This window comes from Pleurodeles waltl, chromosome 5 (genome assembly GCF_031143425.1).
Source record: "Pleurodeles waltl isolate 20211129_DDA chromosome 5, aPleWal1.hap1.20221129, whole genome shotgun sequence".
NCBI classification, from domain to species: domain Eukaryota; kingdom Metazoa; phylum Chordata; class Amphibia; order Caudata; family Salamandridae; genus Pleurodeles; species Pleurodeles waltl.
Window position 1 is genome coordinate 651,649,524 of NC_090444.1, and position 72,089 is coordinate 651,721,612.

The following is a 72,089-nucleotide window of genomic DNA, read 5'->3' on the forward strand; positions in this document are numbered from 1 at the left end:
ATCTCTCTCTTCACCTTCTGCCAAGGAATCGACCGCTGACTGCTCTGGACGCCTGCAAAACTGCAACAAAGTAGCAAAGACGACTACTGCAACCTTGTATCGCTGATCCGGCCACCTTCTTGACTGTTTTCCTGGTGGTGCATGCTGTGGGGGTAGTCTGCCTCCTCTCTGCACTAGAAGCTCCGAAGAAATCTCCTGTGGGTCGACGGAATCTTCCCCCTGCAACCGCAGGCACCAAAAGACTGCATCACCGATCCTCTGGGTCCCCTCTCAGCACAACGAGCGTGGTCCCTGGAACTCAGCAACTCTGTCCAAGTGACTCCCACAGTCCAGTGACTCTTCAGTCCAAGTTTGGTGGAGGTAAGTCCTTGCCTCACCACGCTAGACTGCATTGCTGGGTACCACGTGATTTGCAGCTGCTCCGGCTCCTGTGCACTCTTCCAGGATTTCCTTTGTGCACAGCCAAGCCTGGGTCCCCAACAGTCTAACCTGCAGCGCACGACCCCCTGAGTTGTCCTCCGGCGTCGTGGGACCTTCTTTTGTGACTTCGGGTGAGCTCCGGTTCACTCTTCTTTGTAGTGCCTGTTCCGGCACTTCTGCGGGTGCTGCCTGCTTCTGAGAGGGCTCCTTGTCCTGCTGGGTGCCCCCTCTGTTTCCTCACGCAATTGGCGACATCCTGGTCCCTCCTGGGCCACAGCAGCATCCAAAAACCCTAACCGCGACCCTTGCAGCTAGCAAGGCTTGTTTGCGGTCTTTCTGCGTGGGAACACCTCTGCAAGCTTCTTCACAACGTGGGACATCCATCCTCCAAAGGAGAAGTTCCTAGTCCTCTTCGTTCTTGCAGAATCCACAGGTTCTACCATCCAGTGGTAGCTTCTTTGCATCCTCAGCTGGCATTTCCTGGGCATCTGCCCAATCTTGACTTTGTCGCGACACTTGGACTTGGTCCCCTTGTTCCACAGGCACTCTCGTCCGGAAATCCACCTTTGTTGCATTGCTGGTGTTGGTCTTCCTTGCAGAATTCCCCTATCACGATTTCTGTGCTCTTTGGGGAACTTAGGTGCACTTTACACCTACTTTTCAGGGTCTTGGGGTGGGCTATTTTTCTAACCCTCACTGTTTTCTTACAGTCCCAGCGACCCTCTACAAGCTCACATAGGTTTGGGGTCCATTCGTGGTTCGCATTCCACTTTTGGAGTATATGGTTTGTGTTGCCCCTATACCTATGTGCTCTCATTGCAATCTATTGTGACTGTACATTGCTTGCATTGCTTTCTATTGCTATTACTGCATATTTTTGGTATTGTGTACATATATATTGTGCATATTTGCTATCCCCATACTGAGGGTACTCACTGAGATACTTTTGGCATATTGTCATAAAAATAAAGTACCTTTATTTTTAGTATATCTGTGTATTGTGTTTTCTTATGATATTGTGCATATGACACCAGTGGTATAGTAGGAGCTGTGCATGTCTCCTAGTTCAGCCTAAGCTGCTCTGCTGAGGTACCTTTTCTATCAGCCTAAGCTGCTAGACACCTCTTCTACACTAATAAGGGATTCCTGGACCTGGTGCAGAGTGTAAGTACCCCTTGGTACCCAATGCAAACCAGGCCAGCCTCCTACAATGCATTAGCAGGAACAATTTGTCCTAACATTTTACCAGTGGCTGACAGAGAAGCGGCTGCAGATCAAATGATAAAATGCTGGTGGAGAAGTTTTTAACTCAACCAGTAAACCTCACTCTGAAAGCACGAAAAATCCAGAGAATGCAGCGTAAGCAAAGGGTCTTTCTTCAAAAGAACTGCGCAGTACAATTGGAGCAAGAAGCACTTAAACAGCAGAATAGGACTAAAAAACGATTGCTAATATTCAACAAAGCAGCAGAGAGAACCGAAACAAAAGTCAGTTCTCTCGAGGGATTAGACTGTGAATCAAAGGATGAGGTGTCTATTGAATTGAATTGTTCTCCAGATGTAAGCTGCTGAGCGGGGAATGTCCAACAGGATGGTAGGTGTGGCGTTGTAATAGCTCATGCATATGCCAGACCTTCACCGTCACAAACACGAGGTTTCTTCTGAACTTAATTAAAATACATCACTTAAAACACAGGGCGGACATGATAGGCAACATATTAACAGGCAACTGCATAATTATTTGTATCAAGCAGCTAAATGAACCTCTTGTAATAAGGTTCATTGCCAGCTCACCTAGTACAAAAATTGAAACAATTGACAAGCCAACTATATTTGAAAAAGGAGCCTCAAGTGAGACAGAAGATGGTCAGTTATTCAACCAAAATCGAGGTAGAATCCTGCGAGAGAAGTGAACTCCGAACCAGAATTCTATGGCCACTGTATCATCAGGCACAATAAAGAAACCAGCCATTACAAAGCAACTGCAACTCCTGCTCGGGTTAGGTCCCTCTCGGAGCCTAACTTCCTAAAAATATTATTTGTTCCCGATTAAGTCAATAGGAAAACATGACATCCTGAATCAGGGTGATCTAGTCCAGCTCCTAAATTGATTTCACAACTGGGAAACCCTGGAGTCAGTAGATCTCACCTCAGTGGAATTCCTAAAACCAAGAGTTGACCAGCACACAGAACCAACCTTTGTCACATTTGCCTCCTATGAAATGTCTAAATCAGTCTTCTTCATAAACTGACAAATTAAGGCTATACAGTTTAAAGACCATTAGTTTTCATACGAATGCCTGTCCCTTAAGGTTAGCATGACTGTTGTTGCAGTTCAGGGACAGGCATTTGATGCATTCCTCCAAACAAAAATGAAAGCCTGTCATCAGATGGGGACCAAAGCGCAAGACCGTCTCACTGAGTAAGATACCCATTAGACCAAGCACCTGTACACAGCATGACGCAAAATGGAAGGCAAGTGTTGAGGAGTCACTAGATCAAAGTAGAACAGTGACCATCAAAAGAGAAAAAAAAAAGTATGTGGCGCCACCCTCCATTCTAAAAAACCAAATACAGAAGAACTTAACCAGTTCAAACCCACATAATCAGCAAATTGCAAATGAAGATAACTAGCCAGTAGCATCAAGGAGAAGCCTGACATGGAAACAAGCGGCAAACAATACAGACTGGATGTGTCTCCCAGAAGCTCTTCTAAAGGAAATGAATACATGAACAATACCGGTTCCAGAGATTGCTGTCCATCTTGAAATTGACACTGCACTTTACACTCTAACCATCCTGAATATCTGTGCATGGACCCTAATAGGATTAAGGTCCAAAATGACGGACACAAACCTATTGTCTTACTTCAAACATTTTGAAGTGGTAGCCCTTCAGGAAACCTGATCAGCATGCTCACTATGCCTGTTCCAGGCTTTTTAGAATTCCTTATCCCAGCGGACAGAAGGGAGCCCAAAGGGAAGGTCTAGAGGAGGGTTGGCAAACTACATAAGTGGGGAACATGATTATAAAGTTGAACAAGTAAACATCATGGATACAGGCAGTAAACTAGAAAAGAGGTCACCCAAGTGAAAGAATCCTCTAATAAAAGTAAATGTGTATATACATCCAAGTAATGGCGTGAAGAGAAAACTTGTTGTCACACTGGGAGACTCAATAACTGGGCTACGGTCTGGGCATCGTAGTGTCTACTTGTTACTTATTGGTGTATTTAATCCAAGCCTCATCCACCAAGGATTCAAGGACAAAAGCATTCTGGTCTAAGATGAAGTCTGGAAAATTCTGCAACAGGTAACCCTGGGAAGAAATCTGAAAGGTCTGATTAATAAAAAATTGGATGAGAACTGCATGTTGCTTGGCTTATTATTACTAAATGGTCGATTCAAGGATGATTAAGCCTCAGCATGGACTCTCATCAGTCTAAAGACACTCATTCATTGACTAAACAACACCAAGCCTTTCTCTGTTTAAAAATGTTGTCATTTTCAGCATCGAGCACTTACCTCACAAAAACTCTTTTCAGACAAACACAGTGGTCTTCAAAGCAGCCAATCTCCTGATGGAAGTTGTCCAAAAAGATGACATATAAAGACCAACTTCAAATGCACACATTTCCCATGAGGTATTATAAAAAGTAGTAAATTATTAAGGAACAGTAAGAGGCGACAGAGTAAAGAGATCTTAGCATGGCACCAATTTGCTGCCACATTGCTAACAGCATACCCAAGTAAAGTCAGGCGGGCAAGGATTGCTTGTCACAAATCCCAATGGATGAATCAATGTCCAAATGGACTGAGACATGCAAGAAATGGAGAATTTTACACACTGAAAAAAAATCCTTTCAATCTGGTGCCTCAGTGCAAGGTCTGCTCCAGGAGGGAAATATACAAAAACAAAGAGGGAGAAGGAGGTTGTGGGGCTAGGTCTGTCTTCCTTCTAGCCTATATAACATTACAAAAGAGGCCCAGCTAAAAGTTCTACCGCAGGATGGATAGGAAAAAGGATTTTCCTGTTAGAAAAACCCTCACCCACCAGGGTTACCCTTTGGTGGCATGCTTCATCATTGGGTTTCTTCCCGTTCTGCTATGGAGCAGGGCGTGTTACGACCTATGGGATACGCGGGAGCACTGATGTAGTCTCATCAATGTGAATCACAGAAGGGATAGAAGTGGTGGGGTCTTGGGTGAGTTAAAAATACCTGTCTCCTAGTAACTCCAATGATTTAATAGATCTCTTAAAGGCGGTATGATTAAAAAGGGGCTACGGAAGTGGGGGTTGTAATTTACCTGACTTCCTAGTCTACATGTTTTGGAGCCTTACCCCTAGGCTCCTCTTCAGGACCAAGGTGGACTTCCTGGTGCCACTCCTTGTTTGACTAACTCTAATGAGAGCATAATTAATACATGCTCTGTGATATGTTGCAATTCACCTTACTAATGTGGTGTCATTGGATGATACCTATCGTTTATGATGTCCATCATTGATACTCAGTAGTATCTGGATTCTCATATCATAGCTCCTCTGGGAGCGGGGTGTGCTTGTAGTCACACTTTCCTCAAAGCGAGACTCCCGCTCTATACCTAATGCTTACCTCCGCGGGCTCTGAAAACTTATCAATGACGGACACTCATTCTGGGTTACCTGATATGACGCGAGATGACCATGTCTTGTACAGTGACATCCCATAGACACTACCTGGAGGAATCCATAAATTAGCTTCAGGTGAACTTCTTATGGTCCCAGTCAACAACAACCATAAGCTTTAAAAAAGCGCTGAAGAGATTGACACTCAAGCAGTCTAATCTGAAGGACAAAGATAAACTAGCCAAAGGAAGCCATGCTTGGCAAATCATAAACTAGTATTTCACTTTAAAAGTGCATCCGTAATACACCATCTGCTTTTCAGAAAATTTGAAAAGCTAATTATTATTGCACAGGTTTGGCATCCACTTACCATTGAGCAGCCTTCCACCTTGGCAGAAAATTAGAGGCGCTCACAATTGCAGATGTGGGGGTGGAGCTTGCCGCCAACGTAGATGGCTGAACACTGATAATGCTCCGGCGCTGCTGGGGTCTATAAACCCCCAAAATCCTGAGAGATTCTGTTGACCGCGGGGCTCGGGGTACACCTGGAGCCCCGCAACCCTGGAGGTGCTGACGCGGCCCTCGATGGGCTTGGGCGAGGGCCACAGGCACTGAGAAAGCTCCAACTGCTTCCTTGCAAGATGGCGGGTGGAGCAGAGCAACCCCGACTGCAACGAGGAGCCCGAGGCTGTAGGGCCCTCGCGGCTGCAGCCTGTCTTGCTGTTGGTCCCAAGGAGCAGAGTAAAGATCCTGAAAGGCAGCTGGGGCCGGACGCGGTGATCCAACCATCTGGTCAGAGACGAAGGCGGCCACGTGAGGACACAGTAGGCGACGCCCACCGCATGACCTGCACTCCGCGGCCGGCAGCCTGTGACCTGCGATCTGGGGCTCCTTCCACCCCCAGGAAGGAAAGAGCGGGAGGTGCACGGGGCCTGTACTCAGAAGGGGGATAAAAAGAAGGGCTACTGGCAAGAGGATCAAAGAGGTGGACCACCTGGAGCCCTCCCAGGCAAAGGAGGTGAACAAGGGGGGCCATCAGACCTGCACGAGGAGGAGGCCGGATAATGGAGGTGGTAGACGTCACCGGGGGGAGCGTCCCTCAGACAGTGGCTGGCCCCCACCCCCCTGCCACCAGGAGAGGGGCAGACTGGAACATCGCAGAAGCCCCCAAAATTGGGGGGGGGCAACTAAAAACATGTACCACTGAAGGAGGCAGCCACGCGGCGAGGGCCAAGGGCCACCTATACTGACACCACCACAGCTGGGAGAGGGGCCCCAACAGCAGAGGAGGGGCGGTGAATGACTCCCTGCAAGTCCAGAGTCCAGCGGACGCCCCTAGGAACTGGAGGAGGTGGAGGCCACCGGACTGTGGTGGGGCCAATCGACAAGCTGGTCCATGATAGAGGAAGCCTCTGGAAAAGATGAAAATGGCGGCGAGGGCCCAGTGGGCAGAGTGGGGGCCTCGAGAGTGATTTGGACATTTCTGAAGTGGGCCCTTGAAGGAGAGATACCGAGGAAGGAGGTCATGGTCAAAGGCTGCACCCTCAAGCAGCAACAAACAGACAACCTAGACAAGTATGCAGTATGAATGGAGGCGGCGGGGTATCCTCTCAGAGAGGAGACGGGGGAGCCTCCGGAGAGGACTTTGGGCCGGGAACAGAGCCCTCGCTGAGAACCATCATGGCGGCCATACAGGACCTCAGGGGTTCCATTGCTCCCCTGGAGCCAAAGCTAGATACAGTTCAGATACAAGTTAAAATCCTCAGGTCAGACATGGACAAGATTTCCGTGAAAATAGCAGCCACAGAAACCCAAATAGATGGCCTACTGGCTACAACAAAACGGTCGGAGGAGCAGGTCCGGACACTCAACGAAATAGAGAAAAATAATGGAAGCCAGGCTGGAACACCAGGAGGGAAGATCCCAAAGGAATAATGTGAGGGTGGTGGGGGTGCTGGAGGGAATGGAAGGCCCAAGCACAGACTTATTCGTGGAGGACTTCATCCTGAATAAGCTCAAGCCAAAACGACTGTCTAACTTCTTATTGGTGGAAAGGGCACACAGGGTACCCGGCCCCCCTGCCCAAACCAGGAGCGCCACCGCAGTCAATAGTCGTCAGGATCCTTAATTAACACAGAGTCGGAGATGCTATACTACAGGCGGCTAGAACCTTCGGGGACCTGTGGCAGGATAACGCTGTAATCCATTTCTTTCCGAACTTCACCCTTCACGTACAGCACCAACGGAAAATCTTCGAGGAAGTTAAAAGAGAGCTAAGGGTCAAGGAACTTAGATATATGATGCTATTTCTGGCATAACGGAAGGTGGAAGCGGAGGGAAAGACATGGCACTTTGACACTCCTGAGGAGGCTTGGTACTGGCTGGAGGGCTGGAGGCCAGGGCACAGGCTGGGGAGTGGAAGGAGAGCTTGATCTAATGGCGCACCAGGTGCAGGGGAACCTGGACCAGGCGTGAAGACTGAAATGCACCCACCTCCAGAAGAGGCCTGAAAACAATTGGATGGAGCAGATACTGAAGTGACAGGAAGCCTTGGTGAGTGGGGGCGGGTGGGGATGACTGGGGGGGCATCTTTCCTCATAGCAACCAGGGTGATGGCAAATAACCAGCGCAAAAAAGGAGACATTGGGCGTGAGCCCGCATTTGATCCATTGAGTGACACCTCAAGGTGGTGGCACACCCCGCGAAGCACAGTTTGTTTAGGGTGATAGGCGTGCTGCAAGTAGGGGGGGTCGGCAGTTCAGAGCTCATGGCGTAGAGTAGCAGGGAGAGGGGAGTTGGGGACGAAGCAGTTTTAAGTAAGGATTTAGTGATAGTCCAGTTCTTAGTGCCACACGTTGGGGGCATTTGGGGTTCACACAGCGCAGTTTAGCAGGAGAACTCTCCAGGTCAGGGGATAGGAAGATACATCAGGAGATGCGAGGGCCAGACTCTAAATAGACTAAATGAGATGAGATGGCTGGTCCAGAACGCAGTTTGACCATATGGCCCTAGAATGTAAATGGGCTTGGGGGGTAGGATAACATGCACGTTGGTTCTACAGTATATAAAGCATCACTCCCCAGACATGGTCTTATTTCAGGAAACACACCTAAGAGGCAACCATTGCAAGGCTCTGGATAGATTTGGTTATATCCTCAAAGTGCACACAGGGTATACAACGGATGCTAGAGGCGTGGGCATTCTAGTGAAAAAAACGACACCCCTGACCGTCCATCAGGTGTAGCATGACCACATGGGCTACTACGTGGCTCTCTCCTGCTCCTGGGAGGGCTCTGTGCTTAACCTGTGCTCGGTGTACCTCCCCCCTCGACTACAGACAGCGACCCTCGTGGAGGTGGGGGATCAGTTACTACAACTACCCACTGAGATCCTCACATGGTGCACCCAAGCGAAGTAAAATGTGTACACGGGACATTTTAGATTATCTTAAAGTACTGTTTCAGCATACCTTCATACAGTGGGACCAGACCCTTCTCTGCTCAAAGGTATATAATAGAGTGCTTACATCCTCCGCTTTTGTCCTTTGCTCTCTACACAGCATTGTAGTGGATGACAGTCCAGCCATATGCAAGTTACAACAACCACCCTCCTCCCCAAAAGGAGGAATTCAATAGTTCACACCACGCTGATGTCAGAATCAGAAACAATTCGGGAAAGAACAATGAGGTTGATTTAGTAGTCTCTCCCAGTTCACAAAAATCTGTGAAAAATAGTCTGGACTTGCCCTCAGACTTTTTTTGTTCCGGTCAGACAGAGGGCGGAGGAGCGCAGAGAGCGGGCAGTGAGCGACGAACAGTGGACTCAGAATGGCTGGAGGATGGCAAGTGGGGGCACTCGTAATATGTCCTCACATCTTAGATGCCTGCCGACCCTGGTGGCCTTGACTCACGGCCAGGCCTGGCAGTGTTACGATGCCTTTTATGCAGCCACTGAGTAAGCTGCCACCACCCCTCACTACACGTCCAACTCCATTACACGCCACACATCCACGCAGTATTGTCAGCCACCCTTGCTACTTTCTTGCTATGGCAGCTGCCCAAACATCCAAGGGACTTATCCGGGGAATTTAACTCACCGCCTACAAGGCATGGAAGCCCGCCCAATCATCCAGCCTCTTGGCCTGCCCCATCATCCAGCCTCTCAGCCAGGAATTGACATTCGGGATGCTGGGAGCGGCAAGCAGTAACTGAAGATCAGACTGTCTGGGGCAGCGGCATTAAGGTAGGGCTAGGGGTATGGTCATTCAGTGAATGCGGAGGCGGTCGTCATTAGGGCGGTGTGGCTTGTGCCATCCTGACACGAGGACTGCATTTTAGCCTGCTCTACTCCACCACCCACAGTCCAATTTTGCCCTGAACTTATTCTGCATCACTTCGCCCTCCTGCTAAGGAGCGACCTAGCTAATTTGATTTCGTAAAAAGATATTGGCACTGCATTGCATTGGCACTGCAACTAAGTTGATCCTGCCTGTCTCTGGTTCCCACAAAGTATGGCAAAATACGTGGCAGCTGGAATCCCAGAAAATATGGGGCAAAGAGAAGGCAAAGCAGAAGGAGAGCGAGATCTTGGCAAATACCTGGATGCAATGGGGCTACATCGGCCATACCAGATACAGTAACAGTCCTGCATCAATCAACGGTTCAGGACTCCCCTATAAGGGTCCCTGAGAGTACCTGGTCCCTCTCCCCATTGATGTCTCTGAGTGAGCCTTTGCCTGCATGCACGCCGGACCAGATTCAAGATAAAGAGATGCGGGTTTTGCACCCCCCCCACACCAACCTGGTCATGTCTCTGGCAGATATGCCAATTTCTGGTGCCTCCAGTGGGGTAGCGTCACAAATCTAATTCAGGTCAAAGTGCAAGTAAATACAAACGAACAAGGTCAAAGGCCTCAATTGCAGGGTGAATGTATCCATACTTCAATCTTTATGACCCACCAACTGCCTTGGGAAAACAGCCCTCTGACATCAGTTTTGCAGGAGAATTGAGAAAGCCACCCGCAACTTGCTCTGATCTACTGTTCTGATAACTCATCAGTACAAGGGGCATTTGATGAGTCGAAAGCCTGGAAGGATTTATTACTTGGCCCCTTCGATCAATTCCACAAGGGGACTACAGTTTTACACAATGCCTCATCTAACTCTGGGCCGAAGCACAACTACAGTACATTGCTGCCTCCCATTAAATTGCCCCATGTGAACTCTACAGTTACAGTCTGAGAAGGGGTCTACAGAGTGAAAAACTGCTCTGCCTCTCACACAATCTTGTGATTTGGACGCCTCCTTTATCTCCTCAACACAGGCAGAGTGTATCCAGCCTGTGGAAAAAAATTACTCTACTCACATTCTAATTTGGTCCCCTCTGCTACCATGGAGGCGATATCCTCAGCCCTATCCTTCTGTTCATAAAAATTAGAAATACATGTGGATATATTGAATGCCTTGGCTGCCCACATACTCCACATTGATCAAAAACTACAGGCTCTAAATGGCCTGATCAGGAGAGTCCTGAAGATGCAGCAGCTTCATAGCATTCATGTCAATGCACCACAACTATGGAGCTTTTAAAACAAGCATTTGCAATGCAATGGGTCTCACATTTGCTTGAGTTACAGCTATTGGTGTTGTAAATGTATAACTGCACTTTTACTGCCACATAAATTGGTCAACCCTGCCTCATAATTCCAGTGGCCCTCCATATAACTAAAGCACTTCCTTTTGCCTTCTTCTATCCGCAGTAAAAAATTAAAATGTTGCCATTTAGCATCTTAATTTAAATCTGCCCTGGTAATTCCAATAGAATACCACTTCCACCATCCCACCATCAGAGTTGCTGTCTGCCTAACAGAATTCCCCCCAGAAAAGACATAAGACAGCAATTGAGGAGTAACAAGAGAAATAAACTAGAAGGGCCACCCAAACATTTCAAGAGTGTTCAAACAGCCATGGAGTAATAAGGATGTTAAGTTAGCTTGAATCATGATCATTGTAATAAGGAGAGATTAATAAAACACATACAATTATCATATAAACGCAATAAAAACCTTTATCAGAAATAAACTTTTGGCATTAGCCCAGTATGCTCAGAACAGCCCCTTTAGGACACCACAATGAAAATAGCGTTTGTAAGAAACAAGGCTATGTCACCATATAGTTAGCCTCTAGAGGGCATCACCACAGGAAAAGAAAATGGCAGAAAGTGTAACCGTATATTTAGCCTCTAGAGGGCATTGTGCATTACACATTTTTAGGGCTAGCAGGCCTATTGCAATGAAGACAAATGTTAAATCTATTCCTTATGTGACAGATTGCAAATGACTTTAGCATGTTATATACTAATAATATGGTGGTGGTCAATCAGGGAATGACATATCTTTGGACTTCGATTGGACCTATACCTACAGCAATACTACATGACTGCTTAACCCACAAAAAATAATGTTTTACCCCAGCAGACTTCTGCATGAGAGTGTCCGAGCATTTCCTCATGTTCTGCAAACTCTCACACAAATTCTAGATTTTAAAACAAACGTTAGACTTGTATTTTAAATAGCTTCTGGAGCCTGCTCGTTTGGGGAACCTACACGTTATTTCCACGTAGAGCTTGTTCTTGAAGAAGCATGATGAACCCATACTATTGGGACCAGAGAAACTGAAAAACATGGAAATGTATTTTTTAATTTTTACAATTTACCAAAACTGAGACAGCAAGATACCAACTTTCACACTTTAACCAAAAACAAAATTCACCGATAACACTCAAATCTGAATTTCCCTTCCTATTTACACCCCATTCGTCACTGCGAGAACAGTCAGCGAACAACATTGATAACACTTATTTTATATAGCATACAGCACTGAGTGACCTGCTGTTTCTAGACGCTGACACAAATCACTCGTGCCAGATTTAATGGTATTCAATTTACCAACCGAGCAAGGATGGAAGTTGGAGGTGGACATGCTGGGATAGGAACTTGTGCCCTGCACATGGCCACATGTTTCTCGAAATGCATAATACGTTAAGAAGGAACGGAAAAGGGAAAAACTGCACAATACAAACCAAATGCGTGTGACAAAACACAGTGGTTCCAAGTGCTGCGCAAATGTCGATGAAGAGACTCAGCTGCCTAAATTATGCATGTTTACTTAGAAAATACTTGAAAAATATTACTCACAACATGTTTTTCCATGGTTTACGATATGTAGTATCCTTTCAAGTAATTCACCGAAAAAACTGAGTAAAATATTCTGCAACCAACAAAAACAGCAACAATGAGTGAAAGCAGAGCACTGTTTTGTGTTCAGATGGAGCTGTCCATAGCGACAACATCATCTCTGGGACAGAACTTCATCAACGCAGAACTTTGATGCAATATGTACGTCCCGGAAACCCCAGCACACGCTGCTCGGACTGTTGTTAGAGCGACTCTTGTTATGAACTCTAAAGCACACACAGGCGCAAACAAATCTAGAGAAAAGCAGAGCACTTCCTGTCACGGTGATTGATCACCTGCAACTCGCTTTTGGACACAGGGCCTAAACGAAGAGCCATGTGCTTTAAGTCGAGAGTCACAAAAGCAAATAACTTTCTCAAGCTGCTGCTTGAGAGCTGTTTCTGCATCGGTTTGCTGGCAAACCACCCAGATGATATTCACACAAAAACAATAAATGTGTTTCTGTGAAATTTATCATGGAGCTGTCACTAAACCTTTATATAACATCAACATTTGTCTGAAGAAATACCTGTTGGGCTTGTTCTCATCCAGCGACTGTGTCCTTCTGTTTTAAAATCGCAGCATAATTCCCCTGAGAGGATTTATTTATTTATAAATATATTGCTTGACAGCGCAAACTCCACCTAAACAAGGTTTTATAGCGCTCTACAATGAAAAATAGAAGCAAGCGGTCTGGAGTATCCAGAATCCGGTTTAATGTGATTAACATTCTCTTTCCGCCTCCAAGACCTCTTCCCTCAAACAACAACGAGCTGACAGCCTCCATGAGTGCGAAACAAACACACACAAGCATTTACAATGCAACGGGTCTCACGTTTGCTCATGTTAGAGCTGATCGCGTTGTAAACTCCTAACCCGACTTTTCACCTATGGGGCAAAAGTGCATTTATGTACGTAACCCGAAAAAGTGAAATTAACTATGTAAAGTGCTCGACTTCTGCCAAGCGAGATCGCGCTTGTAAAAAATTAGAGAAAAAGAAATCCACGAGCCCGATGGAAAACAGCGAGCCTCGCATGTTTTTCTGTACTTGGTCGCTGCGCTCGAGGAGTACTAGCCACCGGAAAAGGTATGACGTATGCGTGCCTTCGACTAATGAAAGCAAGCAGATTTTATTAAGCAAGCCCACGAACCAATAAAAAACACTGACGTGAAGTTGACAGGGCTCCGAGCCCTTTTCTATATACTAAAGCGTCTCGCTGCATACGCATGCGCGAGCGCATGCAACGCAGGCTCGACCCTAAAAAGTACCAACCATTTTTTCAGATATTTCAACAGAAGTTAAACCCCCTACACTTTGTCCATCGATGCATAGGTCAAACCGCCTTTCATTTTCCGCCTACCGCTTTTGGAGCAGCATGAATGGGACCTTCAACAGTCACAAAAACTGCCAAGCAACAATCAGTCTTTATATGCCAACAAATTTTGCCACGAGGAAGTCCAGGATAATAGTACAAAGTTGACCTGTTAAACAACACTGCAAACCTATGCGCCATCTATGCTTCCACTCAAGGAGGCCTCCCCTCCTCCTGATCACTTTCATTTGGTGCAGGTCTATGCAATCAGACTTCAAGAATGACCCTCGTCCCTCTTCAAAAGAGAACGTAAGCACTTTGGAAAGGCCAGGCTTATCAAAAGATCAATGGCAAAAGTCCAACTTTCCTCCTGTCTTGGAAATACCATCATGGACTTATACAAAAAGTCACCCGCAAGGGAGACTCAGCATCAACAGATTGGCCAATGCTTAGTTCCTTTTTACCTAATCTTCCAACAAAAAAAAAGGAATTAGTAAACCCACCTGCTCTCCCCACACCGATCAATGCGAATCAAGTGCATTCCTCAGGTTAGCCACGGCGTTCTCCCTCACTGAAATAAGATTATCAATCCCTGAATTAAAAAACACAGATATTATCCCCAAAATGAAGTCCCTCCCACACTCTCAGGGCATTGATTCATTTACCAACATTAATGAGCCGATGCCCAAAGTTAGTAACCCAGTTATTACTCAGAACCGATCTAGTCAGGTTTCCACATTTGTGGTAAGAGCAGAAATGCATCGTCATACAGCGTTAGCCCAACAGGTCCCAGGATCTCAATGCACCGCAACAATTCATTGGCTGACCCTGAGTCAGTGGCCACAAGACGGTTTGAATCTGTAACAACATAGGCCAAAAGGCCCACCTTGCTAAATTTTATATTTAGCCCACCTTGATTTTAAACCTGATCAACCTTCCAACACCTATTTGCAACTAAGTCAAATGAGTCAAGGACCAAATGCTTCCGGGCAATCAAGCCATCTACACACATCACGTTTCGAGCAAATGCAACCACCACTCTTCACTTGGCAGTCCATGGCTCTTTTTCCCAACTCACAGCCAGATCCTTTGTATTGGTCCCGGCAAGGCTTGGATTGGTCCACTATATCGATCAAGAGGGCATTATGATGTTTTCAATAGAAGTGCCATTTTCAAACTAATCAGTATTTTATCCCATTTGAAGCACTGCAATCAAGCCATGTAGAAGGAGTCGAATTTAATCCCAACTCGGACAATTCAGGCACTGAAATCACAGTAGTTACTTGGGCAAGTGAATCTATAGCGTCTCAAGTATGGTTGAACAAGGAGACATTTTTAAATTGGCGCATAGAAATCAGAAAACTAGAGCCCGAACTTCATCCAAATCCTCTTCTCCCTATGGAGAGACTGTCTCCAAAGAAGCAGAATGCAGTAACTGGGAAAAAACAATATATCGCTCTTTGCTTACAGTTGCCTGAAACTGCTCAGTCTGGCATCTCCAATATCTTTTCCAGGGATCACCCAAATGCAATAGCTCCACCCAAAAAAAAACCTAAGGAAAAAAATCAATCTATGCTCTTCAGTTTTTCTCACCCTATTTCGAACAGTTCATATACTTTTAACATGTTACAGAACTTTCCACCTGTCAGATTTGCCTAGCACCGTGTTGATCCTATTTGTAACATGGTGAAGCTGGCAGCCTGTCTGACACCAGTTGCTCCTTCACCTTCCTGTAATAGGTCGTCCATTTGTTCAAGAGAGAATTTTAACTGTCAGCCCTCCAGCATCCTGAGAAAGGAGGCTGGTATCACTGACATCAGTTAAAATCAATACAATATTTCCAGATAGTCATCTTGGACAGAGGGTCTCTCCCCATTAATGATAGCAAGAATATCAGTCATAAAGCAGCAAATCAATAAAATTCTTCCACCAACCAAATAATTATTCAGGAATTCATTTACTGTGCCTTGGGGTCCATGTTGACCCATGCACCACGATACCTATATGTTGTCTAGAGTACATTAGGGGAGGTTCTTCAAAGTCATTCTTTCCCTATTCATGCTGGAAATATAGTGATTTTGTGGTTCATTTGATTGAAAGAATACATACAAATCCAACATTTGGAAACAACAACTACAGCTCAGCCACAAACAGAATAACATTGTTTTTTTAGTGATAAGACATGCAGTATCCCTCGAGTCCCAAAAATTACTATCATAGACGTTCCGCATTAAGCATGGTAACAGCTGCATAAACTGTGCCAAAAATGGTGATTACAACAGGCACCTCATACCGAGCCTCTCCATAGGGCGCATTCGATTTTTAGGGTGCCATTTTTATCCATCCCAACCAGTTGCTTCTTGCATAGGTACATGCTCAGTCTTATGAATCGGACAACTTGTAAACTAGTATAAATTGCCAGTCTGTGTTTGAATCTAAACAGACTTCTGCCCAGGCCCACATTTGGATTCCAAATCAAATGTATGTTTTACAAAATACATAGGAAATCTCAGACTTTGCTACAGCATGTAATTTATTTGCAAGTCCAAGTGTGCAGAGGGGTCACTTTCTTATCAAGATCATAATAAAAAAAAGACCGGAAAGTGGGCATTCACTGGGAGGATCTTCAAGCAGCTACTCTACCAGAAAGTGTTTTAGCATTTCCCCCAACACAGTGTTTATTTTCTTTATTTTGTCTCAAGGCTTATCCATCTTTAAGTGACTCAGACCTTGCTGGTGATGGAGGGAACTCTGAGTGAACATTATTTCAGACCGACTTCTTGAGAGAGGAGATAAACCAGAGATGGGTGAATTCTGCGAGGTGCATTTTCAGTTTTCCGTTCTTCCCTTTGGCCTAACCAGCACCTATTGGATGTTCAGGTGATGACGGTGGTCTCTGCCCATCTTTGGAGGCCGGTGGTTCCTGCATTCAGTACCCAGACAAATTGTTGCTGAGGGCACTGGCAGCCTTCTAACCAAAAGTTGTGACTCCCTTCAAATTTGGGCAATCCATCACTCGGTAAGAGTGGACAATCAACTTCTATGGGGTCCTCTAGAGTAAAGAAAGAGAAGGCTTTACAGAAATGGCCCTTGTTGAGGTCGTTAGACCTCTACTTTAAAATCTGATATTCACTGGGCAAAAAGCTGGCCCAGAAAGTCTCAGGGCTCATTCCACCAGGGCCAAGACTACCACCATTGCGTTGACATGGGGTGTGCCTGTCCTAAGATTTTTGGCAGGTTGCAACACAGGCAGCAGTGCATACGTCCACAAAGCTCTACTGCCTTGATAGCTGGGAACGGTTGCAAAAACTCTTTGCCCACTTAGTTCTGCAAAACGTTTTGGTCTGATCCCGCACCACAGATACTCCACCTTGCGGGAAGGGATTGCTTTGATATCTATTCTAAAGTGAGTAATCTGTGGTTAAAATTATCCACCAGATGAACAATTTACTTACCTTTGGTAACACTGTTTTTGATGGAAACTCTTATCTAACTGCAGATTCCTCTTGAGTCACCCTCCACCCTGTTGTGTGGAGTGGCTTCTTTGTAACATCTAAAAAGGTACTAAGCTTGTATCGAGCACCCTGTTACCAACAGTGAAGGCATAGAAAGGGAAAAGATAAAAAACGTACGTCAGTATGCAGGGTGGCACTTACATACGCCTCCACTCTGCCACTTCTGGGGCTATTTGTAGTGAGCATGGAGCCACATGATGGCACTCAGCAGCGCACAGGAGCAATGCTAACAAAAAAAACTCTTAATCCTGTCAGGTATCTGGGGGATATTTTAAGACAACTAATCAACACTTAGAGTATTCACCAGAAAGAGTGTTACGGTTTTCTAATATGACAGGAAAAGCATCACCAGTGTTATAATTGCTCCTGGACTGAGCCTCTGTACAGGAGTCTTTATCGTTAACATCCTCATCCACCACAATATAGATCTCAGAAACTATGCCACTGGCATCCATTGAGGTGTTCTGCTGGACCTTTTTTCTGAATCTTTATTAGAGGTCAATGCCATTAGACTTTGGGGAAGGGCTTTTGTAGGTGCCTGTGCTTACAAGCAATGTTTCTAGACTTGCTATTGGCTGGGCAGGAGACCTGTACTAACCTGAGGCAGAAGCAGTGGCTAAGACATCTGTGAGGGGGAGTGTCAGATGTAGTTTAATTTCTCAGTGGCATAGTAAGCATGTTATTTACCTTCATATAAATACACAATGCCTCTTACTTGCACCTTGATGGTAGCTATTAGCAATAGCACCAGAAGTCAGTATTATAGCAGAAAACATGGGCAGAATCCCAAAATAAAATGGCAATCTCACCCCGGTATCATGACATGAAGATGTGTGGTTTTGGGAGTTGTCATTGTTTGATGTGTCAAGGGTCTCTGAGAACACAGAAGTGAATGCATCAAGGTGAGCTGAAATCCAAAGATGTGAGCCAAGTCGAAGTGATATGGAGAGGATATGGGTCTAAAGAGGCTAAGGTATGCAAAGCACTTTTACAAATGGAGAAATGTAGTAGACAAAGCAAACATTTAGACAGGAAGTAAAATACAGAAGCTGATGAAGGCATTTTGACATAGCATGCAGGTTATCAGTAAGTGACATACTTCTATAAAGTAATTGGCAGTTGAAGAAAATATGAGTGCAGTCACGTAAAGTCATCTGGTTATCAGAAGAACTAAAGCTTCTTAAAAACAAAGGTAGGCAGTATAAGGCAAAAAGGGGGAGAAGAGGTTTGGGAATTTCAAAAAAGGTCTATAAAATATCAGAATACTTATCACTAGGCTATATGATCTAGCAAAAGCGCAGAATAAGATTGGTATAATACTAATGATTTAGGAATTAACCAGCCTGAGTCTTTATGTCAAGAAATCTTCTGTTATCTTGCGGTCAGCCGCACGAACTGTGGCTGCATTTACTTTACAGACCCTATGTTATGAATCACTCATATAGTGCGTGGTGTCGCAGTTGCAGATCTACCTAGATGATCACTATCCTCTAGATGTACAATATGTAATTCTTCATTTCGTCTGGGTCATGAAAACGAGACAGCTTTAGCTCCTCATCTATCTCCTGTCCACTTATTCATATATGAATCTGGTGAGGTGAAACCTCACCACAGTCACCTTTACCAAGCACACCTCCGGAATAAACAGAAAAGAAACCAGTCCTGCCCCCTTTAACAATTAAAGGCGAAAAAGGACTCCATACTTCCTCTTCTTTTTGTTGTGTGTACGCGTGTATTCGCTCTTTTTAATTCAATTAAGTTGAGCGTATGGACATTGTGCTTCTTTTCATGCACCAAGGTGTCTAAGGCAGACAAGTGTTGTCTGGGAACTTTTAATCGTTTCAGGAAGTGCAGCTAGGCCCCTTTCTTTCATCTAGGAGCACATTTTGATAGCGCCTTCAGTTTCTTTTTTTTTCTCTCCATGGGTTTCTCCACAGATAGTCATAAGCTCTGAACAGTCCTGCCAACTTGCAGGGATCCCAGAGCACTTTTTCATAATATATCTTCGTAAATGTAGATGTTGGCCTTAATTCAGGAAGGCCTGTAGAAACACTTGAAGACAAGAACATGGAGCAGCCTATAAGGAAGGCCATAGTGGCCAGTTTGTTCAGCTTGCTTTAAAAAAGGGTAAGAATACCCATTTAGATATATTTTCAAGGCCAAATACTTTGATAGAATGCTTAAATCTCTTTCACAAACCCTTTTTTTTTTAAAGAGAAAGATGAAGGAAAAAAGGACAGTGCAGCCCTTAATGCCATTAAGTGAATGTACAAACAGTATCCCATCATGCCTAATCCGTGACAGTTACTTCAGTTCTTTTTGATGAGATGTGACAGTATCAGATAGATCTACAATTGTCTGTCAACTCCACTGGGGAAACTGGAGGGTTGCTAATAACTTCCATGGAGAATTCTCTGAGAGAGAACTGTGATTACAGGTAAGAAACCATTCCTTCTCTCTCAGGAGATCTCCAGTTATAGTCATAAGCACTGAATAGGGTAGCAAGCCCATCCACACCATCTGCGGTGGAAAAGACAGAGGAACAACCAATCGACCAAATTAAACAAATTCCGCAGGGAGGCCTGACCTTCTTGAGCATCTCCTCTAGCAACTGAATCCAAACAGTAATGTTTGGTAAACATATGAACAGGTCATCATGTAGCTGCTTCACAGATTTTGTCTTTAGGGACATTTTTCATTCATTTCTCTTCATAGAGTGCGCTTTAGGTCTACTGGACGGAACCTTTTTTTGCTTTTTGATAGCATAATAGAATGCAAGATACTATCTATAAGGAGATGGTCTGTTTGAACATGCCTAGACCTGTACAGACCGGTCCATAGTTTACAATTAATTGATCTGACTTTGGATATCTCTTCTCTTGTCCAGATGAAACTTTAAAACTTGTGTAAAGAATCGAGAGCCCTTTCAGGAGGTGTGGAAGGATGCTGGAAGAAAGTTGGCAAGGAAATAGTCTGATTTACATGAAAGTCAGAAATAACTACAGGTAGGAATTTTGGGTGAGTCCTCATCATTACTTCACTGAATTGAAAAACGGTGTATGGTTTGTAGGAATACAGTGCCTGGATTTCGCTACCCCTATGTGCTGATGTGTTCACTACAAGGAAAGCAGTTTTCCAAGAGAGATGTTGCAAGGGCGATTTGGGAATGGGCTCAAAAGGAGCCTGCATGAGGCGTGGGAGGACCATATTGAGCTCCCAGGGAGAAGATGGACGCCTTAGGAGAGGGAAAACCACCTCCAATCCTTCTAAAAAAAATCCTTGATAATAAGATTTTTGAAAAAAGAGGTTTGTGAAGGACATTTTCTATAGGAAATGAACTTTAATGGAAGAAAATTGTAAGCCAGATTTGGCCAAATTAAGTAAGTATGGAAGGATGACATCTTCTTGGCAGGTTGTTGGGTCCACGTTCTTGTTTGAACACCAAATACAAAATCTCTTCCATTTGAATGAGTAGACAGAATGTGTTGATGGTCGTTTAGTTTCTTTGAGAATGTTCATGCATTCTTGTGGAAGGTTCAGATGCCCATACTGAACTAGCTCAGAAGCCTTGCTGCCAAATTCAAGGATTAGAGATTGGGGTGAACCATCTGACCTCAGAACTTCATGAGAAGATCCAGTCTGCTTGGCAGCTTGAGATGTGGTCGACCCAACTGGTGAAGAAGGTCCATGAACCACCACTGATGTTGCCACTCCAAAGCAAACAAGATCATTCTGCCTCTCGAGAAAGACAGTTTGGTATCAGAGGAAAGGAGTAGAACAATTTGCCAGACCAGTTGATCTATAGGGCATTCCCCAGTCTCCCTGGCTGGAAATACCTCAAGGCAAAGCCAGTGCATTTTTTGGTTTCTGCAGTGTTGAATATGTGAATGTGGGGAGAGCCCCACATTCTGAAGATGTTTTGCAGAATGTGGTTTTCTTGGAGGACTCTGCTTAGGGAGTCTGCTTCAACATTTTGGACACCTGGGACATGTTGCAGTGATCTGCAAGTCTCTGGCTATCAGCCACTTCCAAATTGTCTGGGCCTCATGAGATAAAGGTCTGGACCTCATTTTCCCCGGCTTGCTGAGGTAGTACGTAGTTGTAGTGTTGTCTTTCTGAATAAGCAGAGATTGTGTCTTGAAGGATGGGAGAAAAGCCTTCAATGATAGGTGAACTGCTTGTAGCTTAGGGAGATTGATGTGATAGGTCATCTCTCTTGGAGACCGCGTTCCCTGGATTTGGAGGTGATCCATGTATGCTCCCCATCCTAGAAACGAGGCATCTATTCCCATGATATAAGAAGGAAAATCCTGATGAAATAGCATCCCATGAAGCAGATTTGTGTAAGTGCACCACAATTTCAATTACTGCTTTGCATTGGGGTATAGTGCAAGCTTGTTCTCTCAATTGCCTATAAGTTGGTCCCACTGATCCTCAAGGCATTCCTGGAGAGGAGAAATATTGAGACGGGTGTTCGGAGTTTGAAAGATACACAAAGCCATCAAGCTTAGGAGATATTACACTTGTCACTGTGGAGAGAGAGACTTTCATTAGAGAGCGACACTTAAGATGGATTGACAACAGACTCTCCTCCGACTGGAACACTCTTGCTTGGATGGTGTTGATGGAGGCCCCAAGTAATGCAGTGTTTGGACTGCAGTACAGTTTAATTTGGCATGATTAATATGCAGCCCTAATCGTTGGAGAAGATTGCTGGCCGATTGGTAACGAAGTTCAACTTCTTGTGGTGTTGCCTCCTTGATGATTGTCGTCTGGATATAGGGAGACAAACACTCTGAGCTTTCTGAGACGTGCAGCTACCATACACTTTGAGAAAATTCTGGGTGCTGATTTAAGACAAAACGGAAGCACTTTGTACTGGTAATAATTGTCACCCCTCTAGCAGGCCTTATCGCCCTAAGGCAGGGTGCACTATACCACAGGTGAGGGCATAGCTGCATGAGCACTGTGCCCCTACAGTGTCTAAGTCCATTCTTAGACATTGTAAGTGCAGGGTAGCCATATTAAGTATATGGTCTGGGAGTTTGTCAAAATGAACTCAACAGTTCCATAATGGCTACACTGAATACTGGGAAGTTTGGTATCAAACGTCTCAGCACAATAAACCAAAACTGATGCCAGTGTGAGATTTATTGAAAAATGCACACAGAGGGCATCTTAGAGATGCCCTTTGTATGTTAGCCCTACTGCTAGTGTGTGACTGACCGTTCTGTGCCAGCCTGCCACTTTCAGGCGAGTTTCTGACCACATGGGGGAGTGCCTTTGTGAACTCTGTGGTCAGAAACAAAGCCTGTCCTGGGTGGAGGTGCTTCACACCTCCCCCTGCAGGAACTGTAACACCTGGCAAAGAGCCTCAAAAACTCAGCCTACGTGTTACAGTGCCCCAGGGCACTCCAGCTAGTGGGGATGCCCACCCCCGGACAAGCCCCCACTTTTTGGTGACAAGCCCAGAGGGATGTTGAGAAAAACAGGGAGGAGTCACCCCTCCAGCCAGGTCCACCTCTAAAGTGACCAGAGCTGAAGTGACGCCCTCCTTGAGAGATCCTCCATCCTGCTTTGGAGGAACAGAGCCAATAGAGATAGGGATGTGCCACCCTCCCCAAAGGGAGTGGACATAAGGAGGGTGTAGCCGTCCTCAGGAACAGTAGCCATTGGCTACTGACCTCTAGCCATAACACACCCCTAAATGTAGTATTTAGGGGTGACCGTGAACCCAGCTCTTCAGATTCCTGACGACCTCCACAAAAGAAGAAGGACTGCTGTGCCAACAACCCCGCAGAGAAGAGGAAACAACAACTGACTCAGCCCCAGCCGTACCGGCCCGTCTCCTGCTTCAAAAAGCTGCACAAGAAGAAGAAATGCGTTCTGCAGGACCAGCGACCCCTGAAAAGCCTCCAGAGGACTGCCTGCATCATCGGGGACCAAGAAAATCCCATGGACAGCGGACCTGTCCAACAAAAGAACAAGCATTTACAATGCAACGGGTCTCGCGTTTGCTCATGTTAGAGCTGATCGCGTTGTAAACGTTTAACCCGACTTTTCACCTATCGGGCAAAAGTGCATTTATGTACATAACCCGAAAAAGTGAAATCAAGCATGTAAAGCGCTCGACTTCTGCCAAGCGAGATCATGCTCGTAAATTAGAGAAAAAAAAGTCCACAAGCCAGATGGAAAACAGCGAGCCTCGCATGTTTTCTGTACTTCTGGAAAAGGTATGACGTATGCGTGCTTTCAACTAATGAAAGCAAGCAGATTTTATTAGGGAAGCCCAAGAACCAATAAAAAACACTGACGTGAAGTTGACAGGGCTCCGAGCCCTTTTCTAAATACAAAAGAGTCTTGCTGCATACGCATGCACGAGCGCATGCAACGCAGGCTCAACCCTAAAAAGGAAAACATCTTTAAAGGGACTCCCTCGTCACACCAGAAGCGTGAGCCCAAAACTATTCTGCACCCAACGTCCCTGGCCCGTGTCCAGAGGAACCAACTACCCAGAGAGGATCCCCAGGTGATTCTGACTCCATGTCCACCCTGGGCCGACCTCTCCAGACCCCCACGATGACACCTGCAGAAAGAACCCCGAGGACCTCTCTGACCGCGACTGCCCAAGACGAATATATCTTTCGCCAAGAGAAGCACTGCACCCGCAGCCCCCAGGCCTGAGAGAAACCGACCACCGGTGTAGCAACAACCAGCAGGCGTCCCTCCTCACTGCCCAGTTGGTGGCTTGCCCAAGAAGCCCCCCTGTGCCCTGCCTGCAGCGCCTAAGTGACCCCCGGGTCCTGCCATAGAGTTCTATTAAGAACCCAACGCCATGTTTGCACACTGTACCAGGCCGCCCCTGTGCCGCTGATGGTGTGGGTTTTGTGCCTTCCTGGGGCCCCTCCAGTACTCTGCTAAACCCCTGGTCTGCGCTCCGACAACGCGGTTACTTACCTGCAAGCAGACCGGAGCGGGATTACCCCCTGTCCCCACAGGCACCCATGTTATTTTGGCTCCTGTTTGACCTCTGCACCTAACCGATCTTGTGTTGCTGGTGCTGGGTGTTTTGGGGTTATCTTGAACTCCCAACATTGGGCTACCTATGCCCCGTAGACTGAACCTGTAAGTCGACTACTTACCTCCAAAACTGTATTGTATTTTCTTCCCCCAGGAACTGTTGAAAATTGCAGTGTCTACCTTTAAAATAGCTTTTTGCCATTTTAATGAAAACTGTATGTATTGTCTATTTGATTCAAAGTGCTAAACTTACCTCTGCCAAGTACCTTTCGTTTAATGCACTTACCTGCGAACTGAATCTTGTGGTTTTAGAAATAAATTAACAAAAGATATTTTTCTACATAAAAACCTATTGGTCTGAAGTTAAGTCATTGTGTTTTCACCTATTGCTTGTTGTGTACAACAAATGCTTAACACCACCTGATAAGCCTAACTGATCGACCACACTACCACAAATAGAGCATTAGTATTATCTTTTATTGCCTCTGCCAATCATCCTGGGGAACCCCTGGACTCTGTGCACACTATGGCCCTCATTACAACCCTGGCGGTTGGTGTTAAAGTGGCGGTAATACCGCCAACAGGCTGGCGGTAATTACTGCTAAATTATGACCAATGGTGGAAAAATCTCCAATAGACAGCCATTCTACCACTCCGACCGCCAGGGTGAAAACAACAGGCACCACGGAGGTAGCCGCCTACAGCCAGGCGGAAGTCAATGTTCCACCCACCATATTATGACCAAGAAACCGCCACCTTTTCCGGGACGATACCAACGACATCAAAAGCCTGGCAGAAACGGACCTCAGAAGGGAAAGGACTCACCATTGGAGACACAGGGAACAACCACGCCGCCATGGAGCCCGAACTTCATGTCTTCCCCATGATCTTCTGCGTGCTGCTCCACCACGAACACCAACAACGGCGAAGACGATGATGGTGAGTATAGCCGCCTAGCACACAAGGGAAGGGGGAGGAAAAAGAGAGTGACACACACATGCACCCTTCCCCCCAACACCATACACACAATCAGCTGCAGTACTAAAACATATTTATCCCGTACCTTGGATGAATAATGCAAGGACAAAAATATTTCGAAAAAGTGAATGTAATGAGAGCAACACATCAAGATAAATAAGTGAGGCCAGATAATAGATATATACATATGTACATAAAAAGGGACACAGCCCAGTCCACAATGTACGTTGTCCACATGGCCACAGGCCAAATTCCAAGGCCACACATGGAACCGGCCTCAACACGGAGAGAACACTGCAGGAGCATCAGTTGGAAAATAGGCAGGCACTTCAGGGGGACGGGGGACACCTCAGCCGGCAGATGGAACAAGACCACTGATTCTGGAGTGGGCAACATGCCCTGTGCTTGGTACGGGGAGTGCAAGGCCACAGTCTCTCAAGTGGGTGACTTTCCCACATGCTCTGGAGGGGGTAACATGCCCTGTGCTTGGTCCTGGGGAGTGATAGGCCACAGTCCCTTGAGTGACCGTCTTACCCACTGGTTCTGGAGGGGGCATTGTGCCCTGTGCTCTTGATCCTGGCTAGTCTGGGCTAGGTGGGTGTCTTACCCACTGGTTCTGGAGGGGTCATCGTGCCCTGTGTTCTCAATCCTGGGGAGTCTGGTGTAGGTGGGTGTCTTACCCACTGGTTCTGGAGGGGACATCGTGCCCTGTTTTCTTGATCCTGGGGAGTCTGGGGTAGGTGGATGTCTTACCCACAGGTTCTGGAGGGGGCATCGTGCCCTGTGCTCTTGATCCTTGGGAGTGCAAGGTCACAGTCTCTCAGGTGAGTGTCATGCCCTCTGGATTTGCAGGGGTCAGGCTGCGCAGCAGCCCATGGACACAGGATTACATACCTTCCGCCAGCGGTGATGGCTGCTCACTGGAGGTGGTGGTGCTGCTGCTGGGGGGTGGGGGCTCCTGCCTGACCCCTGCAATCTTGGACAGCTGCTAACTGGTGGTGGTGCTGCTGCTGATGGGGGAGGCTCCTGCCCATCCCCTGCAACCTCGGATGGCTGTTCACTGGTGGTGGTGATGCTGCTGCTGGGGGGGGGGTTCCTGCCCATCCCCTGCAACCTCGGATGGCTGCTCACTGGTGGTGGTGCTGCTGCTGCTGGGGGGGAGGATCCTGCCCATCCCCTGCAACCTCGGACGGCTGATCACTGGTGGTGGTGGGGGCTCCGTCACAGTTCCTTCCCCAGGCCCCTTGCTCTTCCTGCCTGCTATTGCTGGCTCCTTGCTCTTCCTGGCAGGTGGGGCAGGCTCCTTAGTCTTCCTGGCAGTTGTGGCAGGCTCCTTAGTCTTCCTGGCAGCAGCTGGGGCAGGCTCCTTAGTCTTCCTGGCAGCAGCTGGGGCAGGCTCCTTAGTCTTCCTGGCAGCAGCTTGGGCAGGCTCCTTGCTCTTTCCGGCAGCTGTGGCAGCCTCCTCTCCCTTGAGGCTGCCTGATGCAGGCTCCATTACCCTCCGAACATGTGCCCTGGATCCTTACCCACCACGAGTGGGTGTGGTGACGACTGAGCCCGTGGACTGGGTGACTGAGGTTCTTGGCTGGGTTCTTCCCACCCTGGCCAGACGTGCAGGATGGGAGGGAGGGGTAGGGAAGAGATCAATGGTGGATAGAAAACGTTTTTTAGGGACATTGGGGCGGGAAGGAAGAGGGAGTGGTTGTAGGACGTGTTGGTCTGCTGATTTTGGGTGCAGGTGCATGGGCTGGGTGCTGTTGTGAGGTGGATAGCTGTTGGGTGTCTGAGTGCTTGCGTTTATGTACCTTGGGAGGGGGGGACAGACACAGTGGAGAGGACACAGGGGACATGTGCATGGCTGTTGTGGAGGTGTCTGCCAGTGAGGTGTATGTTCTGCTCGGTGTGGTGGTGATGCTGGTAGTGAATGATGATCTAGTGCATGCAGGTGTGAGTGTAGACGGAACTGGGAGGGAGGTGGAGGATGAAGAGGAGGGGGACAAGGTGGAAATTGTGGATGTTGGTATGTCTACATCAGGATGGTGTTTGTGTGAGTGTCTGTGGGATGAAGTGTGGTGCTTGTGTTTGCCTGTACTACTTTGTGTGTTGTCTTGTGTGCATGCTCGTCTGCCTGTGTGCTTGGGATAGGTTGGGGTTGAGGAGAATGGGATTGGGAAGAGGAAGTTGGAGGGTGGAAACAGGGACAATGGCTGCCATCAGAGAGGAGGCTAGAGCCTAGATCGATCTCTGTTGGGCCACCAAGCCAGTGTGAATGTCCTTCAGAAATGCATTAGTCTGTTGCATCTGGGCTGCCAGCCCCTGGATTGCATTCACAATGGTAGACTGCCCTACAGAGATGGATCTCAGGAGGTCAATAGTCTCCTCACTCAGGGCAGCAGGGCTCACTGGGGCAGGGCTTGAGGCGAAGGAGATGCCCACCCTCCTGGGTGAGTGGACGCAGGCAACTCGCTGAGTGGCTGCTGGCAGGGTGGTCCTGGTACGGAGGTTGGCGGCTGTACCTGTAGCTGGGGTGGTCACAGAAGAGTCCGCAACCACCAGGGAGCTTCCATCGGAGGTGGTGTCTGTCAGAACTGTCCCCTCCAGTCTGCGGGACGTCAGGGGCCAGGGTTCGACGGGCACCCCTTCCTCATTGGGAGGCCATCCCCAGCTGGGCCTCTGCGGTCTTCCATGCCCAGCGTCTCAGGTCCTCCCACCGTTTCTGACAGTGGGTTCTCTGCCTGCCGTATACCCCCGGGGACCTCACGTCCTTGGCGATATACCCTTATTTTGATGGGCGCTGACCTGCAGAGGAAATACACACAGTAAAATAGTATTCTTCAAACAGTCCTGCCTGTTATACTTATGGGCCACCATACCCCTTCACATCACCATTTGCAAAAACATGGCCCAGCACACAACCAGTACACCACCCAGAGGACACGACAGTGCATACTGTCACCGCTGGCGTAGATCACCATTGGCCACTGTAACCCATAGGGCCCAATTATAAACAATGAGGGGTTGCACAGTGGTTCCCGACTGCCTCTAGCAATGGCGCACAACATCCACGGAATAACCTCACTTTCACCTGTCCCTCCACACAGGATAGGCGGATGCCATTTCAGGGGGGGCAGGCCCTGGATAATTGCTGCGTCACTGGTTAAATTTGGACATACTGGACAATTTACACTGACCCATTACACGTAAACAGCATGCAAAGTTCTGTTGTAGCCCCAATGTTCAGATTATGACCGGCTCCTGACTCTTTTGCCCCGTAGATTGCTACCGCAGCAGATGAGTAAGAGATGGAGACATACCCCCTGTACAGACCCCTGGTTGACTTGGCAACAATGGAGGACAGGCACATAATCCTCACCTGTAAACTTGACAGGGCCACAATCATAGAGCTGTGTGGCCAATTGGAGCCTGACCTGATATCTGCTATCTGTCACCCCACTGGGATCCCCCCTCTTGTGCAAGTTCTATTTGTGCTCCATTTCCTAGCAACAAGTTATTTCCAAGCGACAGTGGGCTTGGTAGCAGGAATGTCACAGCCAATGTTCTCAAACGTGCTGACCAGAGTGTTGTCTGCCCTGATTAAACACATGTGCAGCTACATTGTATTTCCCCAGGTTGAAGATTTGGCCGCAGTGAAGGACTACTTCTATTCAATGGGACATATCCAAACATAATTGGGGCGATTGATGGAACACATATTGCATTTGTCCCCCCGTCAAAATGAACAGGTGTTCAGAAATCGTAAGAGTTTCCACTCTATGAATGTACAGATGATGTGCTTGGCGGACCAGTACATCTCCCAAGTTAATGCTAAGTATCCTGGGTTGGTGCATGATGCTTTTGTCCTGAGGAATAGCAGCATCCCAAATGTGATGGGCCAACTACAGAGGCACAGGGTGTGGCTAATAGGTGATCCCTGGTCCCCACCCAGTATATGTTGGTGTACGGGTTTGGTGTGGGTCATATGAGATAGTGTGTGGCTAAATGTTGTCACTCAATATTGAAGGTGACTCTGGTTACCCCAACCTCTCATGGCTGCTGACCCCTGTGAGGAATGCCAGGACAAGGGTAGAAGATCGTTATAATGAGGCACATGGGCGAACCCGAAGGATTATAGAAAGGACCTTTGGCCTCCTGAAGGCCAGGTTCAGGTGCCTCCATCTAACAGGTGGATGCCTGTGCTACTCACACAAGAAGGCCTGCCAGATAATAGTGGCATGCTGCATGTTACACAACCTTGCCCTGAGACGCCATGTGCCTTTTCTGCAGGAGGAGGAGGCTGGAGATGCCCGTGTGCCAGCAGTGGACCCTGTGGACAGTGAGGATGAGGAGGCAGAGGATGAGAATGAGGACAACAGAACATCAGACAATACTTCCAATGACACACAGGTAAGACAGTGTTACTTCACATTTCACTGACATTTTTTGGAATTTCTGTGGCACTGGCATGCTGTTATTTCCCACTTCTATGCTCACTTACTCTACCCTTTGGCAATTCATTTTACAGATGTTGGTACCTCACATATGCTCCTGGTGTGATCACTGCAGCCAGCTACAGGTCATTAACTTATGCTCATTTTCTGTACAGTTGAATTGCAATGTTTGTACCTGGGTAAATGAATACATACTTGTAAAATTTGACATACTCCATACTTATTTTTGTTTTCCAAGGGTGTTTATTGAAGTGCTAAAATATTGAGGGGCAAGTGCAATGGGATGGGTTGATGATGGAGGAAAGTCCAGGGTATTGTTCCAGTCTGTAGCACAGGTGCATTGTCCAAGGGGACATAGGAAGGGAAGCAATGGCAGTTCAAGGTGGACAGGGTGACAGGGTGGGACACAAGGGGGACAATCAGGAGAGTCTCATTTCCTGGCGGGGGTCTTGGCAAGTGTCTCTGGCTTCTGTCTGGATCGCAGTGAACGTTTGCAGGGTGGTTCACCTTCTGCAGGGGAAGGGATGCTGGTGGCCTGTTGGTCCTGTGGCGGCGCCTCCTGTCCACTAGCGGCAGCGGAAGGCAGTTCAGATGTCTGGCTAGTGGCAGGGGTCTGCTATTGTGTGACTGCCTTCCTCATAATATTGGCCATGTCTGCCAGCACCCCTCCTATGGAGACCAGTGTAGTGTTAATGGCCTGCAAGTCCTCCCTGATCCCCTGGTACTGTCCCTCCTGCAGCCGCCTGTTCTCCTGCACATTGTCCAAGATCTGGCCCATCGTGTCCTGGGAATGTCGATATGCTCCCAGGATCTCTGCAAGTGCCTCGTGGAGAGTCAGTTCCCTGGGCCTGTCCTCCCCCTGGCATACAGCAGTCCTCCCAGTTTCCCTGTTGGCCTGTGCCTCTGTCCCATGAACCGTGTGCCCAATGCCGTTGACCCCAGGTCCCTGCTTGTCTTGGGGGCAAAGTGTGGCCTGGGGTCCCTGTAGAGGTGGACACACTGCTGATTGACGTGTTCTGGGGACAGAGGTGTGGGTACACTGGGTGGATGCTGTGGTGGTGTTTCCTGATGGGGGAGGCTCTGTGGTGGTATGTGACTGGGCCTGGGTAACCGACTATCCAGAGGTCCCTGATGGGCAAGTTTGGTCATCCAGATCCTGAAGACCAGAGTTGCTGTCATCACTGTGGGCTTCTTCAGTTGGGGGACTGGATATTGCTGGCAGCTCCTCTCTGCTGACATTGGCTGGGGTACCTGTGGGGATGTAAATGATGTGTTATTGTTTCTGTGTCTGACATATTGTGCACCCGTGGTTTGCTCTCCTTGGTTGTATTTGCCCTGGCAGCTTTCACTTGTGTAAGTAGGTATGTGGTGGGATAGCTGATTCTTTCTAGTGTGCATGCTTTAATGATAAGTGTCCATGCAGGGCTGTGAGTGGTGTCCATGCATTGGTATGGCATGCAGAGCTTGGCATTGGGATGAGTGAGATGTGATGGTGGGGTGTGTGGGATATGGTGGAATGATGGCAGTGAGGGTGAGGGTGGGGTATGTGATGGCATGCAGGTAGGGGTGTGATAGTAGTAGAGAGTTGACTTACCAGAGACCAGTCCTCCTCCTACTCCAGCCAGGTCCTCAGGGTGCATGATTGCCAAGACTTGCTCCTCCCATGGTATTAGTTGTCGGGGAGGAGATGGGGGTCCACCGCCAGTCCTCTGTACAGCGAGCTGGTGTCTTGCTGCAATGGAACGTACTTTCCCCCGTAGGTTGTTTCACCTCTTCCTGATGTCATCCCTAGTTCTTGGGTGCTGTCCCACGGCGTTGACCCTGTCCAGGATTCTACGCCATAGCTCCGTCTTCCTAGCAATCGATATCTGCTGCACTTGTGCTCCAAATAGCTGTGGCTGTACCCTGCTGATTTCCTCTACCATGACCCTTAGCTCCTCCTCTGTGAATCAGGGGTGTCTTTGTGGTGCCATGGTTGTTGTGTGAGGTGTGTAGGTGATGGTGTGTAGGGTAATGTATTGGGGTGTGTGATGTGGGTTGCATGGGTGGTGTATAGGTGAAGGTAGTGTGTGGCTCTGGTATTGTCTGTGGTCTTGGTGTCTGTCTCGTGCTAATGGTTTGTAATCGTAAAGGGTTGTGGGTAATGTGGGTGTGTGTTTTATAGTGGTGTGGGTGTGTGGTGTGTGTATGGATGTCAGGTAAGTGTTATTTAAATTGTCCAATGTGGTGTTGTTTTGTTTGTGGGTGTCCATTGTGAGCACTGCGGTATGTACCGCCAACGGTTTACCGCCATTGTATGTCTGCTGTGGTGATTTGTGGGTCATATTGTGATGGGCGTTGTTCTGTTGGCTTAACAGTGTGGTTTTGCATACCGCCAGTTTATCACTGACCTTTGGTGTGGCGGAATTGTGTATGTGGCTGAATAGTGACGGATTGGTGTGTGTGTGTCATAATATGGTGAACGAATATCCGGTGCTGTGGCGTTAACCTGGCGGCAGTCAGCGCGGTGGTAAGTGGGATTTACCGCCAATGTCATAATGAGGGCCTATATCTCATTTTGATATAGTATATACAGAGCCAGCTTCCTACAATAGTTGATAGGATTTGTAGGGCCTTTGTTGCTCTTTCTGCTTTTCAAGGCCTGAAAATGTTAGGGTCTCCATCTCAGGCTTCATCCCAGTCATTTCATTGTCCATATGACTGCTCAAAAATGTAGATCCAGAGAATGGAAGGTTGATAATCCATTGCTGTTTAACAGCTGTAAGACAAAGCCATGAATGCCTTTGCAAGGCCATCACTGGCAGTATTCGTGGGCTGCTAGAATCAGCTGCATCACTGATGATCTGGTTGGAGACTATCATACCCTCATTGATCACTTTGGAGAAGTGCTCCCTCTTGACTCTGGGGAGGTCTCAGCAAATTTTTGCAAGGATTGCCACAAGGCTCTGTTGTACCTGCCAAGGAGAGCCAACGTAATTCCTGCCTTCATGGAGGTGGCAGCTGTACTGCAAACCTTGTATCCCACTGAATCCAACTTTTTACTCTCCTTGTCTGATGGCACAGTAGATGAAGGAGTGGTACAATGGTGCTTTCCTGTGGCAAGGATGACCACAGACTCCGGACGAGGGTCGGAATAGAGAAACAGTGGACCCTGCTCTGGAGGTCTGTATTTCTTTTGCAGCCTTGATGGAGCAGATTTGGCTGAGACTGGTGTAGGATACAAGTCCATTGCTTGTTCTAACAGTCCGGAACCAACGGTAAGAGAGGCTTTGATGCTGATCTGTGGTGAAGCTTTTCGGAAAATACTGACGTGGATGTTGTAGGAGCTGGCATAAGGATGTTTTTTTTTTAAGCATCTCTGACCAGCACCTCCTGAAAAGAGTTGCTATTACCCACCGGAGAGACCCGTGGTTGAGGAGAATCAACTAGAGTTGTTCTCTCTCTGCACTGGAAGAAGAAGTGGTGGAATAATAGATTGAATTATGTCTTGACCTTGTTTGTGACCTGGACCTGAATGCATGATGACTATGTGAGTGCCTAGATGATGGCCGAGATGAAGAGCGCCAGGATCTGTGGCGATGCCTGGAGTGGCATGAACGATGACGAGATCTGGACCACGATCATCACTGAGAAGGTAAAGGCCTCAGAGGAGGTGCTTCCACAGGCTGTGGTGTTGGAAGAGGTATTGGCGCGGGTGGTGGCAAAGCCACCAAAGTAGGAGGTGGCAGAGGAGGTGGTAGTGGAGGAGAAGATAAAGGCAGAGATGTAGGAGAGTCTGGTAGCAGGATAGGGGACGATGAAGAATACACCCTGGAGTATTCAGAATCCAGGGATGAAGATATGTCTCTGCTTTGTTTTTTCTAGCCTTCTCTGTAGAGCTAGATGGTCTCAACGACTACACATTCATCGACTTTTACCTTCTCCTACATCTTGAGGTCAAGAAACTGCTCCCCATCAACACACTCCTCAGCGTCCAACTCCTGTGCCTCAACCTTGTAGTCACCTTTGATGTTGACCTACCACTTTTCAACGTCGATCCTTGTCTCCTATTCCACGTCGACCTAGCCCTTGAGGGTGAACAAGTTGGTATTTTACCATGTCTTGACGTCAACCCTCTTGACTACACCCTGGAACAACATCATTTTTGGGCTGTACTTCTCTTTTTGGACCTTTGAGGACTGGGGTCCCCAGAGGAACATAGAAGAGCCCTGGTAGAGGACGTACACTCTCCTCCTCTCTCTCTCCAGATAGTCCCACCTTCTGACTGTACCTGCTGCCTGCGTTGCTCCTCTGTGCCATGGAGGCTAATCTTCTGCCCTTCCCTCAGGGTGCAGCTGAAACGTTTCCTGCAGTGTGGACATCTGTCAGGATCATGGCTCTCAGGAAGGCATATGATGCAGACACCATGAGAGTCTGACTTGGCCTTCTTTCTTCCACAGACAGGGCATTTGTCAAATAAAGATGGCATTTTATTTGACCAAGGACAAACATTTTCTGTCAGACAAAAACAAAAAATCAAAGGCAGAGATGACATCTGTTGATTGAATCACTTGTCACAAAATTCTATGTGAGATTTATGAAGAGAAAAAGCCAAAAAGGCAGAGCTCAGTGCTCTAAGATCCCGTCACCAGGAGCTGGAAAAAAGAACGGATGCAACTGCCACCTGCTAGGCATAATGGGATACTGGTGGTCTCTTGGCCCGTAAAGGGGCAGATGCTGTTTTTGCATTCACTTAATGGCAGCCTGCAATACTACTCTGTCCTTTTTTCCTTCATCTTTCTCTTTTGAAAAAGGGGTTTGTGAAAGAGATGTAAGCATTCTATCAACCTATTTGGCCTTAAAGATATATACATATTCTTACCCTTTTTTAAAAACAATCTGAGGAAATTAGCCATTATAGCCTTTTTTATAGGCTGCACAGTGTTATTGTCTTGAGTGTTTTCTACACGCCTTCTGAAGAAAGGTGAACATCTACACTTTATACATATCATGAACAAGTGCTCAGGGGTCCCCGCACGTAGGCAGGACTATTCAGTGCTTATGACTTCAAAGGAGATTCCCCAGAGAGAACTGGGACTACAGGTAAGAAACCATTAGTTATCTGTCTTTTGCCTCATTAGCTGAGAAGCAGCAGCAAGGGATTGTTTGCAAAGTCAGCTTGCTGATTTCCTGAGTTCTATTTTTGATTGTTACTACCCTTAGGAGACTCAGTTGCTTTGGTCCACGTTATTGGGTAATTGACCACTGTGTGTTCTATCAGCAGAGCAGATGGTCTGCTTTCTTAAAGGAATATTAAAGGAATATTTGAGCATGTTGACAAATCCTGATTGCTTGGTGAGTCTAATTTATATATTATAATAATGTCGACTTACCTGTTTGTGGGAAGTTCTGCTGAGGGCCATCTAAGGTTTTTCTGGCACACAAATCTTGACCCTCTTGTTTTTTTAAAGAAACAGAGGTCTTATGAGTCTGTTAAACAGAGGTCTAATGAGTCTGTTAAGAAAGAGGGGAAGGAGGAGGGTTGTCCTCTGTGGTGTCAATATGCCAGATCTCTCCTTTTTCTAATTTTTTTCAGGCATAACTTCCATTTGATATATTTCAGGTATTGAATACATCTCTTACCGCGGTTTCATTCTTGTTGCTAAGTCTTGTGATTCCAGGATCCCTTTTTAGGTCAAAGCCTACCAGAACAACTTCATGTGGGCATTCTGAAAGCTTCCCTGAGAATGCATTTCACCCATTGCTTAACATTGGTATTGTGGTTTGTAACAGCTTGCTTTCTATTTGCTGGCTTTATTTGCTTTACACTGTCCATCTTGAGTTTGTCTTTCCTTTGGAGCATCCCTTGTTTACTGTATCCTTCAGAGTGCTCACTTTCTGTAAATAGGCTTTTATATCTTGTTCTCATGTTATCACAACGTCAGGCTCTGTTTTCCGAGGAAACTTGGTGTTTACTTTTCTTTCTCTGACTTAAAAGTGAGAGAATTTATGTGACCATCCTACTGGGTACCCATGTGAGAGGAGAAGTTGTATGACGCTATTTTTTCTAGCACTCAACAAAAATTAACTGTGCTGATATTTCAGAATATATCAGAATTAGGATAGTACAACTGAAGCACTTTTTTGTAATTCTGAAGTGTGGTAGGAACAAATATTTGAACAGGATTAAAACACATCGATACACTACATTCTACACATCGTTTATGCAAAGTAAAAGTGTCTCTGTGCAAATGTAATGGTAATTTTGATTGAAAATGTGTTGTCTATAATGGCAGTGTGCTACCATTCCATGCATACTACACACTATGCCACTCCACTCTACAACGCTCTCCACTCTATGCCTTTTCTCTCTACACCATGCCAATCCATTCTATGACACTTCATGATACAACAGTCTATGCAACCCCCTCCACTTTTCGTCCCTCCACTCTACGTCCTTTACCCCGCTCCACTCCAATCTACCCCACTCTACTTCACTACAGTCTACCCCAGTCTAATCCACTCTATCCCATGCCACTCCAATCCACCCATTCTACCCAACTCCAGTCTACTCCACTCCATTCCACTCTACTACACTTCAGTCTATCCGACTCCACTCAATTTACCCCACTCCAATCTACACCATTGTACTCTACCCCAATCTAATCCACTCAACTCCAGGCTACACTACTCCCCTCCAAATCAACTCCAATCTTCCCCACTCCAGTCCACTCCAATCTACCCTAGTATACCAACCTCAAACCTATCCCAATCCACTCCACTCTAATCTGCAGCAATCTACCCCACCGTAATCTACCACTGTCTACCCCACATCACTCCAATCTACCCCACTTTAATCTACCACTGTCTACCCAACTTCAATCCAATGTACCCACTCTACTCCAGTCTACCCTGCTCCAATCCATCCAATCTACTCCACTCTACCATAATCCACTTGAAATCTACCCAAATGTGCAACACTCCAGTCTACCACAATCCACCCCTCTTCAGTCTACCATAATCTACCTGACTTCATTCTACCCCATTATACTGTAATATTCCCCACTCTACCCCAATCTACTCAACCCATTTCACTCTACCTCACCCCAGTCTGCAACGCCCCACGCCACCCCAGTCTACACCACTCCACTCCAGTCTACCCCAATTTTCCTCACTCCATTGTATCCCAATCTACCCCAGCCCACTCTACCCTACTCTACCCCGCTACAATCTGGACCAATCTACAACACTCCACTCCAATCTACCCCATTCCAGTCCAGTCTACCCCACTCCACTCAGTCTATCCTAGTCAACCCCACCCCACGTCACTCCGGTCAACCCTACCCTACTCTACTCTTCCCCAATCTACTCAAATCTACCCCACTCCTGTCTACCCCACTCCAATCTTCCCTAGTCCACCCCAGTCTACTCCACTCCACTCCAAACTACTCCACCTCCCTCCACAAACCCTGCCTACTCCAGTCCACACCAATTTATTGCAGTCCAGGCTACCTCTTACCGATCTATCATGCCAATCTAGCCCCCTCCCTAGTCCAGTCTACCCCACTCCTAGTTCTCTACCCCATCTACCCAACCATAATCCACCCCACTCCAATCTATCCCACCCCACTCCACCCCAACCTACCCCACTCAACTCCAGTGTACCCCACTCTATACTACTCCAATCTACCCCACTGTACTCCACTACATTCTACACCACTCCACTCTAGTATTCACTAATCCACCCCCTCCACTCCAATCTACCACATTCTACCCCTCTCCATTCCAGTCTATCCCACTCAACCCAATGTAACCCACTCCACTCCAATCTACCCTACAATCTGCCATACTCCACCCCACCTCAATCTACCCCACTCCAGTCTCTCCCAATCCACCCCATTCCAGTCTACACCACTCAGATCTACTTCACCCTACTCCATGCCACCAACGTTTAGCCATGCTGAATGCCACACTGGTGTACAACATAACTAAAAGGCATTGCTAAAGCCAATAGTTCCTTCAAAGGGAAGGCCTATTGGCTTTGCCAGTGCTTGTTCCTTTAAGGGGTCCTTGAGGGCTAGATATACCGCCTATTTTTTTTGTGGTCCATGTGTTAGTGCTTGCAATGGTAAAACACAGTGAGAAGAGTAGAGAACTATTCCCCTCTCTTTTCTAGGATAAGAGGTTCCTCTCTTGCTGCTAAGGGTAGAACAAAGGGTTCTTCTGGAAGAGATCTAAATGTTTCAGATAAACGGCTACAGATGATGATCAGATCCATTTCTGATGCTTACAACCACAAAAGGAACAGAGTGGCAGTTGTTTCCCCTGCCAGAAGTGATTCTTCTCAATTTTTTGTTGGTCTTCTCCCATTTATGACACTAACAAGTTTGAGACTGGTGCTTCAAGAGGCAAGTATATTCAAAAAGAGAATCTGAAGGCACTGGTTTGTTATATCTCCTCTAATCTAAATCTGCATGGATGAGGAGCAACCTTTGACACATTTTAGACAGTTCAACAAGCCAGTCCTTCCCAGATTTCCTGATAAGTCTCTAGTATGTAGACTTCTGAAAAAGAAATAGAAGGACGTGGAGAAAACATCATCACCCAGGTTCATGGGATGATTATGGGCCAGATGCAGCAAAGGTTTTTACCCATTCTGTGTCTATGGGAAAAAGTGTTTGTACATATGGCCCTATATCTTTTATCTAAGAGAGAGTTGATACCTCCCCAAAAGCTCTCAATAAATCCTCTTCTAGCCAACCTGACAGGTCAATTTGCCAAGCTCTTGTTTGAAGAAATAGTGATTCCAGAGCCAGTGGACAAGAGGTTTGAAGCCTCTTTAAGGAAAGATATCCTGGGCTGAACTTCGGGATCAGAGTGGGGCTGTATTCTGTGTACACTTCTCAACCCCTAATGAAGGATTTTCGAGCTTTGTGTACAGGTATTCAGGAGATAAAGGATCATGTTCTATTGGCAGCAATTGATGCCCAGCCAAAATTTCTCTCAGGCATTACTTTTGCTAATTTGAGAGCTTCATCTGTGTCTGTAGTGGAATGGTGGCAGCTTGGAGGCATTCCTATCGGAGGGAATAGAAGTCTGATTCCAGTCCAAAGATGTGGGTGTTGAAAATGCCCTTTTCAGTTGACAAGCTCTTTGGGGAAGAACTGAAAAACTTAATCAGAAAGGCTTTCAAGAGTAAAAAGCATACTCTTTCTCTTAAGCATGTATCGAAGTCATTTTCAAGAAAGAAGAAGCCTTATGATATTCCAAGAGGGAGGAAGTTTGAACACTCATTTGTTAAAAATCGGTTTCAACTAAAAACCTGGGTGGAAAATCCAAAGAAAACTCAGGGGCTTAGGAACAATCAGCACTCCTGCCTTTGCTGAAGACTGTCTCTTGGAGAAGACTGTTAAGGGGAGGATACATTTTCTTCCTCCGGTCTTGGCTGAATCTAGTCGGAGATAACTGGGCTCTTCAGGTAGTTTCCATGGGTTACTCTCTGTAGCTTCAATCTCTTCCTCCGGGGAACCTTTTTCTTTTGACACAGCTTTCCAGATCTCAGTTGAAGAGGCAGGCCTTATAAGAAAACTTTGTATTCTTGATCCAGGAGAGAGTCATTGTGCCTTCGTCCAGGTTCTGATAGAGCCCTCAGTTGGTACTCTCCTGTCTTTATAGTTCTGAAATCTTCAGGGGATTATCGCCTCATCATAGACCTTATGGATCTGAATCTTTTTTCTTATCATAGTACATGTCAAAATTAACTCCTTAGGCCAATAATTTCATTGGATCATCTGGGCGACTATCTTGCATCCCTAAACCTAAAGGATGTTTAGTTACATATTCCCATTGCCTCTCATCATCAAAAAACCCTTAGGTTTGGCAGCAAACATTGGCATTTTGGCAACAATCCTCGGCAGTTCAGAGTTCTCTGTTTTGGACTGAAAGCATTCTGAGGGTATTCACCAAGTGTTTGGCCACTGTAACTGCAATTTTGCAATTAAGATTTCAATCTATCCTTAGCTGGACCATCTTCTGTTTTCCAATTCTGCTCTGAAATTGTCAATGGACATTGTGAAGTTACAACAGACTCTAATAATGGTTGGGTTTTTGATCAATTTTAAGAAAGCAAATCTAGAACCCTCTCAAAGCCTAACACGTATTAGAGCATGTTTCTGGATGGTTTTGAGTCTTGCCTGCCTTCTAAAGGGGAGGAGGTTAAAGCTAGTTCATAGGTTGACAACACTTCTAAAGAGAGATCAAGTATCTGCCAGAGAGTTCCTGCAAGTACATAAAGACACTGTAAGTTTTATTTTTCAGTTCTTGCAGGAGATTTTCTATCTGGGTCTATCTGCAGTTGATTGGGCCAGGTCCACATTCTTCAGTACTGGCTGCCGGCTTCTAACAACATTGAGGCTCTTCATCCTTAAATTCAGTCTCTGGGAGCTCAGATTGAGTGGTGGTTAATCCCAGTAATTCTGGAGAGGAGGGTTTCACTTTCCCCACAGCATCCTGTGGTGGTGACAGAGGATGCCAGCATCAAAGGATACGGTGCGGTGCTGGGCCTTTTTTTCAACTCAGAGAATTTAGAAGACTCACAAGAGAAACCATTCACCCAACTGGAGATAGCTCATAGCAATGTGGATGACTTTGCAGAGGTTTCAGTCCAAGATCTTTCAGAGCAATGTACTGGTGAGAACAGACAATTCAACAACATCGTATTTGAACAGTCAATTCAGAAAAAGCTCTACATCTTTGAATTTATTGGTGCAGAGAATAATGGATTAGGCAGAGAAAAATGTGTTATCACTGAGAGCAATCCATATTCGTGGAGGGACAACAGGGAATCAGACTTCCTGAGTACAGAGTTTCCTTCATCCCTAAATTTGAGTCCTCTTTTGCCCTGGTATTTTTCCACATTCAACAACCCTCGGGCCGCAGAGGTGGATGCATGATTTGTCAATGGCCAGTTGGCCTATTGCATTCTTTTCCTTACATTCCTCTGGTTTCTCGCCTTCTAGCATGTATTTGGAGAGAGAGGGCAGAGGTGATTTTGATTTGTGTATTTTAGCCTCAGTGACACGGTTTTCCCTTGCTAATGGATATGTTGAAAGCCCAGGTGTGGTTTCTTCCTCTCTCTCCAAGTCCGATTTTGTCTCCTCCTCTATTGCCTCTTTTGTTTTTTCAGATGTTGAGGTTAATGGCTTGCAAGTTGAGAGGAACGTGCTTAGAAGGTTAGTTCTGCATCCGAGTCGATGCAGTCTTCTAAGAGAACGCCCACTAGAAAATCTTTCACTCATCACTGGGCTTCTTCTAAGCTGTTTAAAGATAAGAGTTTTTCTCCTGTTCTGTGTTCCCCTGAGATCATTTTTCAGGTCTTACAGAAGGGTTTTTGATAAGGGTTATTTTATAGCTACTCCTAAATATTAATGGGCTGAAATTAAGGCTTTCTATTCTCCCTGAGGTGCTCTTTCTCGAATTGAAGGCTGGGTATTAAAGCGGTTTAAAGATTTTGACCTGTTGAGATCCAAGGTAAAATATGCATTCCCACCATTGGGCCTTCTTTTGCTATTGAAAGCTCTACAGGGCCCTGCCTTTGAACTTCTGTCTGAGGTTTTGTTCTGAAATTTTTGTCCTTGAAGGTAGTCTTTTTGGTTGCCATTGTATTTGTTAGAAGGCTGGGTAATCTTTCAGGTTTGTGTTGTAACCCTCCTTAACAGAAAATGCTTCAGGATCATATTATTTTGAGATTGGGTCCTCAGTTTTTCCTTAAGGTAAATTCAGTGTGTCACAGGACTCAGGACATTGTTCTACCTGTATTCCCTCTGTCTCTGATGGTTAATCCCTTCTCGATGTGTTGAGAACTGTTAACATCTATTTGTCTGGAACTACAGATTTTAGGAAGAAGGACTCCCTTTTTGTAAATTTGGTAATACAGATGGGAAATATCTTCTCTTTCTAGGTTATTTTGTTGGATTAGAAAATAATCTCCATTTCTTACCCCAAGACAGATCCTGCACAATTTTGATCTATTCAGTCTCACTGAACTCCTGGGATGGCTGCTTCATGGGCAAAATAGGGAAGTGTCTCCTCTACAGGTGTATGTGCTGCAGGTACTTGGGCTTCTCAATCTACCTTTGTTGACCATTACAGGCTGGATCTCAGTGATCCGAACAAAGTTTTGTTTGAGCAGTTCTAGATTATAAACACCTAAGAGCTTTTATTGTTTTTGTCCAGTGACAGAATCATGTTTCTTTCTATTTCTTATTATTAAAGATATTGGACATGAATTCTGTGTTCAGTTTTTGTTCAATATATTCTTAGGAGTTTATGCATATAGTAAGTAAGGGGATTCGAAATGGATAGGTAGGTAATATCAGGGTTGCTTACCAGTAATCTTCGTTACTCCGATTCTTTATTCCCTGTCACATTACTTACGTTCCCTCCCACCTCCCCTTCATAATATTGCAAGTGTCTGTTAAGGCTTGGTATAATAAGGAAGTATAGAGCCCTTGTTCACCTTTATTAACTAAAGGGGTGGGGCTGGGTTCTTTTGTGTTTATTCTGGCGGGGTGCTTGATAGGGGTGATTGTGGTAAGCCTTCTCCTACCAAGATGCATATAGTAATTAATGGGACAAGCAGTACGGAATCAGAGTAATGAAGATTCTATGTCAGGACCGGAGGCTCGGATTATGCTTGTCGCTTACTTCACTTTTATTACAGCAGCCGTATTAAAAGAACCAAAACAAACCACACTTTCCAGGAACCACAGGGAAATTGGAAAAACAAACAACGCCTTCAAGCATCTCCATGAGGCATTCCTGGCCAAAAAACAGTTCCTCCCTGCACCCATGGACTCACCTTACCTGCTAAATGCAGCTCCTTGTCTGGTTTGGCATGATTTCCCCCCCATCCCCAGAATGGGGCAAAACAGACAAGGGTCCAGGTCCATCTAGACCTTGGCATTCTTCCCCGTCACCATCGACCACTGAATCTTGATCCATTGTTGACGGACCGGACATGCTTGATCCCAAGGAGCTGTTCCATCCTAGATCCTATGAATGGTCCCCTTCTACGGAGGTGGCAAACTACGTGGTGAGTAGAATAAGAGCCCCATTAGGGAAGGAATCCCGTAGTCACCTTGAGGCTAAATGCCCGTGGCCTTCGTTGGATGGCAAGGTAGTTCTAATCCCGGAGTTGGACATCAGGATGGCCACATTTCTAGCAAAGTTCGTTAAGGTCCCAGAAAAGAGTATTGACAGATCCTAGCAGCCATGCCAGGATAAGCTCCTGGATTCCCTCGGCCCCCTGACCATGATCCTGGACCAGAAGATGCCAGAAATTTGGGCTCGCTCATTTCCCCTGCAGTGCTCTCTGGTTGTCCACAGAGCTCGGTCATATTCATAGGTTATGCCAATTGCATGCTGTCCACTGAGTGGAGACTCTCTTTTCTGATTAAAGTGGACCCTAAGCTGGGGGTCTTGGCAGACTTAGAAGCAGGGGTGGTGGCCGAAGGGGGCTATTTGGGGAGCTTTTTTGAACAAGCTTAGAAAATTTGAGAACACTTTCACATCATTAGGCAAAGCCCAGTCTTCTATTGAATGGGTGTTTTCCTCTCAGTTTTTCTGCGGGGCCAGTCAAGGTAGGGGCTGCACGACGTGCAACTTCTTCTCCCAATATCCCAGAAGGCAAGGATCCAGGCATGGCCAGTTCCAGGATCAAGCCTCAAATTGTGGTAAGGGTATCTACTTCCTTCTTGGAAGTACGGGGCTGGCTGGCAAATTTCTCTCATGTCTGGGTCCTGCAGACAATACAGATTTCTGTGGGTTACTACATCAAGGAACACGTCCTAGACCCATACAGTTTTCCCAGCACGAGGGAGAGCTAGTGGACACGGAGGCTGTCTAACTCTTGGAAAAAGGGGCTATTTTTTCCTACTACCCGTCATCCGCAGGGTTTCATAAGTAACATGTTCTAAGTGGACAAAGCAGACAGAGGTCAGACACCCATGTTGAACCTTTGCAAGTTCAACGAAGGGCTGGTTTACCGCCATTTCAAAATGGAGGGGTCACCTCCTTTGGGATGTGGTATGATCAGCAAACTGGATGGTCTGACTAGACTTGAATGATGCGTACCTGGCCATTCCGATTTTTCCTCCTCACCAGAGGTTCCTCCAATTCTTCTGGCGTCATCAAACGTTCCAGTTCACAACTCTTCCTTTCGGTCTCTTCTCCACTCCTTGGTGCTTCACGAAGGTGCTAAAACCCATCGTGGAGTATCTTTGGGCGCAGGGGGTTTGTCTTATTGTGTACCTCGACGATATGCTTTTCCTGGCGCAAGACCCTCAACAGCTGTCAGTGCAATTGCAGCTGGCGGTCGACCTACTGGAAAGCTTGGCTCTTGTGATAAATGTGAAGAAGTCCCTTTTGCTACTGACTCGGAGGGCAGTCTTCCTGGGGTTTGTCATAGATTCCACCGAGGCCAACTTGAGCCTTCCTTTGCAGAAAATAACCAAGAACTGACACAAGCTCTGCAGAATGTTGGCCTGACTGAGGGTGTCTTTAAGACAGATTGCTCGCCTGGTGGGGCTCTTGTCATCTTCCAACCAGGCCATCTTTCCAAAACTGTTACATTATCAGGCCCTGCAAAGACTGAAAGCAATGCATCTGCGGAAAGGCCTCACTTATTCTCAGTCAGTCGTCCTGTCTGACGACGCGCAGGAGAAAATCCATTGGCGGCTTTCCCCAGTGAAGCATGGAACAGGAGAGCAACTTTCGGATCAGTCTCGGAACTTGTCTTAGAATCTGACGCCAGCAGGCCAGGCTGGGGCGCTGAGTTTGGAGATATCTCCACAGGAGGGTGATGGTCTCCGCAAGAGTAGACATTGCACATAAACTGTTTAGAACTTCTAGTGGAATCTTTTGTGGTCCAGTGTTGGACCAGGGACAGGATCCAGGAATGTGTCCTGCTCAAAATGGACAATATTCCAGCCGCCAGGTACATCATTCACCTGAGTGGTACCTGCCGAAGGTTGTTTTATATCTGGTGATGAATTTTTGGCACTTCTACCTCGACCACCAGATATGGATGACAGCGGAGTATCTTCCCGGTCCGAAGAACCAAGTGGCAGATTGGTAGTCTCATCACTTTTAGGATTCCAGCCTGTGGAAGCTTCATCCAGACGTTTTCGCCACAATCTAAGATTGATGGGGTCCTTTCTCAGTGGATTCATTTGCCTCCAGCTTGAGCCATCAGTTGCCCCGGTTCTTCAGTTGGAGACCAGATGCTTTAGTGGTAACCATGGACACATTACCGCAAGATTGGAGGAAGGAACAAGCATAGGCTTTTCCCCCGTTTGCAGTGATCACGAGGGCTTCTGCCCAGATCAGGCGGAGGTGGACCTGATCACTCCGATTTGAAAGTCGCAAGTATGGTTTCCAGTTCTTCTGGAACTTTCTTGGGATTTTCCAATCCGTCTCCCCCTGTTTCCAGAGCTTCTTCTGAACCTTGATCGGAACCCGCATATCTTTCCCCTCCAAGTATAAGATTAACCCCTCAGCTGCTGGGCCTTCTCCCTCCCCCTCATACTGAGCCCTTTTCTGGCTATTCGGGGTAGTTTGCACTTTGAGCTCCATAACTTTTTTCCACAGAAGTTATGTATGCCAAATTTGCTTCCTTTTTTCCAACATCCTGGGCATTGTAACGGTTTCCAGGGTTTGTGGATTCCCCCGGGAGCGGACCAAGAAAATAGGCAAAATATGGCAAACTTTTGAGTTTTTTGAGCAAAATAGGGAAAAAGTGCTCCAGATAAAAGTGTCTGATTTTTCCTAAAAATTGCATCAACAAACAGTTTGCTGTACTAAAGTGGCCATCTCCCCAGCTTTCAGGAACATGCAGAGTTGAATCAAAAAACCTAATTTTGTTCCACCCTTTTGGTATTTTCCAAAGAGGTAGCCCATTTTTCCTATTTTTTTGGCCTCAACCTACTTCTAGTTTGTAGTGGAAACCTGTGTGAAACCCATGAGTTATCAAGGAAAGGTATAGATTTCTGAGTAGTAGACTGAACTCCAAATTCAGCAAGGGGTCATATGTGTAGATCCCACAAGGTTTTCCTAAGATAAATAACTGTTGAAATAAAGACAATTAAAAATGAGTAGGAAAAAAATAGCCATTTTGTGACATTTTCATCTGTAACTTTTTGTCACAATGGCGGATTTACAAAATCAATATACCATTACGTCCGCTAGACCCTTATAGGGTTTGTAGGTACACCAAAAACCTGAGGTACCCAGAGCCAACAACTTAGCTGCACAGTACAGTGGTTTTTCATTGAGTACCGAGTATAGACCAATTCATATAGTGAAACAGGTAGAGTGATAAATGGGTATCAGGGAAACCTATGTATTTGTGAAATACTTGCGTGGCTCTCACCAGGTTGTTTAACCTAGAATCTCTTGCAAACCAAAAAACACATTTCCTCACATTTCTATGAAGGAAAGTTCTAGAATCTGCAGGGAGCTACACACTTCTTCCACTATGTCCCTCAAGGCGCCTGATAAAAAAAGTACTGCACTTGTGCATGTAGGCCTAGAGCCTGTGACAGGGAATGGCCCAAAACGCAGCAGGGCGGCGCATCACATTTTTCTACTGAAAACTAAACCTTTTTTTCCAATGTTTGTAGCTGTAGGTTTTGGACCAAAGGTGAGGCAGCACCTAGGGAAACCTAGCAAGCCTGTACATTTTTGAAAACTAGATACCTAGGGGTATCCATGGTGTGTTGACTTGTGAGGCTCACACCTGGCTTTTTGATCCAGAACCCCTTACAAACCTCAAACTTTGACTAAAAAACACATTTTCCTCACTCTTACGTGATGGAACATTCTGCAATCTTCAGCAAGCCACAAACGTCTGTCCACCTGCCATTCCCCTAAAGTCTCCTGATAAAAAATAGTACCTCACTTGTGTGGGTAGGACTAGTGCCTGCGACAGCAAGCGGCCCAAAACACAACATGGATGCATCATATTTTTCCACTGAAATCTGACCCTTTATTTCCAGTGTCGGTAGCTGTAGATTTTGTACTCTAGTTTAGATGTCATCAAGGGAAACCTAGCCAACCTGTACATTTAAAAAAAAAACTTGACTCCTGCAACAACACAGAGAGAACACTGCAGGGGCATGAGGTTAAAAATGCACAGGCACTTCAGGGGAACGGGGAACGGGGGGCACCACAGCTGGAAGATGGTACAACACCACTGGTCCTGGAGGGGGCTACATGCCCTGTGCGATGTCCTGTGGAGTGCAAAGCCACAGTCTGTCATTTGGGTGGTTTGCCCACTGTTTGGTCCTCGGCAGTGCAAAGCCACAGTCTCTCAAGTGAGTGGTTTGCCCACTGCTTGGTCCTGGGAAATGCATAGCCACAGTTTCTCAAGTGGGTGGTTTGCCCACTGGTTCTGAAGGGGGCCTTGTGCCCAGTGTTCTTCATCCTGGCAAGGAGGGGTGAGTGGATGGCTTCTACACTGGTTTTGGAGGGGGCCTTGTGCCCAGTGTGCTTATCCTGGCAAGGAGGGGGTGAGTGAATGGCTTCTCCACTGGTTCTGGAGGGGGCCTTGTGCCCAGTGTGCGTCATCCTGGCAAGGAGGGGATGAGTGGATAGCTTCTCCACTGGTTCTGGTGGGGGTCTTGTGCCCTGTGATGCAGCACTTTGGGAGTGCAAGGTCACAGTCTCTCACCTGGGTGTCACACCTACAGGATTTGCAGGGTCTAGAACGCACTACAGCCCATGGAGGCAGGACTACACACTGCCCGCCAGCGGTGACGGCTGCTCAGTAGTGGCAGTGGCGGTGCTGTTGTTGGGGATGCCAGTGGAGGGGGAGGCTCCAGCCCTTCCCCTGCAGCCTTGGGCGGCTGCTCACTGGGGCTGCTGCTGCTGGCAGTGGTGCTGGTGGCAGTGCAGGCAGTGGTGGGGGGAGGCTCCAGCCCTTCCCCTGCAGCTTCGGATGGCTGCCTACTGGGGCTGCTGGTGGTGGTGCTGGTGGCGGTGCAGGCAGTGGTGTGGGGAGGCTCCAGCCCTTCCACTGCAGCCTCAGATGGCTGCCCACTGGGGCTGCTTCTGCTGTGCTGGTGGCGGTGCTGGTGTCTGGGATGCCAATGGTGGGGGTAGGCTCCAGCCCTTCCACTGCAGCCTTGGACGGCTGCCCACTGGGGCTGCTGGCAGTGGTCCTGGTGGCGGTGCAGGAAGTGGTGAGGGGAGGCTCCAGCCGTTCCCCTGCAGCCTCTGACGGCTGCCCATTGGGGCTGCTGCTGGCAGTGGTGCTAGTGGTAGTGCTGGTGGGGGTGCTGGAGTCGGGGATGCCAGTGGTGGGGGGAGGCTCCAGCCCTCCCCTGCAGCCTCGGACGGCAGAACCGCCATGGTTGGTGGTGGGGGCTCAGAATCAGTCCCAGCACCAGGCCTCCTATCCTTCCTGCCTGCAGGTGCAGGCCCCTTGCCATTCACTTTCGCAGCTGGTGGTGCCTCCTTGCCCTTCCCCTTGGCAGCGGGTGGTGCCTCCTTGCCCTTCCCCTTGACAGCTGGTGGTGCATCCTTGCCCTTCCCCTTGGCAGCTGCTGCAGGCACACTGTCAGTGCTGATGGCTGGTTCCCTGGAGCCTCTCATATCTGCAGTAGCTGCCGACACTACTGTGGCCATGGACTGGTTGGCTGAGGTGCTCCTCTGGGTTCTGACCACCCTGGCCCGACGTGAAGGAGTGGGGGGGATAGGGAAGAGGACAATGGCGGAGAGGAAAAGATTCTTAGGGACACTGGGGTGGGAAGAGGGTGAAGGTTTGGGAGTGGAGGAAGAGGGAGTGGTTGTAGGAGGTGTCTGTCTGCTGTGTTTGGGTGCAGGTGCATGGGCTGGATGCTTTTGTGAGGTGGATGGCTGTTGGGTGTCTGATTGCTTGCGTTTCTGTACTTTGGGAGGAGGGGGCACAGACACAGTGGGAGAGGACACAGGGGACTTGTGCATTGATGTGGGGGTGTTGACTGCCAGTGAGGGGTGTGTAGTGCTAGGCGTGATGGTGATGGGGGTAGTGGATGAGGATGTAGTGCATGCAGGTGTGAGTGGAGACACTACTGGGAGGGTGGTGGTCGATGAGGAGGAGGGGGACACAGTGGAGGCAGTGGATGTTGGTATGTCTGCATCTGGATGGTGTTTGTGTGAGTGCCTGTGGGAAGATGTGTGGTGCTTGTGTTTGCCTGAGCCACTCCTGTGTGTTGTCTGGTCTACCTGTGTGCTTGGGATAGGTTGGGGTTGAGGGGAATGGTACTGGGTAGAGGAAGTTGGAGGGGGGATACTAGAGACAGGGACAATGGCTGCCATCAGGGAGGAGGCCAGAGCCTGGACTGAGCTCTGTTGGGCCGCCATGCCAGAGTGAATGCCCTTCAGGAATGAATTTGTTTGTTGAAAATGGCCTGCCAGCCCTTGGATGGCATTCACTATGGTTGCTTGCCTGACAGAGAGGGCTCGCAGGAGGTAAATAGCCTCCTCACTCAGGACAGCAGGGCTGACTGGGGCAGGGTCTGAGGTGCCTGAGGCAAAGGAGATACCCACCAGCAGGGAACTTCCATCAGAGGAGGTATCACTGTCAGAACTGACCCCTCCTTTCTCCACGTGGTGCTCCCCTCCCCCTTCATCCCACTAGTGCCTTCACCGTCAGTGGATTCGGCCTCATGGGCCCTGTGGGATACAGCTCCCTCCGTCCCCGGTGCCTCCGCTCCTCCTCCAGATGATGCTAATGCACATAAGGACAGGGTGACAAAACAAAAAGGGGGGGGTAAAAGACAAAGGATACACTTGGTAAGTGGCAGCAACAACATCACCGTTGGTGTACATGACTACATGACACAACACACACACACAGGGAACAGCCCTCCGCACTAGGCAATGCACTACCAGTCACAATGCTTGTCTCCAGCCAATGGACAGGAATACCTAATGCCAATAGCAGCATACCTGACACTCACAGATCCCTGCCCAGTAGTGGATGCCTACTAGCTTGGTTTGAAGGTGGTTCACATCATACCCTGCCCAACATGTGACCTACCCTGCAATGCCCGGCCTGGCCTAGGAGCACCCACAGGCACAGATCTCCTACCCGGAGACCACCTCACCACGCGCAAGTAGTATATTGGAAAATTGTACTCACCCCGTTGTGGCTGCTGTGATGCCCTCAAGCACCCATCTAGCTCTGGATAGGCCACACCAGTATGCAGGCCATCAGGGGGGGTCAGGATTTGACGAGCACCCCTTCCTCGTTGGAAGGTCATCCCCAGCTGGGCCTCCGCCGTTCTCCTGGCCCGGCGTCTCAGGTCCTCCCACCGTTTCCGACAGTGGGTGCTCCGCCTGCCGTAGACCCCCAGGGTCCGCACGTCCTTGGCGATGGCATGCCATATACCCTTGTTCTGATGGGCGCTGACCTGCAGAAAAAGAAACATAGAAAAAGGTATCAGTCATACCGTTTGGCCTGTTACACTCATGGCCCACCATCGTCCTCACATTCCCTTACGCACAGACATTGCCCACCATACATGCAGCACGCTGCCCAGAACCCTTCCACCAACCCACCCCCACACGAGGCCCTCACACGCAGCACTCCATGCATCCATGCCCCTTGCATCGTGCTCACAGTGTACTCACCTGTTGGTCTGGAGGACCATACAGCATTAGATACTGGGGTAGGACTCCATCCACCAGTCTCTCCAACTCCACAGCAGTGAAGGCAGGGGCCCTTTCCCCAGTGACACGAACCATGGTCAGTTCCAGACACAGGTCACAGCAGCACTTGCAGTGTAGGTCCTCTCCTGTTTAAGGCCAGGTAGCAAGTGAGTGAACAGATAGAAAATGGCAGTCACGTCCACGGCGGTGCATACCGTCACCGCTGGCGTACATCACCATTGGCCACTGTAACCCATAGGGCCCAATGACAACCAATGAGTAGTTGCATGGCGTTTATCGACCGCTTCCCGCAACGGTGCACAACGTCAGTGGAATTACATCATTTCCACATGCCCATCCACACAGGACAGGCGGGCGCCATTTCAGGGGGGGACAGGCCATGGCAGCTAACTGCATCACAGTACACATAGGCGCCATTTGGGCCTATCCAACAACATACTGTTTTACAGTCACAACATGCAATGCAGTGTAGTGTTTGGAATTGTGGTATACTGACCAGTGGCTCCCCGTTTTGCCCCCTAGTTTACAACCACTGCGGTTGAATAGGAGATGGAGACATCCCCCGTGTACAGACCCCTGGTGGACTTGGCAACAATGGAGGACAGGCACATCATCCTCACCTATAGACTGGACAGGGCCACAGTCACAGAGCTGTGTGCCCAATTGGAGCCTGACCTGATCTCTAATATCCGTCAGCCCACCAGGATCCCCCCTCTTGTGCAAGTCCTATCTGTGCTCCATTTCTTGGCAAGTGGCTCCTTCCAAGTGAAAGTGGGCTTGGCAGCTGGAATGTCTCAGCCAATGTTCTCAATAATGCTGTCCAGAGTGTTGTCTGCCCTGATTAAACACATACGCAGCTACATTGTTTTTCCCCAGGTGAAGGATTTGGCCACAGTGAAAGCTGACTTCTATGCAATGGGACATATCCCCAACATTATTGGGGATATTGATGGTACACATATTGCATTTGTCCCCCTCCCCAGAGAAATAAACAGGTGTTCAGAAATCGAAAGAGCTTTCACTCAATGAATGTGCAGATAGTATGCTTGGCAGACCAGTACATCTCCCATGTCAATGCAAAGTAACCTGACTCTGTGCATGATGCCTATATCCTTAGGAATAGCAGCATCCCATATGTGATGGCTCAGCTCCAGAGGCACCGGGTGTAGCTAATAGATGAGCCCTGGTTGCCACTCAGTGTATGTTGGTGTATAGGTATGGTGTGGGCCCTAAGGGTTAGTGTGAGTCTAACAGTTGTCCCTCGATATTTGCAGGTGACTCTGGTTACCCCAACCTCTCATGGCTACTGACCCCTGTGAGGAATCCCAGGACAAGGGCAGAAGAATGTTACAATGAGGCACATGGGCGAACAAGGAGAATAATAGAGAGGACATTTGGCTTCCTGAAGGCCAGGTTTCGTTGCCTCCATCTAACAGGTGGATCCCTGTACTACTCACCCAAGAAGGTGTGCCAGATAATTGTGACATGCTGCATGTTGCACAACCTTGCCTTGAGACGCCAGGTGCCTTTTCTGCAGGGGGATGAGGCGAGAGATGGGTGTGTGGCAGTAGTGGACCCTGTGGACAGTGAAGATGAGGAGGCAGAGGATGAGGATGAGGACAACAGAACAGCTATTATATGACAGTACTTCCAGTGACAGACAGGCAAGACACTGTAACTTCACTTTACATTGACAGTTTTGTATTTGACATTGAACATGGCAGGCAGATTCTCCCAATTCTATGGACACTTACTGTACCCTTTGGCATCTCTATTTTCAAATATCTGTGCCCCACTCTGGCACCTGGCGTGTTGACTGCAGCCAACTACAGGTCATTCCTATGTAGACATTACTGTACAGTTGTATTGCAGTGTTTCAACCTTGTTAAACAAATACATAGTTAAATCATTTGACATACTCCATACTTGTATTTTTTCAAAGGGTGTTTATTTACGTGCTAATAAGTAGAGGGGTATGTGCAATGGGTTGGGGTGATGGTGGAGGAAAGTCCAGGATAGAGTCCAGTCTATTTGTATCCCAGGTGCATTGTCTAAGGAGGCATAGGAAGGGGAGCAATGGCAGTTTGAGGTGGACAGCGTGACAGAGTGGTACACAAGGGTGACAATCAGGAGAGTCTTATTTCCTGGCAGGGGTCTTGACAATGTTCTCTGGCTTCTGCCTGGATCGCAGGTTTGCTGGGTGGTTCTCCTTCTGCAGGAGGAGGGGTGCTGGTGGCCTGTTGTTCCTGTGGCGGGGCCTCCTGTCCACTAGCGGCAGCGGAGGTGGAGTGCTGTTCATCGGTGTGGCAGGTGCCAGGGGCCCGGTGGTGTGCCACTGCCTTCCTCATGGGTTGGCCATGTGTGCCAGCACCCCTGCAGTGGTGACCAGAGTGGTGTGGATGTCCTTCACGTCCTCCCTGATCCCCAGGTACTGTCCCTCCTGCAGCCTCTGGGTCTCCTGCAACTTGTACAGTATCTGGCCCATCTTCTCCTGGGAATGGTGGTATGCTCCCAGGATGTTGGTGAGTGCCTCGTGGAGAGTCGGTTCCCTGGGCCTGTCCTCCCCCTGTCGCACAGCAGTCCTCCCAGCTTCCCTGTTGTCCTGTGCCTCTGTCCCCTGAACCGTGTGCCCACTGCCACTGACCCCAGGTCCCTGAGCGTCCTGTGTTTGTGGTGTGCCCTGGGGTCCCTGTAGTGGTGGACACACTGCTGATTGACGTGCCCTGGGGACAGAGGTATGGGCCCACTGGGTGGGTGGGTGCAGTGGTGGTGTTTCCTGAGGGGGGAGGCTCTGTGGTAGTATGGGACTGTGCCTGGGTAACCAGCTGTCCGGAAATCCCTGATGGGCCAGGTTGGTCATCCAGATCCAGGCGACCAGAGCTGCTGTTATCACTGCAGGCCTCTTCTGGGGGGAATGGATGTTGCTGGAACCTCTCCGGTGATGTTGGGTGGGGGACCTGTGGGGATGTAAATGCAGTGTTATTGTTTCTGCGTGTGACAACTTATGCATGGGTGTGTTGCCCTGTATGGTTGTGATTGCCCTGGCAGCTTTGCCTTGTGTGAGTAGTGATTTTGTGGGCTAGGTGATTGTCTCTAATGTGCATGCTTTAGTGATGGGTGTCCATGCAGGGCTGTGAGTGATGTCCATGCATTGGTGGTGAATGCTGGGCTTGGTACTGGGATGGGTGGGTTGTGATGGTGGAGAGTATGTGAGGTGGTGGAGTGATGGGGTGAGGGTAGGGGTGGGGATATGTGATGGCATGCAGGTAGGGGGGTGATAGTAATAGAGATTTGACTTACCAGAGTCCAGTCCTCCTGTTACTCCTGCTAGGCCCTCAGGATGCAGTATTGCCAAGATTTGCACCTCCCATGTTGTTAGTTGTGGGGGAGGACGTGGGGGTCCACAGCCAGTCCTCTGTACAGCTATCTGGTGTCTTGCAACCATGGAACACACCTTCCCCCGTAGGTCGTTCCACCTCTTCCTGATGTCATTCCTTGTTCTGGGGTGCTGTCCCACGGCATTGACCCTGTCCACGATTCTCCACCATAGCTCCATCTTCCTAGCAATGGATGTCTGCTGCACCCGGGATCCAAGTAGCTGTGACTCTACCCGATGATTTCCTCCACCATGACCCTTAGCTCCTCCTCTGAGAACCTGGGGTGTCTTTGTGGTGCCATGGGTGTAGTGTGAGTGGTTTGTGTGAGGGTGTGCGGTGATGTGTTGGCGTGTGTGCTGTAAGGTGCGTGGGTGGTGTATGGGTGATGGTGTTCTGTGGCTCTGCTTCTGTGAGTGCTCTTGGTGTGTGTCTCTCTCTCTCTCAGTTGTCAGTTTTTTTGAGTCGTAAAGGGTTGTGGGTAATGTGGGTGTGTGTTTTATAGTGGTGTGGGTGTGTAGGTGTGGTGTGTGTATGTGTATTTTGAATTGTCCAATGTAGTGTTGTTTTGTTTGAGTGTGTGTATTGTGAGCGCATCAGTATGTACAGCCAATGGTGTACCGTGGTTGAATGTCCGCTGCGGTGATTCGTGGGTCATAATGTGATGGGTGTAGTTCTGTTGGCGTAACGGTGTGGGTTTGGATACCGCCCGCTTATCACTGACCTTTGGGCTGGCGGACTTGTGTGTGTGCCTGTATAGTGATGGATTGCTATGTGTGGGTCATAATATGGGTAGCGGTAAACCGCAGCGGCAGCGGTATGTTGGCGACAGTCGGCATGGCGGTAAGCGGGTCTTACTGCCAATGTCATAATGAGGGCCTAAGTGTTCATTGAAGTGTACAGTTGTAATTGGTGTATGAATGAAGGGAGAAAATATGTCTAGTATTTAACCTTCACCCTTTTTCTTAGCTGAGCCAGGAGATCCTCCTATTCAATGGGAGTCCTTGAAAATAGCATTAGAATTAGCAAGAAGTATTGAAATAACAGAGAGTTGTATACAAGTCATGAGGAAAGAAAATAAGGACAATAGTACAGTATGTGCTGTGGGTGGTGAGAAGGATGGTAAGGAAATAAAGACATTTGTCATCCGTTCTGTCAATTATAGTAACAAAAATTACACAACGGATAATGGCAAAGCTTTATTGTGTTTTAGGTGTGGTGCTAGTACACATGTGGCAAATTTTTAAAGGGTGACCTGCTATTGGCAAGATTTGTAATGCATGCAAGAAGGGACATTTTTTGCAAGTATGTAAAGTTTTGGAAAAAAAGTTAATTGTATTGTGGAGTATTTTAATGATGATGAACTCGAATATGGTATGCAAAATGTGGTGTTGAGTATACAGAGTGAGAACATTAAAGGGAAAACATTCAGTTACCTAAGCATTGGTTAAATATTGATGGCATGCAGGTGGAAGCTATGGTGGATTCTTGCGCATGGTGTACAAAAAACAAGTCCATGCAGTTACTCAGGTCATAAAATTCTTAGAATAGGCACAATGCAGGCAGAGTTTGAATTTGCTGGGAAAAAAATGTTCAGGAGATGTGCTTCTTGCTGAGAAAGGGACTACGATTTTGGTTGGCCACGTGTGACAGAACTTGGAATGAAAGTGGACCCCAATGCTAATCCACCTGTGTATGCTGTGGGTGAGTGCAGTTTACAGAAATCAAATGATTTGTATTCTGATTTAAGGAAGGAATTTCCAAAGGTTTTTAGTAGTCGGTTAGGTAGTTTGAAGAATTTTCAACACACTATTGTTTTAAAGGAAAATGTCATACCTGTAAGACAGAAGTTGATTAATGTTCCGTTTAATTATAGAGGGAAGCTAAAGGAAATGCTACATGACCTATGTGAAAAAGACATTATAGAACCTATTGAAAGTTCTGATTGTGTATCTCCAGTTGTAATTTCAGTGAAATCTAATGGGAATCTGACGCTTTGCATGGATTTTCGTTCTGTCAATGATGCTATTTAGGTAGATGCTTTTCCATTGTGAAATTTACAGGAATTAATGTCATCCATTGGTGATACTACAGTTTTTTCAACAATTGACTTAGCCGATGCTTACTATCAGATACAACTGGATACAGATTCTAAACATTGTACAGCATTTATAACACCCAAAGGGATGTTTCAGTACGAAAGGATGCCATCTGGGTTAGCTAGTGCGTCAGCTGTATTTCAAAGAGAATTATCTAAAGTACTATCAAATGTAACTGGTGCAAAAGTGGCCCATGTTAATATATTGATATTTGGGAAGGATAGGATTGAACATGATTGTATATTGAAAGTATTACAAGCGTTAAAGGACAATGGGTTGATGGTGAAAGAACAAAAATGTAAATTTGGGAAACATCAAGTGGAATATTTAGGTCATGTTATTTCAAAGGAAGGCATTCAACCTAAGATCATCTACGTAAAAGCTATCCGTGAAGCTCCTGAGCCTAAGTGCAAGGAACAATTGATATCCTTCTTAAGTCTGATGGAATTTTTTTCACGATTTGTGGAAAATGATGCATCCAAGATGTAGAATCTACGAGCGTTACTTAGAAAAAATGCAACATTTTGCTGGAAACAGGAACATAGTGAAGAATTTGCAGCTATAAAAGAAGAAATTGTAAATGCATCATTTTTAAGAACATTTGATGAGGTTGCAGAATGCATTATATCTTTGGACACTTGTGGGTATGGTATTGGTGTGGTGTTGTCCCAGCAGAGGAAATTAAATTTGTGAGTGGTTGCCTATGCATCCCGCACTTTGACACATGCAGAAAGGAATTATTCTGTAATCGAAAGGGAATTACTAGCAGCTACTTGGGCTGTGCAACAATCCAGAATGTAAACATGGGGTTGTAAATTTAAAATATGCACAGACCATAAACCATTAGTATACATTGTGAGTCCGGGGGGTGGTGGAAAAAACCTCACTCTGCGTTGGCAAGACTTGCTTCAAAATAGCAAATGTATCATTACGATATAATGCATCTGCCAGCGAAGAATAATTGTGTGGCGGATGGGTTGTCTTGGTTACCTTTGACCAATAAAAATGTTGAGGAGGTTGACAATAGTGAGTGTGATGTGTCAATTACATATGATGATGTGATGTTGTTCAATGATAAAACAGAGTTGGAGTTATCTGAGGAAAAGTGGATGGAGGAAATGCAGAGAGATGAAATATTATCAAAGGTAAAGGAATTCCTCACGAAGGGGTGGCTGTCTGAACGGCAGTTACAAGGTGAATGTGGTACATACTGGAAAGTTAAGGATGAATTATCTGTATGTAATGGTATTATTTTGAGTGGTGACAAAATAGTACTTCCTATTGTTAGGTTGGGACATGAAGGTCATGGAGGTATAACGAGTGCTAGAAGGAAGATAAAGGAAAATGTTTGGTGGTCGGTCTGGATGGTATGGTGGACCGTTGAGTGAGAGAGTGCAATGCACGTAAATTAAGTGATAAGACTGTTAAACCGTTGGTGGTACCGTTACAAATGGTTGAATTGCCTGAAGGGCCTTTGCAGAAGGTGGCGATTGCTTTCATGGGACTGTTTGTTACTTTACCTTCTAAGGAGACGTATGCTATTGTCCTTATTGATTACTTTTCTAAATGGCCGGAAGTTCGTATGGTTAGCAATGTAACCACTGATGTGGTCATTGAGTTATTGGAAGGTATATTTTCCAGGGAAGGCATTCCTGAAACCCTTGTTTCGGATAATGGTGTACAACTTACATCTTGTAAAATGTATTCTTTCTTGAAAAGTTGTGGTGTAAATCATGTAAAGGTGTTGTTGTATCATTCCTAAGGTAAGGGTCTGGTTGAAAGGTTTAAAGGGTAGTTAAGGAGGCGATACAGTTAGCGTTGCAATCCAATTTATCATGGAAGGAAGCTCTTCAAAGTATGCTATTATCTTATAGAATTACACCTCATTCTGTAACAGGAAAGACACCATTTGAGTTATTGAGAGGGAGGAAGCCATTTTCTAAGTTAGTTCTATGGTGGTTAAAGAATAAGAGATAAGAGGAGACAGAGGACTATAATCACATAAGGGAACGAGGGCAAGAGAACCATGTTAAAGTGTTGAATAGAATTAATGGAGGAAGAACCATGCCTTACGTGGTGGTTGGGCAGTATGTACGTGGGAGGAATCCCAGATTGTTAGGTAAAGGAGCTGCTCAGTGGTCGGGTCTTATGAAGATTGTGGAGGTTTTGGACGGTGCTGTCAAGCTGAAGATGGTAGGTTACATAATTTTCAACATGTGAATTTGTGTAAAGAGAGTAACATTCATGAGGCTGAGGAGTGTGGTAGGCAGGATGATATTATTGGGTATTTATTGGGAAATGATTCTATGTTGCAATCAGATGTGATACATTCAGATAGTGGTAGTGACGCTAGAAATAATGCCTGGTCTCGTAAAAGATGTGTGCCTATTCGACAAAGTCAGAGAGAAAGGAAATTACCGGGGTACCTTAAAGAAGGAATGTTACATTTATTCCCCAGAAAGTGGGGTTGTGTTTACCCAGAGATACATACATAAAAAAAAAATGAATGTAAAAAAAAAGAATGATAAATATTTTTACATGTAGACACATCTATGTTTTCAAATGGTAAAATGTTATTGTTGAGGGGGAAGATGTGTGGTGATTAGAATGTGAAGATGGTTATACTAGGTATGGAATCTGGGGATAGAACGGTTGGGAGGATAGCGTTGTTGGGTAGTTGCTGTGGGCGGTTGCTGGTTCGTGTGATGCTGGCATTACTCCTTATTGCGAACCCTTTTCATTGGAGAATAAAAAGAGCTGGAACCATACCTGTACGTGTTGGTGTTCCTGTTCTTTACAGAATGGTTCTGGAATCTGTGGAAGCCACAAACCTGACAAAATGGTACCTCACTTGTGTTTCTAGGCCTAGTGCCTATGACAGAAGCTGATCAAACTAAATGCCAATGGGCATCCCCTGGTGAGGGCTCCCATTGACCTTTGTTTGAGCTGTTCCTGTACTGGGCACCAGGCCTAGCCACACAAGTGGGTCAATGTTTTATCGATACAAGTGGGATAATGCAAAGTGGCTGGAATTTTGAGGATTCCAGAAGTTTCCATCACAGAAATAGAAGAAAAATGTGTGATTTCAGACACAGTTTGATATTTGCAGAGCATTGTGGGTAAGAAAACCTTGTGGGATCCATGCAAGGCGCACCTCCACAGACTCTCTTGGTTGTCTAGTTTTCAAAAATGTCTTTGGTTTGTAGGTTTGCAGGGGTGGCACCACAGCACAGCCCTGAATACAACACCTATCTCTATTGCTTATCTATCAACATACCTATTTAGGGCATTTTGGGGGTTATTCTAACTTTGGAGGAGGTGTTAATCCGTCCCAAAAGTGACGGAAAAGTGACGGATTTACCACTAGCCGTATTACGAGTCCATTATATCCTATGGAACTCGTAATACGGCTGGTGGTATATCCGTCACTTTACCGTCACTTTTGGGACGGATTAACACTCCTCCAAAGTTAGAATAGCCCCCTTTGTGTTGTTTTCTCTCGGGCCACCTGTGGGAGGTGGGAATCAACTGTGAAGGGAGGGATAGTAGACAAGGATTTGCCCTTCCTACCCTTAGTTTTTGGGAGCACTTGGTCCATTGTTCCAGGATCCAAGTTCCCTGTCTTCTTTGCTTCATGGCCTGAGCCCTGGTAAGAGCAAAGATATTCCCTGGTATGCCCTGCATTGCTGCATGGGCCTCCAACGCCACTTCAGCCCAAGCTGAAGTCTCCAAGTCATTGCCTAGCAGACATTCTACAGGTAAATCAGTGGGTACCACAACTTTCTTTGGACCAGTAACCCTCTCCCCTTCCCCCCAGTTGAGATTCACCACAGCCTTGGGGTGCCTAACATTGTTGCTATGGGTGTCTGCCACTTGGTACTGGTGACCAAGTAGGTGCTGCTCAGGGGTAGCTGCTTGTACTTGTCCATATTAAGGGGACAAGCAACTAAAGTGGCTAGGTCAATTCCACCATCAGAGACTAAAACAGCCTCAGTGATCGCCCTAACTAGATCAACCCCAACTACGTTACCAATGGTGAGCCCAGCTACACCCTTTGATTGGCTATTAGTAGTGCTCTTCCCACCATCACTGCTATTACTAGGGGCACTAGTGGTCGCAGTTGGGGTTGTGGTGGTGGGAGGTTTGGTGTTTCTTTTTGGACAAGTGGGGTTACTTGCCCAATGGCCTTTGGCGCTACACAAGTAACACTAAGGTTTCTTATCTTTGTTAGAAGAGGATTTGGACCCATCACCCCCAGAGGATTTTTGTGGGCCTGATGAAGACTCTGATGATTTTTTGTCTTTGTCCCCACCCTTGTCATGTGACTTATCATCCTTCTTGCTGTCCCTGTCACCACCTATATGAACGTTTCTGTTCACCCTCGTTCTGACCCATTTGTCTGCCTTCTTTCCTAATTATTGGGGAGAGGTCAGACCTGAGTCCACAAGATACTGATGCAAAAAGTCAGACACACAGTTATTCAAAATATGCTCTCTCAGAATCAAGTTATATAGACTTTCATAGTCAGTCACCTTACTGCCATTTAACTAACCTTCTAGAGCCTTCACAGAGCAGTCTACAAAGTCTGTCCAGTCGTGTGATGACTCCTTTCTGATCTCTCTGAATTTTATCCTGTATTGCTCAGTGGTTAAGCCCAGACCATCCAAGAGTGCACTTTCAAGAATTTTGTAATTATCTGCATCATCCTCTTGGACAATAAGGAGTCTGTCTCTCCCGTTACCAGAGAAGGATAACCACAGGATAGCAGCCCACTGTACATGAGGGACCCTCTGAACTGTTCAGGCCCTCTCAAGTGCAGCAAACCACTTATAGATATCATCACCATACTTGTAAGGAGGGACAACTTTATGCAGATTCCTACAGTCAAATGAAGGTTCATTAACATTTGAATTTCTGAAACTGCTGCTGCCACCATGGGGAACTAACCCCAAACCCTGCCTTTCCTTTTCCACAGCCAGGGATTCCCTGTCTAAGGCCAAGAGTTGCTGCATTAGCCTCAGTCTGGCCTCCTCTAGCCTCAGCTTTCTGAGTTCCCTATCTAGGGACTGGTCCTCAGTGTTAGATTTGTGGGATGCCTCTGAGACCGACGTAACATTGGAATGTGCAGAGGCTGATCTATCCGTAACAGGGGCCACCCTAGTGACCTGGCCTCTAGAGGTGAAGGGAGCCCTACTAGTCTGTGAACCCTTCCCACTCCCAGTTGTACTAAGGGGCTTTTTAACAGATAAATCTGTGGAAGGACCCTCCCCAGGATTGTCAATATGCTCCCCTGAGCCTTCCTGGTTGGAATCACCCTCTACTTCTTCCCCTGTCTGATCTGGACCAGTGCTAAGTCCCTGGTCATCTTGGAGGAGAAGATTTAAGAGGAACTCCTTATTGGGGTTCTTCTCAATCCCTAAACTTCCTTCAATACAGAGACCCCTCAAACCTTTAAAGTTAAATTCTCATATGTTGTTTTCACAACTCTAGGGTTACCTTCTACAGAAGACATATTGAAAGAGAAAAAGTTTAGGAAAGTGAGTAAAACATTAGTAGAATAACAGAGCTAAGTTTTTAGAGAAAAGAAGAAAACTCTTCAGAACTTTGTAAAAACTTTTGCAAAGTTTAAAGAACTTTCTAGAAAGTTAGTTCTAGGTATATACTATGTATGCTCTAAGAATTGGAGCACGCTTTTCTTGTGAAAAGCACCAGTAATAAAGTGGTAAAGCAATTGTAAGTACTTATCCCGCCGCTGCACCACCAATGTAGGAGGCTGGCCTGGTTTGTAGTGGGTACCTTGGGTACTTACACCTTAGAACAGGTCAAGTTATCCCTTATTGGTGAAATGTAGTAGTGTTCTAGCAGCTTAGGCTGATAAAGGTAGCTATAGCAGAGCATCTTAGGCTGAACTAGGAGACATACAATGCTCATGCAATACCACTTATAGTTACACAGTGCTTATACACAAGTAAAGACAATACTCAGTGTTACCAAAAATATCTTAGAGGCAATACTCCTTCTGGAGGTAAGTATTATACACAATAAACACACTAGACACCAGAATAAAGTAAGTAATTAGACATAGGATAGTGCACACAATAGGAAATGCTATAGAATGCAATAGGAGAAAATGCGTCTAGGGACAACACACACCATATACTAAGAAAGTGAAATGCGAATCACAAATTCCCCCCTAGACAAGTGTAGTGTGTGCAGAATCACTGGGAGAGTAAGAATACAGTAAAGGTAAGTAAATGTCCCCACCCCAGAACCCAGAAAAGCAGGAGTGAAGTACTGCAAGTTTCCTTATGACACACTACACCTCGTGATTGGAATTATTGCAAGAACCAACTAAGCTTGCAAACAACAAACAGTGGATTCCTGGACCTGAAGGCCTGCAAAAGAAGGGGACCAACTCCAGAAGTCGAAATAAGTTCCAGGAAGGACAGGAGCCCCTGCCAACCCAGAAGAGGGTGCAAAAGAAGAGTCCCCGGTTGAACGAAGCCTGCAGAAATGCACCCTAGGAAGATGCCAGCAGGTTCCTGCATGATGCAAAGGATGTCCCACGTCGTGAAGTTGGATGCAGGTGAGTTTTGGTGCTGGATTCCTCCAGCAAGCCTTATTTCCAGCTAAGTTGTGTTTTGCGTCAACTAGGTGCTATGTGGACCCAGGAAGGACCTGGGAGCATCAACTCTGTGTGAGGAGGAAGAGGGGGCTCTCAGCACTTCAAAGTACCCTAAGGGCACCAGATAGCACCCTCAGGTGTCCCAGGACACAGGGACAAAGGAGGTGCAAAATGCGGTTGGTGCAGCACTACAAAGGAAGGTCCCATGCCGCCAGAGATCAACTCAGCGAGTTGAGCATCGCAGGATAGAGTGCTGGGGACCTGGGACAGGCTGTGCATGAAGGAATGTTTCAAATAGTGTACAGAGGCCTCAGGAGGTGAAGAAGACGCAGTGCACAGGGGCACTGTTGTTCTGGGGAAGGCAAGGTCTTACTTCCTCCTAATTGTGACAGAAGGACCTCAGGACAGTCTGTGTCGATGGGGTCCGTCCTCTGTGTTCCAAGAAGCAGGCTCGTTGCTGTGAGAGGAGTCTAAAAGAACCAGTCGTCGACTTAGAAGTTGCCTGCATGAGCAGAGGAGTGACTCCGTCACCCTACTTGAAATTTCTTTGGTCCTGGTGCAGGGTGAAGACAGGGAGTCCTCAGAGCGTGCACACCGTGGAAACTGTTGCAATTGCTGGCTGGAGCTGAAGTTGAAGAAGAAAAGTACAGCGGTTCCTAGAGCAGGCTGCAGTTGATCCGAGGTCAGAGGATGAAGTAGTAGTTGCAGAGGGGTCCTGCTGGAAATTTGTACGTAGAATCTGAAGAGAACCCACAGGAGAGACCCTAAATAGCCCTAAGAGGGGGATTGGTTACCTTATCAGGTAAGGACCTATCAGGAGGGGTCTTTGACGTCACCTGCTGGCACTGGCCACTCAGACCCCTCCAGTGTGCCCCCACACCTTGCAAAGCAAGATGGCTGAAATCTGGAACACATTGGAGGAGCTCTGGGCACCACCCCTAGGGTGGTGATGGACAGGGGAGTGGTCACTCCCATTTCCTTTGTCCAGTTTGACGCTAGAGCAGGGGACAAGGGGTCCCTGAACCGGTGTAGACTGGCTTATGCAAGGAGGGCACCACCTGTGCCCTTCAAAGCATTTCCAGAGGCTGGGGGAGGCTATCCCTCCTCAGCCTGTAACACCTATTTCCTAAGGGAGAGGGTGTAACACCCTGCTCCCAAAGGAAATGCTTTGTTCTGTCTTCCTGGGACTGAGCTGCTCAGACCCCAGGAGTGCAGAACCCTGTCTGTGAGGTGGCAGCAGCTGTAGCTGCAGTGCAAGCCTCGGATAGCTGCTTTGGCAGTACTGGGGTCCATAGTGGAGCCCCCAGGATGCATGGAATTGGCTCCCCAATACCAGATTTGTAATGGGGGGGTCAATTCCATGATCTTAGACACCTTACATGGCCATATTCGAAGTTTCCATTGTGAAGCTACATATAGCATTGACCTATATATAGTGCACATGTGTAATGGCGTCCCGTACTCACAAAGTCCTGGGAAATGGCCCTGAACTATGTTGGGGCACCTTTGCTTGTGCAAGGGTGGCCTCACACTTAGTAAATTTGCACAGAACCTTCAGCAAGTGAAGGTTAGACATATAAGTGACTTATAAGTTACTTAAGTGCAGTGAAAATGGCTGTGAAATAATGTGTGTGTTATTTTACGCAGGCTGCAGTGGCAGTCCCGTGAAAAGGTTTGTCTGAGCTCCTTATGGGTGGCAAAAGAAATGTTGCAGCCCATAAGGATCTCCTGGAACCCCAATGCCCTGGGTATCTAGGCACCATATATTAGGGACTTAAAAGGGGGGGGGGGTCCAGTGTGCCAATTGAAATTGGTAAGTCACTAGCCAGTAATGACAAGTTTAAAAGGAGAGAGAGCATAAGCACTGAAGTTCTGATTAGCAGAGCATCAATGACACAGTTAAGCACTATACAGACACACACATTAGGCCATAAACTATGAACACTGGGGTCCTGACCAGCAGGATCCCAGTGAGACAGGCAAAAACATACTGACATGCAGGTAAAAATGGGGGTAACATGCCAAGAAAGATGGTACTTTCCTACACCACCCACATAAGTGGGGTACTGTTATTATCCAGAGATGTGTGAGAGGTAGGAAACATGTGGCTCCAAACAGATTCCATGTCTTTTTGTCACAGAAATGTGAGATAAAATGTGTTTCTTACCAAACTTTGACATTTGCAAGGGCCACTGGGTCAAATTACCTGGTGAGAGCCACAGACGTCATCCACCCCTAGAGTCCCCTTGTTGACTATTTTTCAAAAATGTGCAGGTTTGCCTAGGTGCTAGCTGAGCTAGGGCCTAAAATTCACAGCTACCCACATTGGAAAAAAAACAAGAAATTCTGAGTAAGGTCCATCTTTACATTTTGGCTGATAAAGAAGACTGTGTTGCCCTGGCGGATGACTTAACATCTGGCATGCTGAGATTACACCACCGCCGAATTAAGAAATGAGCGCCAAGCTAGCTGTCAATTCAAAAACATTGACAGGAGCCACTGAAACAGTGGTTCTGTCAATGCCTTTTTAGGTTTGAGGGAGTACTCCACCATCATGACTGTGCTTTCCATCAATTTGTTTTATTGTTTATTTTTTTAAAACAAAATCCTGAGGTCGGATTTTCTTTTTGGGGAAAAAAAACCCTGACCATTGGCTTTATCTTCCACGGCAAGGGGGGCATTAGACAGTTATTACTGTCCCTTACCACCATGGTTTTGCAGGTGACGACGGGCAGTGAAAACGGACAGCTATGTTTGAACATCTAAATTTGTGGGCAGCTACTGGGGTCAGCCGCAGATGGCCCTTACTCAGTTGGGACATGGGAGGGGTGCAACTGTGCCACAGTTGGAGTAGTTTCACCCACAATTACACTAATGCTTCTTACACATTTATCGGGTGGCCAGACCATTATCTTCACATTAAGGATACTCTGTTGCTATTGCGACGGAGTATCCTTACCGCCACAAATACAAATCTGGCATTCATTTTTTAAAGGTAATCCACCACTTACAGTGAGTGGTTTTAGCACCTCCAGAAATGCTAGCTTCAAACACAAATACTTATCAATGTATCTGAATATTGAAACCAAGACTTCTGAAGGAGAGCCATAAAGCCACATTAAGGCACGAACCGCTTTGTGGTCCATTTACACTGCATTCACTTACCACAAACAAGACTTTCATATTGCCTAACACTGGCCCAATCCAACAGATCAGTGTACTCAAATCAACATAATGCCACCATGCGAGGGCCCATCACATTGATGCACCACAGGAAGAAATACCCATTTATGTCCAGACATGTTGACAGTTGATGCATCGCATCCACAGCCTTCACAAATGAATAAACAGATTGACTACATTTTTACCACCTGTCAAGTAACTGCCTCCATTCTGAACATTACAGAATGCATGCCTAGTAAACCTTTAATAATGGCTCTGATGACAGCCACATGAGGCTCAGGAAGACATGTTTTACATGCGACTTTAGCACACTCACTGTGGTAATCCAACTCCTTCCAGTTTGTTGATGCAAGTTGTGGGTGTCTCAGAATTGCTTCCGAGGCCTACATTGCTTGAACTGAGTTAGCATATCTACTTTTGAAACTAAGGTAAACATGCCGGGGAATACTGCCCAAGTTCCCTAAAAAGAATGTCATATACTATGAAGAACAGTAGTTTTTGACACACAGGGTAGTCCGTGGGAACATAGCATATGTCACGCCCACTGTTATGTGCAGTGCTCTTACTGTAATGCACGTGTCATACAGTAAACTGAACATGTACTAAGTACCGTCTGAGGATGAACATGGCCAGCAGGAAGGAATATTTTACCCATATGTGTAGGGTTGAGTGCACAGTTTTCAGTAACGTTATGATTTTTTAGTAAAATGCACTATCACCCAAGAGGGTATCCTGTTGATGACGCAAGAGCAGTCAGGGCTGATCCATGGAGTAACCTAGTCGAAGAGTGAAGTGTTCAGCTTTGTGCGCAATGGACTAATTTTAGAGATCGCTCATATGTGTAGAGGTAGGTCATTCTGCCATTTGGAGCCAATTAGGACACGTTTCTGAAACCTGAGGCAGTATTGAGGTATGTCTGACCAGTGCTGTGTAAGGCTTTGAATGCATGTTTCAGGAGCATGTAAAGAGCTGTGGATAGGAAGTCAGTGAAGCTGTTTGAGGTGCAGGGTGAGTCCTTGTTATGATGTTGAGGTAGGAGGCTGCCTACTTCGTTCTACATGGTTTGGAGTCATCTGCTTAGTTGAGTGAAGGAGTAATTGAGTAACGGGTTGAATGCAGCGCCAATGGGTTTGAATCCATAGGTAAAGATTAAGGTGGTCATTCTGACCCTGGCGGTCTTTGACCGCCAGGGCGGAGGACCGCGGGAGCACCGCCGACAGGCCGGCGGTGCTCCAATGGGGATTCCGACCGCGGCGGTAAAGCCGCGGTCGGACCGGCACCACTGGCGGGGTCCCGCCAGTGTACCGCGGCCCCATTGAATCCTCCGCGGCGGCGCAGCTTGCTGCACCGCCGCGGTGATTCCGACCCCCCCTACCGCCATCCAGATCCCGGCGGTCGGACCGCCGAGATCCGGATGGCGGTAGGGGGGGTCGCGGGGCCCCTGGGGGCCCCTGCAGTGCCCATGCCACTGGCATGGGCATTGCAGGGGCCCCCGTAAGAGGGCCCCTACATGTATTTCACTGTCTGCTGTGCAGACAGTGAAATACGCGACGGGTGCAACTGCACCCGTCGCACAGCTTCCACTCCGCCGGCTCGATTCCGAGCCGGCTTCATCGTGGAAGCCTCTTTCCCGCTGGGCTGGCTGGCGGTCTGAAGGCGACCGCCCGCCAGCCCAGCGGGAAAGTCAGAATTACCGCCGCGGTCTTTCGACCGCGGAACGGTAACCTGACGGCGGGACTTTGGCGGGCGGCGGTCAGAATGAGGGCCTAAGTGATGACATGTGTATCAGTACTACCTTGAATATCTGCCTTCTACCTATTCAATATCCCAATGGTTGCACACCTAGCCTAAGCTTTTGCTTCCCGTTCATGTCTCTGTCTTCATCAAAGTCCAGACTTATCCCGAATGCTTGTCAAGTGAGCCTATACTAACTCGACCCATCGCTAGCTACTTGAAGCTGAAGAAAACTTCTTTCATTGCCTTGAACACATTCGCTGCAAGAAAACCAACTCCTTCCAGTTTGTGGAATCATGTTGGGGGAGTCCGAGAATGCCTCCAAGGCCTACATTCCTTAAACTGAGAGGGCATATCTACCTTTGAAACTAAGGCAAACATACTGGGGAATACTGCCCAAGTTCCGTAAAGTAATAAGCCAAACAAATGTCCTGTGGGATTCCTTCACAACACTTCTACTTTTGCTTTGGAAGTGTGAAAACTCAATTAGTAACTTGTATCAAAACCAATGTTACAGGACACAATATCTTGTATGATGATTGTTTTCACATTTTTAGTATAAAATCAATGTACATTTCCTTTTATAGCCAAATTAGTACAGACAACACAGTCCTCAGACAGTGAGCAAGTATATATACAACCACATAGAACAAGACACTGAAAAGATCCAAAGGTTGCATTGGATTTTATATGAAACAAACATAAGCGGAGATCCTGTCTGTTCACCTTTGGTATCTCCTAGCGAATCATAACATGTTTAGAAAGAAACTTGAAGGGTTGCCAATGTTTCAACCTGTAGTAAGCCTTTGGATCTCATCAGAATAAAAGTTGTCTGACTAAAATTCCCTAGAAACTGTGGAATCTTGGGACTTTCAATAAGGCATCCTATAAGCAAAACGTGCAAGAATACTTCAAGACAAAGTCGGCAGTGTATACTGGGCCACTCAGTTGGATAGTTCTGGTGGGGTAAAACAATTATTCAGTGGAACTACACCTTTGTGTGGAGAAGTGGTCACACCTACAATAGTTTCCCTAGACAAAGCAAACAATGTGAAACTGACTGCTTGGTTCCTTAGACGGTCCTGTTGAGGTAAATGGATCACTCTGGAAAAGCACACCTTTGCATTGTGTCACACCATCAACATAATCATGTTGATGTTATTGCACAGCTGTGTTTGCATACTTTCAAAGAAAGTAGAAATGTTGGTGAATAAGTCCCACGGGACATTTGTGTGACCTAATACACTTCTGTAGAAAAGTACCCTCTTTTTGGCATGGTTACCCCCACTTTTTGCCTGCTGTCAGTGTGTTTTGACTGTGTTAACTGGAGTCCTGCTAACCAGGGCCCCAGTGACTGTGCTCTCTCCCTCTAAGTTTGGTTGCTAAGGACTTAGCACACCCCACAATTTGCATACTGGTGCCCCCATATAAGTCCCTAGTATATGGTACTTAGGTACACAGGGCATTGTTACACCAGGGTTTCCCCATGGGCTGCAGCATGTATTGTGCCATCCATGGGAGCCCATGCAAAATGTGTCTGCAGGTCTGCCATTGCAGCCTGCGTGAAAAGGTGCATGCACCCTTTCACTACAGGTCACTGCACCAGGTCACTGGAAGTCACCCATATGGCAGGCCCTACTATCCCAGAGGGTAGGATGCAGGTACCTGTGTGTGAGGGCACCCCTGCATGAACAGAGGTGGCTCTACGAACTCCAGCTCCCATTTCCTGGACTTTGTAAGGGAAGCCATTTACCCATGTACTGGACACAGGTCACTACCTGTGTCCAGCTATATAATGGTAACTCTGAACCTGTGCATGTTTGATATCAAACATGTCTGAATCATACACCACAACTGTTGCCAGATTCCATGCACCCTCGGGGGTCCTTAGAGGACCCCCAGCATTTCTCCTACCAGTCTTCTGGGGTTTTCCAGGCAGCCTGCGCTGCTGCCGTCCCACAAACAGGTTTCTGCCTTCCTGCTGCTTGACCAGCTCAAGCAGAGGAAGGCAGAACAAAGGATTTCCTTGGGGAGAGGGACGCAACACACTTTCCATTTGGAAATAGGTGTTACATGGCTTGGGAAGGTAGCCTCCCCAAACCACTGGTATGCTTTGAGGGACACATTTGGTGCACTCCTTGTATAAACCGGTTAGCACCAGTCCAGGGACCCCTGGTCCCTGCTCTGGAGCAAAACTGGAAAATGAAAAGGGCAATGCCCACTCCCCTGTCCATCACCACCCCAGGGGGAGTGCCCAGACTTCCTCCAGGTGGCCACTTGATTTTGCCATCTTGAATCTAAGGTGGGCAAAGGCCCCTGGGAGCATCTGAGTGGCCGGGTGAGGCAGATGATGTCCCAGCCCCCTCCTGATCGGTGGTCACCCTGCTAGGTGACCAATCCCCCTTCCTGGGCTATTTAGGGTCTCCTTCTTGGGTGGGTCCTCATATTCAACGTGCAAGATTCCAGCAGGACTCCCCTGCATCGTTTACTCCATCTTCTGGCCACCAGGACAGCAACTGGACCCTCCAGGAACCGACAATCTGCAACTCCAGCGACGACTCTGCTGTGCTACATAGTTTCCCTGGCTCCTTCCAGCAACTGCAACATTTCCCTGGCTGTGCATCCTCTGAGAGCGACAAGTCTTCAGCCTGCACAAGAAGGAAGAAGGAATCTCCCTTGGAGAGAAGGAGTTACTCCCCTGCATCTGCAGGCACCAACTGTAACAACAACTGGCTGCGTGGATCCTCTCTTCTCAGGAACTGGATGGCTCATGCATCACAGATTGTGGTCTGGAGTGGTGCCCTTGGTCCTCTCTACCAGCTGTCCAACTTGGGAGATGATAAGCCCTTGCCACACCTTGCAGGACAGTACCTCTGTGCACTGTGGCTCTTGCAGCTACCAAAGCTTGTTTGTACCTCCTCCAATGGATCTTCAGGCTCTGTGTAGCCTCAGCATCCAGCACTTTTCACTGCAAAGCACAGTCTCCTGCCTGCTGCTTCAGCAATGTGGGACTCCTTTTCAGGTGTTCTGAGTGGGCCTCACTGCGACTCCTGTGCCTGCTGCCTGTAGGTCGCCTGTGGAGGCTGCCTCCTCTTCTTGTGTCGCTCCCAGCTGCTTATTGTCACGTTGGACTCCCCTCATTGGGTTGAGTCTCCTGGGCCTTACTGATCCTCTTCAGACTTGCAAAACCTTCTTCTCCGACTCTTGCATTTGCCAAGTGTTGCTGGTGGTTTTCCAACATCACTGACTGCATCACGACTGATGACATGGGACATCATGTGCATTACCTCTCGAACTCCTTTTTTGCTCCTGTGGTGCTCTGCTGACTTTCTTCATCCACCGTCGACCTGGTCCTGCATCCACAGAAGGGTGTGTAGTGGCTCCTGCCACAGGTGGACATTCCAACTCGAACTGGACTTGGTCCCGTTCTTTTGCAGGTCATCTTCTGTCAGGATCCACCTTTGGTTTCTTCCAGTCTTGTCTGGGTCTTGCACAGTCTTTTTCTAAAGTCCTCCTGTGGGTTTGGGGAAAAACCAGGGATTTACCTCCTCTCTTCTGGTCGCTGGGGACCACCAGGGGACTTACCTTTTGGGGTTCCTAATTCCTCTAGCTCCCCTCTGCTGACTCCTGTTCCTTGGGTGGGGGACTGCCTTTCACATTCCACTTACTTAGTATGTGATTTGGTCTCCCCCTAGGGCCTTCACTATTTTCTATTGTTTTTACCATTTTCTATTGTTTTCTATGCTAATCACTGACTTCTAATGTGTACATAATAGTGTCTTTACTCACCTCCTAGTAGTATATTGCCTATACAGTATTTTAGTATATGTGTTACTACAATAAAGTACCTTTATTTTTGTAACACTGTGTGGTTATTGTATGTGTGTAAGTACTGTGTGGCTGTAGTGGTATTGCAAAACCTTTGCCTGTTCCCTAGATAAGTCTTGGCTGCTCGTCCACAGCTACCTCTAGAGAGCCCTGGCTTCCTAGACACTGTCTACACCTCACTAATAGGGGATACCTGGACCTGGTATAAGGTGATAACGCAATAGGTGCTCACCATACACCAGGCCAGCTTCCTACAACCACTCCATGCAGTATTACCAGCAGGGATCACTTCAGTGCATCAACCAGGGCTGCCAGGTGTAATGTAAAAAGGCTTTTTCAATTTGGAATGCTGCTACACGGGTAACACATGACTGCCATAGCTGCAGTGCACCTGGAACCAAGGTAATTCTAGCAATATTGCATGATTTATCACTCAAATATGAACTTACAATATATTTTGGAAATACATTTTTCTCCAAATATCAGCTTACTACTTCTGAAAATACACTTTTTTTCAACTCATGTACACACTTTTCAACTGTGGGATAATACATTAATTCAACTATGCAAAATCTTCTAATTTAATAGACTGGGATGCACACTTGAGAGCTACTTCCAGGTGGCTGGAGAGCTACTCAAAGCTCACGAGCTACTCGTTGGAGAAGCTTGTTCTGCAATGACAATATGGTTGAGTCTTTTTGACTGTTTCAGGAATGCGATCAGCAAAGTGTTGATTGTACAGCCTTGCCACATCTGCCAGAACATATGAAGCGGAGGCTGCTGTTTCTGTAGCAGTAAGACTTTCAGTGACAGACGACATTAGGTAGTTATAGTTAGGACCTAGTATCTATTGAAAAAGCATTTTTTTACATACCTATATCTTTGGCACCGTTTGCCAAATATTCACCAAATTTTCCCAAAAAAGTATCAAGTTGGGGCTTGTTGTGCATGTAAACTTTTTGGGTGATCCGTGAAGCGGGGGTAGAGAAAAAGGGGGAGGGGCAAAAAGAGTGTTTTCCCTT